Here is a 71,700-nt window from a genome sequence, read left to right on the forward strand (position 1 = left end):
TTATAGAAAATCAAGCTCAGCAAAGCTATTGAGAATTATACTCAATAATGCTTCATGTTCAAATAACATGGCGTTCTGTACTTTTAATATTAGGTGCAACCCATAATCTAATAAGTACACCTTTTCATTTTGTCCAGAGACAAAAATATTTTATAGTGAATTATGATAAAATCTATTTGTCACATTGACCTACCACTTCATACATTTAGAACATATATTACACAACTCTTAAAAACATATTTCTGTTGCAACCTCCAACTTAGTATTTATATATTTTTCTTTGTGTGAACTTTGCTAAGCTTCCTTTTAATTTCAGAACTTCCCATAACAGCAAACTGCTGAATTATTAAGCTAAATTCCATTGCCTGATATCCCAATTTTGAATCTACATCACAAAAAGTATATTATTATTTTTTCTCTTTTCTTTTGCAGACAGTGTGTGTTGCAGCCCTAAAACTACATATTTTCCTGCTACTTCAAAATCTCCATAAAAGGGCTGTGAGTTTCCAATTTAGTCAACCAGGTGCACCAATGTGATAAGGTCAGTCCCTGCTGGAGGTTCTCCTTCCTACTTCCTTTCCTGACTGTGACCTAGTGACATTCAAACACACCAATGAAATTCCCTCACTCCTTTTCTTGTGTGTCCCACCCTGAACCTCAATAAATGTACTTGCTCACAGGTTCTCTCTCTCTCTCTGCTTCCCATCTGCTTGGGTGATCCTGATCCCTTCGTGCTCATTCCCATGTGATTCCCCTCTCAGCATGCAGTGATCCTGTCTCTCTGGGACCCATGAGCATCATAAACTGTTTTTTCCTGAGCCTCTCCTGTTTCTTCTCATGGCCACACCTGACTTACCATCTCATGAAAGAATGCAAAACAGTGATTATACTTTTTTTTTTCCTTTAGGAAGGAGAGTAACAGAAGGATCAGTTTCCATTGAAAGTGCTATGATACAATTTCCAAACTTTAAGTTCAAAAACTATTCTAAAATCCTTGTATTTGTCCATCCTCACATTGCTATAGAAAGCTAAATCATTAGAAACCACTCCCATGATCCAATCACCTCCCACCAGGCCCCACCTCCAATTTTCAGGATCACAATTCAATATGAGATTTGGATGGGGATGCAGAGCCAAACCATATCATTCCACTCCTGGCCCTGCCCAAATCTCATGCCCTTCTCACATACCAAAACACATTTATTTCTTCTCAACAGTCCCCCAAGTCAACTCATTCTGGCATTAACTTAAAAGTCCAAGTTCAAAGTCTCATCTGAGACAAGGCAAGTCCCTTCCACCTATAAGCCATAAAAAAAAAAAAAAAAGTTAGTTACTTCCAAGATACAATGGGCATACAGGCATTGGGTAAATGTTGCCATTCCAAAAAGGAGAAAATGGTCAAAACAAAGAGGTTATATGCTCCATGCAAGTCCTAAACCCAGCAGGGCAGTCATTAAATCTTAAAGCTCCAAATTAATCTCCTTTTACTCTATGTCTCACATCCAGGCCACACTGACACAAGGGGTGGACTCCCAAGCTCTTGGACATCTCTGGCCCTGTGGCTCTGCAGGGTATAGTCCCCACAGCTGCTTTTACAGGGTGGCATTGAGTGCCTGTGGTTTTTCCAGGTGCACATTCCAAGCTGTCCATGGATTTACCATCTGGGGTCTGGAGGATGGTGGCCCTCTTCTTACAGCTCCACTAGGCAATACCCCAGTGGGGACTCTGTGTGGGGGCTCCAAACCCACACTTCCCCTCCACACTGTCCTAGTAGAAGTTCTCCACAAGGGCTCCACCCCTGCAGCAAACTTCTGCCTAGACATCCAGGCATTTCCATACATCCTGTGAAATCTAAGCAGAGGCTCCCAAGCCTCAACTCTTGCCCTCTGTACACCCACAGGCCCAATACCATGTGGAAGCCACCAAGGCTTGGGGCTTACACCCTCTGAAGCAATGGCCCAAGCTGTACCTTGGCTCGTTTTAGCCACAGCTGGTGCTGGAGCAGCTGTGATGCAGGGCTCCATGTCCCAAGGCTGTACAGAGCAGCGGAGCCCTGGACCTGGCCCATGAAACCATTTCTCCCTTCTAGGCCTCCAGGCCTGTGATGGGAGGGGCTGCCACAAAGGTCTCCAACATGCTTGGGGGGCAGTTCTTCTATTTTCTTCATTATTAACATTGGCTCCTTTTTATTTATGCAATTTTCTTCAGCTAACATGAATTCTTTCCCTGAAAATGGGTTTTTCTTTTCTACCACATGACCAGGCTGCAAATTTTCCAAACTTTTACACTCTGCTTCCCTTTTAAATACAAGTTACAGTTTGAGATTATTTCTTTGTTTATGCCAATGAGTGTAGGATTTTAGAAGCTGCCAGGCACACCTTGAACGCTTTGCTGCTTAGAAATTTCTTCTGCCAGATACCCTAAATCACCAGCCTCATGTTCAAAGTTCCATAGATCTCTAGAACAGGGGCACAATGCTGCCAATCTCTTTGCGAAAGCATAGCAAGAGTGACATTTACTCCAGTTCCCAATAAGTTCCTCATCTCCATCTGAGAGCTCATCATCCTGGACTTCACTATCTATATCACTATCAGTATTTGGTCAAAACCATCCAGCAAGTCTCTAGGAAGTTTCAAACTTTCCCTCTTCTTTTTGTCTTCTTCTGAGCCCAGATCTCATAAGAACTCTATCATGAGACAGCACTATAGTGATGGTGCTAAACCATCAGAAACCACCCTCATGATCCAATCACTTTTCACCTCCAAAACCTGGGCTTACAATTCACCATGAGATTTGGATGGAGATACAGAGTCAAACCATATCAATCCTATTAGGAAGACATCAGATTAATTATTTAGATATTTCAAATTACACTTAGATTAAAGCAGATGATGGAGACCTTGTAATTAGTTTGTAATTCATGCAACCATCCCTGTAGTTATTCAATCAGTGCTTTTCCTAGCACTAAAGATACAGAGAAGAAAGGATTACAGTCTGATATAGAAGTCAGCCATGTAAACAAATAATTAGCATACACAAAGTAAGTTCAGTAACAGAGGTTTGTACTTCATAACTTGCATGGGTAAGGCAGAAGATGAAGTGGTGCACTCTGAGGTCAACAGGTTTCAAGAAGACAGCAATGTTAAGCTGAGTATTATAGCATGAATATGATTTTAGCAGGCAGACAAATAAAATATGTGCCCAGGAGGTTTTCTGAGGAAAGTGTTGAATGTACTGAACACAGGAAGAAAAAAAGAATATGACATGCATAGGAACCATGAACAGTTTAGCATTGTGGAAACAAGGGATATAAGGAGTGGTTTGAGGCAAGTGGTTTGAGGGGCTCTGAATGTTAATTAAGGGGTCTGGACCTTATTCCGGAGGGGATGAGATGCCTTTAGTGCTTTAAGGTGCGAGTAAATTGCTCAAAATTTTGCTTTCAGAAAGAGCTCTCCAGTGCCAGTGTGGAGGATGAATTAGAAACATGAGAGCCTGGAAGTACTGGGTTTTGCACATATACTTCTATTCTCCATATGGAATGTTTTCTTTTCTTCCATATCAGCCCATTTCATGGAAAGCTTTTATTTTTATTTTTTTCAGAGACAGATTCTTGCTTGGTTGCCCATGCTGGAGTACCATGGCATGATCATAACTCACTGCAGCCTTGAACTTCTGGGCTCAAGTAATCCTCTGGCCTCAGCCTCCTGAGTAGCCAGGACTGCAGGCAGACACCACCATGTCCAACCAATTGTGACTTTTTTTTTTTATAGATGAAGATCTCACTATGTTGCCCACACTGGTCTTAATCTCCTGAACCCAAGCAATCCTCCCACCTTGACCTCCCAAAAGGCTGAGGCATGAGGCACTGGCATCAGGCATGAGGCACTGAGCCCAGCCATATCCAATTCCTTAATCTGTGAGATTTAACATTTAACATAGGGGTGTCCAATCTTTTAGCTTTCCTGGGCCACACTGAAAGAATATTTATTTTGGGCCACACACAACATACACTAACATTAACAACAGCTGATGAGCTAAAAGAAAAAAAATCACAAAAATAGCTCATAATGTTTAAGAAAGTTTACGAATTGTGTTGGGCCACATTCAAAGCCATCCTGCAAAGCCCATGGGCCGTAGGCTGCACAAGCTTGGAACAGTTCCAGACAGCAATCCCAGGATTCTCTGAATTGTAGTTACTATGCCTCAAGTTAGCCCTTAAAACTCACTTGTACAATGGTGCTTTTTAATCCCAATTTTTTCTTTGTTTTAGTAGTTTTAATGGTTATATTGAAATATAATTTACATACCATATAATTCATTCATTTAAAGTGTGCAATTCGATGATTTTGTAGTATATTCAGAGTTATGCAACCACCACCATAATCAATTTTAGAACATTTTTATCTGCCCAAAAAGAAACCCATACCCATTAGCAGACATTCCCCATTTCCAACACCACCAGTTCCAGCTCTAGGCAACCATGAATCTACTCTCTGTCTCTGTAGATTGCCTATTCTTGATAATTCATATAAACACAATCATACAATGTATGGCCTTTTTTGACTTACTTCTTTCATGTAACATGATGTTTTCAAGATTTATTCATGTTACAGCATGTATTAGTACTTCATTCCTTTTTGTTGCCAAATCATATACCATTTCATAAATATACCATATTTCTTTATCCATTCATCTTTTGATGAACATTTGGGTTGTTTCTAGTTTTTGGCTAATGTGAATATGCTGCTATGAACATTTATTTACAAGTTTTGTGTGGACATATGTTTTCTTTTCTCTTGTGTATACACCTAGAAGTGGAGTTGCTGGGTCGTAGTATAGCTTTATGTTTAATTTTTTTTTATTGATATGGTGTATTCGTTGATTTTTAGATTTTAAACCACCTTGCATTCTTGGATGTAAATCCCACCTGGTCATGGTGTATACCTTTTTTATATATTGCTGGATTTTATTTCCTAGGTTTTTTAAAAAGAATTTTTACATCTATATTCTTAAGAGATATTGGTCTATAGTTTCCTTGTGATACCTTTGTCAGCTTTTGGTATCAAGGTAATAATTGATATCACTAAATGAGTAGGAGAATATTCCCTTTTCTTTCTTTATTTTTGGAAAAGTTTGAGAATTGGAATTAATTCTTCTTTAAAGGGAAAACTCGCTAGTGAAGTAATTTGGTCCTTGGCTTTTCTCTATGGGAAGTTTTATGGTTACTAATTCAGTCTCTTTACTTATTATAGGTCCATTTAGCTTTTCTATTTCTTTTTAAGTCAGTTTCAGTAGCTTTTGTCTTTCTAGGAATTTGTCCATTGCATCTAAGTTATCTAACTTGTTGGTACTACTGTCCATAGTATTCTTTTTTTATTCTTTGTATTTCTGTAAGGTTGGTGGTAACTTTTTCTGTTTTATTCCTGATTTAAGTAATTTGAGCCTTGAAGTCCAAGAAATTCTTATCAAATTGGTTAGCCTTTTTGAATAACCAACTTTCAGTTTTGATAATGTTCTCTATTACTTTCTTTTATTTATTTCACTAATTTTTGTTCTAATATTTATTATTTTCTTCCTTTTACTTGCTTTGGGTTTAATTTGCTTTTCTTTTTTTAGTGTTTTATGTTGATTTTTTTCAGTGTTTGAGATCTTTCTTCCTGTTTTTTAATATAGGAATTTATAGCTATAAACTTTCCTCTAAGTACTGCCTTAGCTGCATTCCATAAGTTTTGGTATGTTGTGTCTTCATTTTCATTCATCCTAAAATATTTTCTAATTTTGCTTTTGATTTTTTTTGATGTATTGGTCATTTATAGAATATTGTTTAATTTTCACATATTTGTGAATATCCAAAATTTCTTTTAGTTATTAAATTCTAATCCTAATTCCATCCATTGTGGTCAGAGAAATACTTTCTACAATTTCAATCTCTTTGAATTTATTGAGGCTTGTTTCATAGCCTAGAATGTGGTCTATCTTAAAGAGTACCCCATGTGCTCTAGTGAATGTATATTCTGCTGTTGTTAGGTGGGTTATTTTATATATGCCTGTAAGGTCTATTTTGTATATATTGTTCAAATTTTCTATTTCCTTGTTAACATTTGCTTAGATGTTCTATCCATTATTGAAGGGGAGATACTGAAATCAACTATTATTGTTGAATTGTCTATTTTTCCCTTGAGTTGTGTTGGTTTTTGCTTTACATATTTTGAAGCTCTGTTGATGGGTACATATATGTTTATAATTGTTATAACATCCTGATAGATTGACCCTTATCATAAAATAACCTCTCTGTCTCTAATAACACCTTTTTCCATTTTAAGGTTGATTGTGTCTAATATTATAGCAATTCCAGCTTTCCTATGCTTGCTGTTTACATGATATACCTTTTTCAATTATTTTATTTTATTAATTTTTTCTGTTTTTGCAAGACGGAGTCACTCTGTTGCCCAGGCTGGAGTGCAGTGGTGCAATCTCAGCTCACTACAACCCCTGCCTCCCAGGTTCAAGCAATTCTCCTGCCTCAGCCTCCCGAGTAGCTGGAACTACAGGCACATGCCATCACACCTGCCTAGTTTTTGTATTTTTAGTAGAGATGGGGTTTCACCATATTGGTCAGGCTGGTCTCAAACTCCTGACCTCAGATGATCCACCTGCCTCAGCCTCCCAAAGAGGTGGCATTACAGATGTAAGCCACTGTGCCCAGCCAATTCTTTTACTTTATTTATTTATTTATTTTTGAGACCGAGTCTTGCTCTGTTGCCCAGGCTGGAGTGCAGTGGTGTGATCTCGGCTCACTGCAGACTCCGCCTCCCAGGTTCAAGCAATTGTCCTGCCTCAGCCTCCTGAGTAGCTGGAACTACAGATGTGAGCCACCACACCCAGCTAATTTTTGTATTTTTAGTAGAGACGGGGTTTCACCATGTTGGCCAGGCTGGTCTTGAACTCCTGACCTCATGATATGCTCGCCTTGGCCTTCCAAAGTGCTGGGATTACAGGTGTGAGCCATCCCACCTGGTCTAACTCTTTTACTTTCAATCTATTTGTATCTTTGAATCTAAAGTGTTTCTCCTGTTGACAGCATGTAGTTACATCATGTTTTCTTATCTAGTATGACAATCCCTGTCTTTTGATTGGATTATCTAATCAATTCACATTTAACACTAGTATCTATATAGTTAATGTTTGCAGTTTTAATTTTTGTTTTCTATTTGTTTAATATCTTTTTTGTTCCTCTATTACCCCTATTGTGTTCTTTTGCATTAAGTGAATATTTTTAGAGTAATATTTTAATTACTGTAATTACTTTTTAAACTATTTTTAAAGTTTTTTCTCAGTGGTTGCTCTAGGGTTTGCCATACATGTCTTATCAGAGTCTATTCCAAATTTATACAAACTTAATTAAAGTGAGGTACAGAAACATTATTCCTATATAGTTCTATTCCCTCTTTCTCCTTTTTGTGCCATTATTATTATACATATTACATCTATAAATGTTACTAACCCAATAATATATTGCTGTAACTATTACTTTGTAAATTTTATGTCTATCAAAGAAGCTGAGAAAAGGAAGAACAAGTATACGCAGTCATGTGCCACATAATCGCATTCAGTCAACCATGGACCACATGTATAACATATATGATGGCCGTCCCATAAAATTATACTTTTAAAGAAGGTATTTTTACGGTACATTTTCTGTGTTTAGATACACAAATACTTTCCATTGTGTTATGATTGCCTGCAGTATTAAGTAGAGTAACATGCTGTACAAGTCTGTAGCCTAGGAGCAATAGGCTATGCCATATTGCCTAAGTGTGTAGTAGACTATACCATCTAGGTGTGTGTAAGTATACTCCATGATGTTTGCCCATCAACAAAATTACCTAAAAATGCATTTCTCGGAATATACCCCGGTCATTAAGCACAGGCCTGTACACATAGAGTTTGTTATGTTAACCTTATTATTTACCATTTTTGGTTTTCTACATATGTTCCATCGATTCAAGTCATTATCTGGTGTCATTTCCTTAGCCAAATTCAACTTGCTCCCACACTCCTTTATGCTGTTATTAGCAAATATATTACATTTCTATATGTTCTGGCCCAACAATATATTTATAAACATAGTATTTCACACAACTTCATTTTAAATCAGTTGAGAGATGAAATAAGAAACATGTTTTTATACTTTATAACTAAAATTAATTGTTATTTTTATTAATAAATTAAAATAAATTAACAATTAAATTCAGACTGGGGTACTTTTGAGGCCAGTCTCCCAGATTTTTTCTGAGCTAAGGAGGACTCTTCTTAGCTCTCTCTTTCACTGATTATGTCTGTGAATAGCTGGCCTGTGGTTCAGCTTGTTGTTCTTAATAAGGGAGCCCTATTGTTTTTGAGAGTATCTTTATACTTGAGCTTCTCCACACTCCTTTTCAAATAAAGTCAGTTCAGAAACGGGTCCAGAGCTCTCTTTTCTTACGGATGTCTCTCCCTCAGAACAAAATTTCTGAGCCACTATTCCCGGTACTGCAGAGGGTGGGGTGCATAGTCTCTGATCTTTCCAGCCTACCTTTCCTGGTATGAGACTTTTGTGTTATGAGTGTTAGGATGAGGGCAATTCAGACCCCAACATTCTTGACCTGCTGTGCTTGGGGCAGAGCCTCTGTGTGGATGGGGGCTATGTGGAGGAGGAGAGCACTTGACTTTTCTACAACACTCACCAGGAATTTAGCCTATTTATCTTGGATTAAAGGGGATAAGAAACATTGACAGTCTGCCCCTTCTGGTGAGATGTGTTAACACTTGATTGGGAGCTAAGGAGGGAATCCATCTTCTTGGCCACACCCACTTGGAGTAGAGCTTCTTTCACTAGTGTCCTTTTAAACGTTACGGTTCTGGCTAGGCAGAGACACAGACTGGGCCTTCGCTAGGTGGAGACAAATTCAACCTTTGCTGTAAAGGGCCTAGATTTGGAATGGTAGTTGTGGAGAGTCTGTTTTCTGAGAAGCCGGTAATAATTAACGATCTTATTTAATCCCCATTTACGGATGAAGTGAAAGTATCCTAATTCACATAAATAGGAATGACAAAACGGGAGTCAAAGTCAGGTGAGTCTAACCTTGAAGGCCTAAATCATATTCTACTACTCACTGAAGGAACAATTTCTTCCTCCATTAAAACTAGAGAATTCCCAAAAATTATAAGGGAGGAGAAATAAATAAGGGGTTAGAAGGAAAGAATAAAAAAAATTCAACAGAATTGGTCTGGATTTCCCAGGAACTACCTCATAACTGGGGGACTTTTTTATTCAAAATGTGCTTATGACATATGAAAATACTACCAGCATCTGGCCTTATGTTTTCCCTTTTTTTTTGAGATGGAATTTTGCTCTTGTCGCCGAGGCTGGAGTGCAATGGCGCCATCTTGGCTCACTGCAACCTTCTTCTCCCGGGTTCAAGAGATTCTCCTGCCTCAGCCTCTCAAGTAGCTGGGATTACAGGTTCCTGCCACCATGCCCGGCTAATTTTTGTAGTTTTACTAGAGACAGGGTTTCACTACGTTGGCCAGGCTGGTCCCCAACTCCTGACCTCAGGTGATCTGCCCCCCTCGGCCTCCCAAAGTGCTGGGATTACAGGCATGAGCCACTATGCCCAGCCTGGCCTTATGTTTTCGTATTAGCTACATTGCAAGACTCTTAATGTCTCCTATTTATATTATATTTAACAATCACCTCATCCCATTTACAAATTATTCACAAACCACTCTTTAAAGCTGACACGCTTCTAATGTGATGAAGTAATTCATGACAACCCTAATCTTCACTTCTATTTTCCTAAAGTTTTAATTGGCGGAGCATTTTTAAAAACACCCTTTTAACATTTGTTAAGTTAGTTGTATGATTTTTCCTCTCTCATGTATAAATATTATGAATAAAACTAAAATTTCCAATGTTAAGTACTATTTGAATTTCTGGGAAAATGCTACTTGTCTTCCTGGGAAAATCTTCCTTTTGTACACTACTGAGTTTCATTTACTAGTATATCTGCAACTAAATGTATGTGTTATTTAGCTATAATTTTTTTGTTTGGTACTGACGTCAAATTTTGTGATTAGAGTGTTGGGCAAAGCAATCAGAACACAGCACTAGTGGCATCTGCTGCAGATATGAAATAGGGTTTATTAGAGGTGGAGAGAATTCACAAGTAGAGAAGTAGTAGAATGCATAAAATCTTCTAATTTCTCATCCCATAGTTTAGGCCAGAAGGCATGCCCTATGGCCATTGTTGCTGTGGGGAAGGGTCCTGTCCCATTAGGTTGAACATATTTATCAGCACAGGAGCGGGTACTATGCAACATTGGAGCTCTCTAATCTAGGAAGTGGCCTTGTTAGAAAGATGGGGGTGGGATTTTCAGAGCTCACAAGCTGTTATGGTCTGTTTTCTCTTCAACTGACTGTGACCTGCTAAGCCAATTCTGCTAAGCCATCAAATAGAGGAGGAAATTAGCCTCAGAGGCCATCCAAGTTTGTCTCTTCTCACAGGATTTGCTTGTCTTTTATAGAAAATTAGAATGCTTTTCTTCTTTTTCAATGTTATGAACTACCTTAAGTAGTAAAAAGGTAATCTGTTCTTTGAAGTTTGATAGAAGTCATCAATAAAACTGTAAGGGCTTGGCACCATTTTGGGGATAGCTATTTGAAAGCTTTTTCACATTTTTTCCATTATTTTCCTACTTTTTCTTCTGCTAGTTTTCCTAATTTAAGTATTTCTAGAAATTGTTAATATTTATGTTTCCAAAGTTATGGCATGGTACTTTCTTATAATTTGAAATTTTTATTTCATTTCTTAGGTTATATCCCTTTTCTTTTGCTTAATGTATTTTTGCTCTATTATCTTGTAAGATAATAGAGCTTTCGTCTTAAGAAAGATTTGTATATATTTACCCATCATCTTTTGGATTTATTTGTTAATGATATCATTGTTTAAAATTTTTTAATGTTTGCTTTTTAATTTATCAAATCTCTGATTTTCCTTAGATTTTCTTGTTGTTTACCTAATTTGAGAGTTTGGTGTTTAGGTAACTTATTTTCATTATTTTATGACAAAACCAGTTAAAAATGAGTTTTGACCAGGTGTGGTGGCTCACACCTGTAATCCCAGCACTTTGGGAGGGATTGCTTAAACCCAGGAGTCCGACCAGCCTGGGTAACACGGTAAGACCCCGTTTCTACAAAAAAATAAAAATATTAGCCAGGGGTAGCACACACCTGTAGTCCCAGCTTCCTGGGAGGCTGAGGTGGGAGGATCATTTGAGTCTGGGAGGTTGAAGCTGCAGTGAGCTGTAATCATGCCACTGAACTCCAGCCTGGGCAACAGAGTGAGATGCTGTCTCAAAAAAAAAAGAGTTTTTTCCTAGTAATAATGGATAGCATTTATAAAGTTCTCACAATGAGTCAGAGAGTCTTCAAAACAGACCTATAATGTTTCTACTATTCTATTCCCATTTTCATATAAGGGCACAGAGCACTTAAAATGTCTACCCAAGCTTCAAAGCAGTATAACCAGGATATAAATCAAACTTTTTTGGCTCTAGAACTTGCTCTTAAACGCTACATAATGTTGCTCTGGCTAAGTTTCAGAATTCTTTTTTTTTTTTTTTCTGAGACAGAGTATTGCTCTGCTGCCAGGCTGGAGTGCAGTGGTGCCATCTCAGCTCACTGCAACCTCCACCTTACGGGGTTCAAGTGATTCTCCTGCCTCAGCCTCCCGAGTAGCTGGGATTACAGGTGCACACCACCATGCCCAGCTAATTTTTTGTATTTTTTGTAGAGATGGGGTTTCGTCATATTGGCCAGGCTGGTCTCGAACTCCTGGCCTCAAGTGATCTGTCCACTTCGGCCTTCAACAGTGCTGGGATTGCAAGAGTGAGCCACCGCACTCAGCCCACAATTCTTGAAAGACATTTTTCTCATATTTCCAACTTGTCTGTAATTCTAAAATTTCCTATTTTTATTGAAAATTTCATTTTTTATTTCCAAAGGGTAAATCTTTTATTATTGATTCTGATTTTATTTTATTGTGGTAAGAAAATGTGACCTATTTCATTTCTGCATTTTGAAATTTAAGTTCAGTATTGCCTAATAGAGAGTCATATTTTGAATTTATTCAATGAGCACTAGAAAATGAGAGTATGATGTATACATACACAATGTAATTATAACCTGAATTACATTATGATTCTTCATTATCTTATTCTTTATTTGCATAATCTATCAAAGATTCTATCAAAGAGCATCTAAAAGTCTCTACTACAAATGTTCTCTTCACAATTCCTGTATTTTTTCTTTACATATTTTTGTTATTCACTGCATAAAACTTTATGAATATTTTCTTCATTGTGAATTATATTATCATTTTCTTAACAAAAGTACCCTCTTTTTGTTTCTTTCCCTTATGTCTGATATTAATAATTTGCTCCCTACATTTTTTTGTTGTTTGCACTATTTGATGCATTTTTACCAGGGCTTTTTCATCTGGTTTTTAATCTGTCAATCATTTTTATAAACAGTATACAGTTTGTTTTATGACTCAGTCTATGAGTCTATTATTGATAGAGAGTTTACGCTGTTTTACTTAATACCATAACTGATAGGGTTCGTTCTGTTTCTGAATCTTTAAAACCCTTTTGGTTTGGTTCTCCTTTTGCTATATCTTTTTAATTAATTTATTTATTTTTACCCTTTGTTATGCAATGGTTCTTTTTTTTAACAGTAATTTTGAATATATGCACCCTTTGCTAATATCTAATAAACTTTACTCTATTTATCTTTTTTTGTGCCATACATTTATCCCCTCACAACTCCAGAGAAAATTCCCATTTGAAAATAATGGTAGTAAGTCTGCTTTCTCCCTTTTCTTTCACCAAAAATCATCAAAAAGAACAAGAAAAATAAGAAACAAAAAGTGCAAACTCATTTTTAGTGGAACAATGACAGTTAAATCCCCAAATAACACAATAGGGGAAATGGCTCCTACAAGCAGTGGGATCGAGCATGAAAGAAGAAAGAAGACACTGTAGATGTAGATTTCAAAAAAAGTGTCAGAAAGTACATTTTTGGAAAGTGAAGTATATACTTTGAGGTGGAAAAGATCAATCTTGTATTTAGCACAGGATGCAAGGACTACTGGCAGATGCTTCCCTAAGACTGGGTTGGTTCTGTGAATCAGAGGAGTCAAGGCTAAATCAGGACTCTCACAGATCAGTCATATTTGCAAGAAGTAGTCAGTCTTTGTGGCAGAAGAGAGGAAGAGAAGCTTCGCATTGTGAAAACTTCCACACTTCATTATTTCCTTCTGTTGGGGAAGCATAGAGGTTAAAGTGGCTCATACACAACATCCTGGATTCTAAGGAAAATTCTAGTTTCTTGGAACATCCCCAAGATTACCTTCACTTTGTGAACCTTCGACAGATTGCTGGTCAAGGAAAAATCTTACCTGTCTGAAAGATAAGTAAGAAATAGAAAGCAAGACAAGAATGGGAAAAGCAAATGCCAGACCAAAAAACCCACCAAAAAATGTTGCATTAAAGCAGATGAAAATAGTAATCATGTATTCTGGCCTAAACTTTTTTTAAAAATAATATTTATAGCAAAAATCTCTATAAAACAAGAAGAAAAAGAAGAGATACTAGAGTTCAACAGGTGCTGAAAAAATACATCCAGATGATTAAAAAATGTAAAAAATGAAATGTTATAATTTTGAAGTGAAGGCCTTCCTATGACACAAAACCCAGAAGCCATAAAAGAATGATAAATTAGACTCTATTAAAATGAAAAACCAAGATGAAAAACTTCCAGGACCAAAGGCATTAAACAAATGAAGAAATATTTGTAACTAATTTAATAAGGTACTAATTTCCCTAGAATATACAAATCTATTGGGAAAAGAAAGAAAAAAAAAACAACCCACTAAGCTAGACACAGCGGCATGTGCCTGTAGCACCAGCTACTCTGGAGGCTGAGGCAGAAGGATCACTTCAGCTCAGGAGTTCGGGGCTGTTGTGTGCTATGATCACACCTGTGAATGGCCACTGCATTCCAGCCTGGGCAACATAGTGAGACTCCCATCTCTTTAAAAAAAAAAAAAAAAAAAAAACAGAAGAGAAAAAAGGCAAAAAAAAAAAAAAACCTTCACTGAAACAAAATGAGCAAAAGATCTGAACAGATGGATTCAAAAAAGGAAATGTAAATGGCTTTTAAACATAAAAAGATTGTCAATCTTATTTTTAACAAGAAAAATACAAATCAGAGCCATACAAAGATTACATTTCACATGTAAGACTGGAAAAAAAATTTTTAATGATAACATAGTCCCAACATTGTTGGTGGAAATATAATTGTTACAATCAATTATGTCTGAACAGTGCTTTGGCAACACCTATCAAAATTACAAAAACCTATATCCTTTAACCAAGAATTTCACTTCTAAAGATTTATCCTACAGATATACTGGCCTGTGTGGAAGATGACAATGTACTCAGTCATTGCTGTATTGTTTGTAATAGCACAAGACTGAAAACATCCTCGTGGGCGGTGTTTAAAGAAATGGTGGTATGTCAGTTCATGGTAGATGGCATCAATAGCCCCATTTCTTCAGACCTTCCTTTACACAAGCCTTTTGCCATGCCACTTTGTAGGGCCCTTTCACTTTGTTTGGGATGTAATTCCATGCACCTTGGCTTTAGTATGTGATTTGCTTTGGTTTATAGCATATTGGCAGATGTTAGGCAAGCAGTATCTTAAAAAGGATTTACATGATTTACGTTTGCTTGCTCTTGTGCTTAACCTGTTGCCATAAGAATAGCATGTTTAGGCTATTTCACTGGTCTTAGGAGGAAGGTCAGAGCCATTTGGAACAGAGTTGTTTTATATCCATACTATGGAATGCTACTTATAAAAAAATAAAAAGGAATGAATTATCGATACTTACAATAACACGGATGAATCTCACATTAGTTATGCACAGTGAAAGAAGCCAAATTAAAAGAGCACCAACTTTATGATTCTATTTATATGAAATCTAGAAAATTTAAATTAGTCTGTAGTGACAGAAATTAAATTAATGGTTGCCTGAGGATGGGATGGTTTAAGGGCGGCATGTGAATAGAGGGATTACAAAAGGACATGAGAAAACTTTTGAGAATAATGAATACGTTCATTTTCTTGATAGTAATGATGGTTTCAAGGATGTATACATAATTATCCAATGGTACACTTCAATTATATGCAAAAGAACATTAAAAAAGAAATGTAATGTTAGGATTTGTAAGGCTGAGTAATAGGTGCACAGGTTTTTATGCTGTTCTGTATTGTTGAGTGTGTTTGCTGTATTTAAAAATAAAATATTTAAATTCACTTAAAAAAGAAATCTAGATTTTCACATCAGAGTTAGTTGATTTAACAAAGTAGTGGGAACAACAAATTTCATGAAAATAGAGCCCATGTCTGTCTTCTTCACCATTGCTTCCTCAGTTCTCAGAACAGTGCCTAGAAGCACTCATCACATACTCCAAAAATATTTATGTAATAAATAATGAATAAACTCAGTTTATCCATAGCTACTAGTAATTTCCCTATTTTAAAGAAGCTTCCAATTCCTTATGATGAAACTTGGAAGTTATCGAACAATTTTTGAGTGATGGCACATACTTTGGAGGGTGGTTGTGGAGATTATCAGAAACCTTGAAGTGTCTTTAGTTTTCTTATGAAGATGCAGGGCTTGTATTCAGGCAGTCTGCAACAACAAAGCTCTATTAGTTGTTTACAGGTGGCAGCCTCTGATTATTGAACACTGTTTGATCAGTTTTTGTGCCATACTGGTTGCAAACCGTTTTGAATCTCACCCCTTTGTAAATGTCACCCACATCAATATTTTGGGGGTGAAAGTACCGCCTGATGTCACACATTTCTCTACCGGGTTTCTATTGAAGTTCAGTATGGGCATCCTTTGGTGTGTGCCCCGCACCCAACTCCTTTATCCTATCGCTACCCACACTGTTCAGGCCATATGGTTTGACACTGGCTTGACTTTATCTCCCTAGTTAAGCTCCTTAACTTCCTTTTTTTCACTCCAAGGTAATATGATAAATTTCTATTTCAAAGTACATAACATCTCTAGTACTCTCTTCCTTAGCTTTCATATGGGGATCTAAATTTGATACTCAATTTTGTATTTGAACATTTCAAACAGTGCTAAGAACCATCCTATTGACCTCTGTATTTTAACTCACTGGGTAGGACTTATAATAAAATAGAGAAGCCTGGGTCATGTACCCAAACTTTGGCCTAACGCTATCTGCTGAACCTCTGCCATGGATATGCAATAGATTGCCTGTCAATGTGCCAGTATTGTAAATTTTTTTAAGGGAAATTGCTGGCTTTGGAGGTAGCCCTGTTTGGAAGACAAAGTGAGTACTACAGAAAAGCACATTAATAAACATTTATTGAACTGTGTTAAATTTAATTGAAATTAATTGAGTTTGGATGGTGGCTACAATTGCAACTGCTCCCATTTCTTGACTGAATTCCAGTCTTGGTTTAGAACCCATCTTGGGTAAGAACATTTTGACAAGAATCCCTGCAAACATCTTCCGTGTCACCTCCGAAGTGGAAATAATGTACATTAAAAAAGGATATTAGGTAACATTGCTAATTTAAATATTTACCATAACTTCCTTTTAAAAGACAATAATTTCAATCAAATAAGATAGGTTCTTGAAACAGATAAGTGTCTTATCCTATTCTTTCTCTAGGTATTTTTTCACTTCATCATAATCAAACTTGACTCTTTAATAAAGAATTATTAGAATTTCTCTTGGTCATTACTTAAAATATAGAGGCTGACTAAATACCATGTATCTGAAATATTAAATTCAAAAGAGAAAAAAATTTTAAATAAGTTTTCTGTGATGTTATGCTACTTAGAATTATGTCTGTATTCTTACCTTCACAGTGAATAAATCACCAAGACTTGTAGATTCTCTTAAAAATTTATACAGGTTGTTTTCAAACTTTCAAAAAATCAATGTTTCTTCTTCACAATATTTTATAAAGCCTTTTTTATTTTACAAAATGCATCTTGATAAATAATTTAAAAAGTACATACTATATTAACTAGAATATTAAAGGATAAATAAAAGAAGAATATTAGTTAATATGTAGCACTACATATAAATACTTGGGCATAACTACGATAGAAACTCAATGAAGTGGTGATATTCTTCTGCCTACTTATAAACAAGCTAGGATTTAAGAGAAGTTAGACCAATATTCAAATGAATGTTGAAATAATTTTTAAAAATATTAGACATTTTGAAATAAGAATCACTGCAAATGTAACAACTACAAATGCAAACTGATACTATATTGATGATCTGAGTAGAATGAGTGGCATGGTTATCAGAGATAAAATTTTGGTAAAGTTCCAAACAAAACAATATATATTGTTTCCTTACAGTGTTAACTGTTCCTGGAAAATTCAACGTATAATAAAACCATACTATAAGTATTTGGAGCTTAAATGTAAAATGAAGTTGTTTCTAGGCTGAGAACTTCAGGTTTTTATCTAGTCACACTGGGGATAAATTAAAATTTCTCTTGGTCATTATTTAAAATATAGAAGTTATCTGTAATCTTATATTTAGAATTATAAATGTATGTATTGTTACCTTCAAAGTGAATAAATCACCAAGATTTGTAGATTATCTTAAAAATTTTTATAGGTTGTTTTCAAACTTTCTAAAAGCCAATATTTTCTTTTCAAAAAATATTTTAGTGGCACTGGGTGCAGTGCCACTCTGTTGGGAACCACTGTTCCATGTAATCTTATGGTCTATATAATAACCAGTGGTCTATATAATCTATTGTTGCCTTGCCAATCTTTTCCTTCTACTTTAGTTTGGCTCTTTGTCATCCCTCACTTGAACCACCCAACTTTTCTCTCTGTTTTGTCTTCTTTGTCTATAATTTACCTTTTAAACAGATAGCAAATGTGATCTTTCTAAAATGCACTTGTGATCATGTCATCCCTCTGCTGAAAACTTCCATTGGCCCCCCATCACTCAGGATAATACAAACCTTTTATTTTTATTTATTTATTTTTTTGAGATGGAGTTTCACTCCTGTTGCCAAGGCTGGAGTGCAATGGCATGATCTCAGCTCACTGCAACCTCCACCTTCTGGGTTCAAGTGATTCTCCTGCCTCAGCCTCCCAAGTAGCTGGGATTACAGATGCCTGCCACCAGGCCTGGCTAATTTTTGTATTTTTAGTAGAGATGGGGTTTCACCATGTTGGCCACGCTGGTCTCGAACTCCTGACCTCAGCTGATCCACCTACCTCGGCCTTCCAAAGTACTGGGATTACAGGTGTGAGCCACCATGCCAGGCTGGAATAATACAAACCTTTTAGACTGGAGGTCAGTAATCTGATCCCACTAAATTTCAAATCTCACCTTGTACCACTCCCTCCAATGTATCAATGTGTGCTGTGCTCTGCTTTGTGTAGTCTCTAGAACTGAATAAATTCTCAGGTTTTTCACCAACTTGCCGATCTTTTGTCTGTCAAGTTCTTACTAACATAGTCTTCCTTCAGTATGCATGGGGATTGGTTTCAAGAGCCCTGTGGATACCAAACCCCACAGATGCTAAAGTTTCTGATATAAAATGACATAGTATTTTTTTATAACCTACATGCATCCTCCCACAGACTTTAAATCATCTCTAGATTATCATACCCAATATAATGTAAATGCTATGCAAATAGTTGTTTTACTGTATTTTTCATTTGTATTATTTTTTACTGTTGTAGCATTATTTTTTCCTGTTTCTTTTTTCTGTATATTTTCAATCCCCAGCTGATTGAATACACGGGGCAGAAGCTGAGTATACAGGCCGATTGTGCTTCAAAATGCAACTCAGGCATTTCCACCCTAGTAAAACCTTCTGACAGTCTCCCCACTCCATCCCATGTTTGCACTTACCGTATGTTTTGTAACTATTTGCTTTCCCATTAGACTGTGAGTTATCTGAGGGCAGGGATTTTTATCCTATCTACCCTTGTATTTCAAGTGCATCAAATAGGTGGACAGTATATAGCGGGGTCTTAAAAAAGCATTTATTGAATTAATGTTGAGTGATCCTGCTGTAATGGTGACTATTTGGAGAGTTTGGATATTACTATATACAATCATCCCTTGTTATCCTCAGGGAGTTGCTTCCAGGATCCTTGCGGATACCAAAATCCAGGGATGCTCAAGTTCCTTAAGTTAAATGGCATAGTATTTGCATATAACCTATGGACATCCTCCTATATACTTTAATTCATCTCTAGGTTGCTCATAATACCTAATACAATGTAAATGTTATGTAAATAGTTTTTATGCTGTATTTTTTTGTGGTTTTTTTTATTAACATTTTATGTTTATTTATCTCATTTTTATATAAGGGCTTGTTTGAACTGCAATAACATTGGTTTTGGCTGTAAGAGAAATTACATATCATTAGATAACTTTATTTCATTAGGGGAAGAGGTTTTTCTCCTTAATTTCTCAAGTGAAAGTTCAGTGGAATTCTGACATATGTTTATTCTGCCCTGAAAACCTCAGTGTCTTCCAAAGAAACAACTACTGAATCTGAAATAGTGAATGGGTCCAGGGATAGCCTGCCATATTGGAAATAAAGTAGGAGAACAGAGTTTAAACCACAGGCTGGCCACTTACTAGGTAATCTGGACCAAGTGGTTCTCTAAGTCTCAGTGTTATTATGTGTAAAATAGAGGTAATGGAGAGTTGAGAAGGAAAATGAAATCATGCATATGAAAATATGTAAATGGTTAAAGCACTATACAAATAGAAACTCTTAATAACCATTATTAATGGTGGAGGAAGGCTGGACCACCACATTCTGGACCATCAACCCTGCCCCTCAGAAAGGAGTGTTAATTCACCAAAAGGTTTGTTTTGTTTTTGAGGTGGAGTCTTGCTCTGTCATCCAGTCTGGAGTGTAGTGGCATGATCTCAGCTCACTGCAATCTCTGCCTCCCAGGTTCAAGTGATTCTCTTGCCTCAGCCTCCCCAGTAGCTGGGATTACAGGTGTGCACCACCACACTTGGCTAACTTTTGTATTTTTAGTAGAGACAGGGTTTCACCATGTTGGCTAGGCTGGTCTCAAACTCCTGATCTCAAGTGATTTGCCCACCTCGGCCTCCCACAGTGCTGGGATTACAGGCATGAGCCACCGCGCCCTGCTGTATTGCTTAGGAAATAATGATAATTTTTTAAAAAGTCTGTACATGTTTGGTTCAGATGTAACCACCCATTTATTTTCTTTTGATTATTTTCTATCTGTGGTTTGGTTGAATCCAGGGATATAGAACCCACAGATATAGAGGGCTATATTTTTCTTTTACTAGCCGCAGCACTTATTGTACTGACTGATGAGACAAATACATTCCTTTTGACCCATTCCTTAATTTACATTTTACTTTAGTTTACACATCTCAGAAGTTTACACACTTCAAGTACTTAAAGTGACTTGAAGTTTTCTTTTTAATCACTGACAATTTTAAAAAATTATTTCTTCATGAATATACACATATACATGTACAATTTCTGGTGGGTTTTTTTTTTTTTTTTTTGTCAAATTGACCCTCAAGTTGATGGTTTTAGTTTTAAGTGTTGGTTCATGGTTTTTTGACATATGTGCTTGTTGTTCACCAACACTTGACTTTGTTTTAGTTACTTTTCAGATCTGACAGTTTTCACGTGTATTCAATTCCTTTGCTAATTTGAGACAGAGATCAAAATGAACTAGTCTTAAATAATCTTGGTGTTTGTCCATGCTGGACCACGCGGCTTCTCTCTGCTAGTTACCATAAGGGTGGTCATAACCACTCATCATTCTTTTTATACCTATTTATTCCTTGCCTAATCAGGATTTAGAAGCAATATTTCAATAATTTACTACTGACTTTCCTTTGGGTCATTAGAAGAAAAATGGTCCCTGTAGAAACAATCTTGTAAATAAATGATAGTGTAGAAACGTTTCCTGCAGGCTACAAAGTGACCTCTTGAAATACACTAAATTGGTTCTTATCTGTCGGGACATTCAGATCCTTCCTTTATTTCACTTTGGAATAGAAGAATAAATTGGGAAAAATGTGCTCTGCAATCCTCTGCCCTGCCTTAGAGTATGTAAATAGCATCATGCACAAAAAATTTTCAAGCTGTCAGGAGTAAAGTAAGTATGATAATTTGGGATAATTAAATGCTTAAGACAATCAAAATAGAACTGATCCTAGTAAGCTTTTCTCACTTGGAGGAAACTTCTTTAAAAAGTATTTACTGATCTAAATGTCTTTCAATAAGGCTGTTAAATAAATTGTGGTACAACAATCTACAGTTTGAAATATTTCAGTCTTTAAAAAAGGAGAAGCATACCTATATGTATGCACACAGAAAAATAGATGGTTGTTTTTAAAAAAGAAAAAATGCGAATAATTCATATACTATGATCCCATTCACATAAAAAATAGCAGAAACAATTGAAATATTTATAAAGAGAGAGGGCATTGACTGGAAAGATACACACACCAAACCGTACTCAATTCTGCATTGAGAGCTTTTGCTTCCGTGTCTATGTCTTTCGTTTACCAGATTATCAACTGCTGTATTGCCAGATCAAATACAGGATACTCAATTAAAGTTGAATTTCAACTATAAGCAACAAAATTTTGGGTGCATTTCCCAAATATTGCATGGGACACACTTAAAAGGTATTCATTGTTTTGTTCATTAAAAGGTATTCATTGTTTTGCCAGATTTGTTAAATCTGGCAACTCTACCTTAAAGAGACTTTAAATTATTTATCCTTGTATTCCTATTACTAACATAGTTACAGAGATATAGTGGATTACAATAAATAACATGAGGGGGGTAATTTAGGAGAGAACTATCAAAACAGATGATTTTGCTAAGTATGTGACATATTTATCTCAATTTTCATGGAAATATCTTCAAATTTCATTAGTGGTCCTATTATAGAAGACACACAGCAGGCAAGTGTCAGAGCTAGAAATGACCCTAAATTTCTGGGTCCCTATTCAGCAGCCATAAGCAATTGCCAGCTGCAGGAAGGTGGAGGCAGAAGAAGTAAAAAGGGAACAAGAGGTGAGGTTTACGTTCTGCCTAAGTGGAACAGAGTAGAACTTTGCACAAACTCCTTAATCTTGCCTAGAGGCAGAATGTGGGATGTACTATATGGGAGGCAGGCAAATCTGGGCCTGGTTCCCACCTCCATCACTCATTTGAACAAGTTATGTAATTTATTTTTGCGTCAATTTTCTTGTCTGTAAAACTGGAGTGAGAGGACCTAACTTGAGTACCGAAGTGAAGAGTCAATGAGATAATATCTGTGATCAGCACAGTGCTTGGCAAGTGGAAGACACTCAGTCAAGCTAACTTAAAGCCCCAGTTTTTTCATTTGTACAACAGAACAACAACAATAATAGCAACAAGCAATAATACTAACAATATTTATCTTGCCTCTGAGTTGTCTTGAAAATCAGATGAGTATATATATTATGTTTCTAAATTCTAAAGTGTATCTCACTCTCCTAACAAAGCAGTTGGTCTTCAGATCAGGACCAGAGTTAATACCATGCCAGAGCATTATTACAGGTTTTTTCCAATGAGTAATTAATTTTATTTTTAAACTTATCATACAGTAAAATTGACTCTTTTGGTTTACAAAGTTCTATGAGTTATAACACGTTGTATAGGTTTATGTAACCACCACCACAATCCGGATACAGAACATGACTACAGCTTTAGAGATTCTTTTTCAAAGTGTTTTACATTCATGTTGCAAAACACTTTTAAAAATAAGAAAAGAGATGTAGATAAACGTGCTGAAGATGCAAATTAATGAAACCAGCTTTTGTGCACAAATCTCTGCAGTTTCCAGTGTTTTCAGCTTTTGTCTGAGCCATTTTTGCTGTCGGCTTTGCAGACTATCTCTTTCTATAAAAGTAATCAGGCGTCCGTTGGAGAGTTGGGGTCTTTCTTCACACTAAAGGCACATGTCCCAGGCACAAGCCTCAGGATCCTTATTTGATCTTTTTTAATACGACCAGGTCTTAAATTTCCGAACCATGTTTTCCCTAATTGCCATTTTCTCTCTAAAATGAAGAAGCCTGGAAGAACCTTCTTATCCCTTCGGGGAAATTATTTAATTGGGACAAAGGGGATGTGGAGTTACAGAGAGCAACGATAGGGCTTTCAGAACCCAAAACCTGTCTGGTATAATAACAGATCCTTCCGGTAACCAACCATTCAATTTGTCCCTCTCCCCAACCCCATCCTCTCCATCACCATCTGCCAGATGCCCCCTGGGACAATCGACTTTGAAACCAAACTTCTCTCCCAGGTCAGCTCCTGCAATCCCCACTCCTCATCCTTGGAGCTTTCTCCACAGAAGTGACTTGACACACCGCGCTACATCTGGGGAGGGGGGCGGGTCCGCTTTCCGGGAGACTCAAGTCTTTGCTATTTGCCTTTTGTTTCTGGGATGCCTTTGGCTGCCTTTCTCTTCCATCTGCTTTTAATTTTGGTAAGAGAAAAGCTAATGAATCAGGAATGAATCTCCTCTCCACTAATCTTTTTTTTTTCTTTCTCTCTCTCTCTCTCTTAAAGTTGGCGCGCTCTCTTCACAAGTTCCATCACTACCCAAGAAGTGAGGGGGCGGGGGGGACAGGCGGGAAGGCATTAATTACACCTAAATCTGAAGTTTGCGGCCTCAAGTACCACTTTGATGGGGAGAGCTTCTGAAGCTTCCATACAACCTGCCGTGCCTTTGCTGCTGCCGCAGTAGATTTTCAGCTCATTTCTTTCTGCTGCTGCTTCGCGCTGCTCTGTCATGCCTAAATCTATCTCGTCACTGCCAAAGGTGCCTGAATCAGGGTGAATTCCACGAGATTCACCAGCGGTTTTGCTCCAGTCCAAGGTAAATACAGTATGCAAAATGAGGAACCACCCAAGGATGTCGGGGAGGGGGGAGAGAAAGGGATTCCCTCACCTTTTCCGGCACATTCCTCGTTAATTTCCACCAGGAGGAGGCGCGCAGCCCAGCTCCCCTAGTCTCTCTTCTTAAATCCCCCTACCTACGGCTGCCGAGGTTGGCCGCGCGTCGGGAATCTCCCCGACAGTCCTGGCCCTCCCCCGCCCCCCGGGTTGGTTTTTCCCAGCTGCGGAGGTTGGGAGGTTGGGCCAGGGGCTGGGGTGCGAAGAGAGTCGGCGCCCGCAACGCGGAGCCGGGAAGTCGTCGCTACTCTGGTGGAACTCAGAGTTGGTTCTGGAGGCGGCGGACGCGGAGGTGAGCAGTGGGAGCCCGCGGCCTGGGAGAGACCCGGGAGGCGTCGTTGGGGCCCCTCCCCATCCTCGGGTGGAGAGTAGGGTTGGTTCGGGTTGCCACTGTACCCCGAGTCCCACTGCTGCTTTGTTCCCAGACTCTCCCCTCCTCTTTGGAGATGACTTGAACCCCTTTGAGATCCGAGGGGCTGGCGGGGCGCGGGCTGGGGGGCGACAGTTGTAGCTCCACTTCCTGCTAATGCGAGAAGGTACAAAAAGAGATCAAAAAGTCCTGTAACCTGAAACTTCCCTCGCATCCTAACCGGGACCTGGTGGAGAGGTCTGGGCGGGGGCGGAGACACCCGGAGGCCGACCTTCCGCCGAGGCGGTGCAGGAAGGAACGGGAGAGGGAGAAGTTTGGTAGGGAAGGAATTGGGGATTAAGCGGTAAGTTAGACGCGGGAGACGAGTCTCCTCGGGAAAGGCGGAGGGCGGGAGGCCGGTCGGGTTTATTTAGTGTGGGCCAGGGAAGAAGGAAGACTTTGCGGTCTGGGTGTCGGATGCGCGTCCCCCTCCGGAGTAAAAGTGACCGGAGGGGTTGGGGAGGCGAGGCCGGGGCGGGCTTTTGGAAGGAGGTCTCTGGGACAGACTGGAGACGACTAGACTCGAAAAGGCCGGTTTTTGCACTCCGGAAGCCGCGGCAGCCACCGCTGTTCACGCCTCTCTCCTGCTTGTCCCAGGTCCCTCAGAGGATCCAGCGAGGGGCGCCAACAAGAGGCGAAGAGGTGGCACCAGGGCGGCGGCAGGAAGAGGAGCGGGAGCAGGAGCGCGGAGCGGAGCGTCCCGACCCGCCGTGCGTACTTTCTGGAGGGAAGGGGCGGGGGAATCGGCCCCTGAGGGAAGCGCCCGGTGGCGAGGGGGTTAGCCAAGTTCCGGCTGCGGCGCCACTCCCTCGGTTCCACGAGAGGAAAGTTTTTTTTTTCCAGACGCTTCCGCCGGCTCGCGCCCTCCGGGCCCAGCCTCCCGAGCCTTCGGAGCGGGCGCCGTCCCAGCCCAGCTCCGGGGAAACGCGAGCCGCGATGCCTGGGGGGTGCTCCCGGGGCCCCGCCGCCGGGGACGGGCGTCTGCGGCTGGCGCGACTAGCGCTGGTACTCCTGGGCTGGGTCTCCTCGTCTTCTCCCACCTCCTCGGCATCCTCCTTCTCCTCCTCGGCGCCGTTCCTGGCTTCCGCCGTGTCCGCCCAGCCCCCGCTGCCGGACCAGTGCCCCGCGCTGTGCGAGTGCTCCGAGGCAGCGCGCACAGTCAAGTGCGTTAACCGCAATCTGACCGAGGTGCCCACGGACCTGCCCGCCTACGTGCGCAACCTCTTCCTTACCGGCAACCAGCTGGCCGTGCTCCCTGCCGGCGCCTTCGCCCGCCGGCCGCCGCTGGCGGAGCTGGCCGCGCTCAACCTCAGCGGCAGCCGCCTGGACGAGGTGCGCGCGGGCGCCTTCGAGCATCTGCCCAGCCTGCGCCAGCTCGACCTCAGCCACAACCCACTGGCCGACCTCAGTCCCTTCGCTTTCTCGGGCAGCAATGCCAGCGTCTCGGCCCCCAGTCCCCTTGTGGAACTGATCCTGAACCACATCGTGCCCCCTGAAGATGAGCGGCAGAACCGGAGCTTCGAGGGCATGGTGGTGGCGGCCCTGCTGGCGGGCCGTGCACTGCAGGGGCTCCGCCGCTTGGAGCTGGCCAGCAACCACTTCCTTTACCTGCCGCGGGATGTGCTGGCCCAACTGCCCAGCCTCAGGCACCTGGACTTAAGTAATAATTCGCTGGTGAGCCTGACCTACGTGTCCTTCCGCAACCTGACACATCTAGAAAGCCTCCACCTGGAGGACAATGCCCTCAAGGTCCTTCACAATGGCACCCTGGCTGAGTTGCAAGGTCTACCCCACATTAGGGTTTTCCTGGACAACAATCCCTGGGTCTGCGACTGCCACATGGCAGACATGGTGACCTGGCTCAAGGAAACAGAGGTAGTGCAGGGCAAAGACCGGCTCACCTGTGCATATCCGGAAAAAATGAGGAATCGGGTCCTCTTGGAACTCAACAGTGCTGACCTGGACTGTGACCCGATTCTTCCCCCATCCCTGCAAACCTCTTATGTCTTCCTGGGTATTGTTTTAGCCCTGATAGGCGCTATTTTCCTCCTGGTTTTGTATTTGAACCGCAAGGGGATAAAAAAGTGGATGCATAACATCAGAGATGCCTGCAGGGATCACATGGAAGGGTATCATTACAGATATGAAATCAATGCGGACCCCAGATTAACGAACCTCAGTTCTAACTCGGATGTCTGAGAAATATTAGAGGACAGACCAAGGACAACTCTGCATGAGATGTAGACTTAAGCTTTATCCCTACTAGGCTTGCTCCACTTTCATCCTCCACTATAGATACAACGGACTTTGACTAAAAGCAGTGAAGGGGATTTGCTTCCTTGTTATGTAAAGTTTCTCGGTGTGTTCTGTTAATGTAAGACGATGAACAGTTGTGTATAGTGTTTTACCCTCTTCTTTTTCTTGGAACTCCTCAACACGTATGGAGGGATTTTTCAGGTTTCAGCATGAACATGGGCTTCTTGCTGTCTGTCTCTCTCTCAGTACAGTTCAAGGTGTAGCAAGTGTACCCACACAGATAGCATTCAACAAAAGCTGCCTCAACTTTTTCGAGAAAAATACTTTATTCATAAATATCAGTTTTATTCTCATGTACCTAAGTTGTGGAGAAAATAATTGCATCCTATAAACTGCCTGCAGACGTTAGCAGGCTCTTCAAAATAACTCCATGGTGCACAGGAGCACCTGCATCCAAGAGCATGCTTACATTTTACTGTTCTGCATATTACAAAAAATAACTTGCAACTTCATAACTTCTTTGACAAAGTAAATTACTTTTTTGATTGCAGTTTATATGAAAATGTACTGATTTTTTTTTAATAAACTGCATCGAGATCCAACCGACTGAATTGTTAAAAAAAAAAAAAATAAAGATTCTTAAAAGAATTACAGTGTGTGCAAGTTTGCTTTGAAAAAAGGATGAAGGGCAGGAGTATTCAATGGTCTTGGTTCCGATGATAATTATTACTTAACATAGCTGAGAATCAAACTGTAGCAATGTCTAATATAAATAGACTTGGGAGATCGTTTTGAAATGGTGGATCCTTTTAGTATTTAAATGGAGAGTTTGAGTATTCATGTGACTGTATGGTCCCAAAGTTAATGCTATTTATGAAACAGTTTTGTAAGAACATAATGAAGTTGGTAAAAGCTAAGCGTTCTGCACAATAAACAGTTCCCAGTTTGGGGCTTTTTCAAGGCTAATGAAGTTATTGTTGGTCTAGAAAAATAGTATTTACTTAATAAAACTCTGTTTGAAATTGTTCTGTGGATTTTTAGAGCAGAATTTGAAACAAATGTAATGCAAATAAATATAAAGATAAAGTGTCTTAAAGACAATATTCTGAAATAAAAGATATAAAATATAATTTAAAAAATATTTCTCAATGTCTTAATGTAAATTGAAACTTAGATTTTCTTGAGGATATTTTCAAAAAAACATTTAAAGTGGAACATAAATGTTCTTTAGTTTATCAGAGACCCAGCTAATATGTTTAAAAAGTTGACTTGACATGGTTGAATATGAACTTGAGGAAATAACCACAGATAAATGTCTACATCTGTAAACACGTGTCTCAAGTATTTATAGGTTCTTATCTTCAGTTCAGTGTTTAAGAATTTGAGGATATTTTGATTTTAGCTAAGCTGTTCATAATGTAAGTATATACACCTTTGTGAAGAATAAATCACATTTAGGTGTAAATACAGGCAATCATTAATTGATACATCCATAATATACAAGGCTTTTATTATTTTTTCAGTTTATTATCTGTCATTTAATCTGAAAAGTAAATTCCATTAATCAGTCTTCAGGCTCTTTTATCAAGTGATTTAAATGTAGCCATTATTGCTTAACTGAAAGTATTAGGTAAACTTGCATCAGTAAGTCTTAGGGCTTGCTTTTCCTTTGAACTGGTTATGTCCTTCAGTGCTTTATGTTTGAAATAAAATCTACATTTTCATATTTTTATAAATAAAATAGGATCAGATAGTATTTTAGGTTCTAGAAATCTTTGCTGATTCCTTCTTTGAATTAAATTCAGAAATTTTCAAAGTAGGGCTAAAAATAAGTAAATCTTCCTTTTTATAGGTTAGAATATATAGTCAGAATACAAAGCTGTAATTCCTTAAATTCCATCAGGCTTGTTTTGTGAAATATAGTATTTATTATTTAAGGGTTATATTTCAGATCCTATAATTACCTCAGAAAAAGCTAAATATTTGGCACTTAAAATTCCATCAAACAGTTTAAGTGTTCATCAGAAATTCCTAAACTGTCTGGTTGCCATTATTTGGTAAGAACAATGAGATACTAATCTGTCAAAAATAGTGACCACTATCTTAGTAAACTGTTGATGGACTTAGTAAGTCTTCTGATATTGTAGGAAACAAATTATAATATTGATAGAGCCTCTATTGAGAAGAATTGTTTCTTCATCACATGATAATCTAACAGTTTAAAGTGGAGCTTTATCTAAGAACCAGGGAAGCAGTAGATTCATTAGTCTAGCTTTTCTCATCAACTCTTTGAAGCAATGATGAATCTGATAAAGTGAAGCCAAGTTTTCCCTGTTAGGTAGATGGCTTCTTTGAAGTTATAATTTATTGCTTCTTTTTCATCCCCCTACTTATTCTCTTGTTTGGACTTTCCAATTGCTACTGCTTTGTTTTCCATCACATCACTCCTTCCTGTTCTCCAAAATATGGAAATAAAAAAGTCAATTAAAAGAACACCTTATTCTTAAGATAAAAAATTGTTATTATTTGACAACTAATTAATGTTTTGCAGCCCTAATATTCTTAAGTCTATAAGCTTATAAAACATTCTAAGTTCCTTGGAAGATAGAGGCTATATAAATTCAATAAGTATAAGGGAATATGGGAAAAATAAAAGTATCACTTTATTTAAAAATAAGACAAGTCTGTTTGTTTTAAATACTGTTCTTACTATTAATGCATTGTTGACTCTAGAAACCTGCAAGTATCCATTTTTAAAATTTTATTTTAGTTGGTAATACTCTTTATTACTGAACGTAAAATTTTCAACATAAAACACCCTTCATTTATCCTTTACAAGTTTCATTTGAAGAAAGTTAGAAAAAATACTTAGAAATTCAAGGACTTGATATATCCCTTAATTTAGAAAGCTATTCAACTATCCCATAAATTTCTATTTAAAGTAGCAAAAATTTTAGGATAATACAGCTATTTGGCCCTGAATTATAACTGCCCCCTTTGATTGTAACCATTCAGTTTGCAGCATTCGTTTTTGTAATAGCAGTTTGGCTGCTATGGGTGTGATTCAATGGTAACCTACAAGGCAAATTTGTACAGGAGCTGACAGATTTTTCTAACAAAATAAGGAGACTTTGAAGCACATTGAATAGGAGTTTTTAAATGAATAGGATTTTTTAAAGGAAAAAGAGTAGGAGCTTGGGGGGGAAGGCTGGTTGAAATAAATGAGCAAATCACAAATAATAAATCCTTTAGAAATACCTTGATTGGCAGTAAGTGTGGATTATGCTCATCTCAGTATTTAATTAGAAATAACTTACCTTTGTCTTTTGTCTTTTTAATTAAAGTGGCTGTAAAAAAGAAGGTCCAGATGAACTGAGATTGTTTGCTTAGGAATTCTGTTTTACTCTTTTCCTTTTACCTGATGTTCTAAAACAGGGCTTACCTTGTTGAGGACCTTAGAGGCTTTGCAATTCTAGATTGTGATTCTTTCATATCATTTTAGTTTTTCTCCCAAGACTACACTAAAGGAGACATCACGAGATTTGCAAGGTTAAAAACAATTCTGCACGTGCTTCCTCCTGCTCCCAAATCCGGTCATCCACCTTTCAGAGCAGCACCGTAAAGTGAAGACAGACATTTATTAGATGAAATTCTGGTTTCACTTTTACACTTGTGCAAGCATTTTTAACAGTAAAGGAGAGGAAAGGGAGGAATTTATATTTCTAGATAATATATGAAAATTACCTTGATATTGTATTTTTAAGATCTTTCACCAATACTGCAGTGCTGCACTAGAAATAATTAGTTTAAGAAAATACATTCAACATTGTCCAGGTGATCCTGTCACCTTTTAGATGACGAAAAACATCTTGAGGATGTTTTGTACAGTTATTTTCCCATTGTTACTCTTAGAGACTTTTGTTTCAAAAAGGCAGGCTCATTTTATTTTGTTTTATCTTAGAACATTTTAGCAGCTCTTTGTCATGGGTTAAAAAAATCTAGAATTAAAAAAATGTTTAATATATGATTTATATAATTTTGACAAGAATACAAATTCTTAGTCGTTCAAAATTGGAAGCGCTCTTAGAAGTGTCAAGCTCAGCTTTCCATTCCACAAATGAAGTAACTGGTAACTGTGACTTATTATGTTATACAGTGACAGTTATTATGTTATACAGTGTCAGTTATACAGTGACAACCAGGACAAAATCCTAGGGTTCTAGATTCCCCTTCTGGTGCTCTTTTTACCAGATGATGGCATTACTAATTGCCTACCTTGAGGCCTTTGAAATCACCATGTCTGATAAAAACATGCAATTGCTTTGGTGAATTTGTTTGTTTTATTGTTGTTGCTTTGAGTGAATGCTTCAGTTTGCTCTAGATTTTACTTTGTTAAAAATTACCATGTTTTAACCCCCGAAAACATTTAATGTTTTTGAAATGATTTTTTCATAACAATCTTATGAGTCTATTATATAATAGGAAGTATTTTGGAAATTTAATGGTGATATTTCTTTGGAAAAGAAAAATAAAAACTCTGGAATGCAGTGCTGGTTTGTATAATTCAACCTTAAATGTGAGTTAAGCTCAGCTGGTGAGAAAACTAAACAAATGAGACCAAGTTCGTGACCATTAAGTCAATCAGTCACCAGGTGAGACAGTCAGCTTTGCATTCTCTGCTGTGTTCTCCTAGCTCACGCCCACTCCAGGTGCATGCTGCCATCCTCTAAGGGCCTGGACCAAACAGGGAAGTTAGTTAAATCAATGCAAATCCATTATCACCCTGGAAAACCAGGGGACTGACCAGCCGAACACTGCCAGCTTGGCTGCTGAAGTGCCAGTTTACTGTCTTTACATATGCAGGACACACACTACATCTCAATTTTCTCACATCATATGTAGTATTTATGCTGCAGATTGCAAAAGGCTTATAATTTATGTGAATTTTGGGAAGCTAGCATGAGTACCTTTCAGGGTATTGCATGGGAAATTAATTAGGTTTACTTTATTATTTTAAAAAAGTGTGGGTTAAGATTAAGCAACATGATTACTATATCATACACTTACACGTAAATGTTTATAAAAACAAATACAGTTTATATTTAGCTGACATTTTATGATAGGACTTACTTGTGGTTCACAATTTAACTTGGTTAATGTAAGGAAACATTTGGTCTAAGGAAGCAGAAGCTTAAGATAATGACCCTCTATAATACTTTTTGTGAAAAGTAAATATTAAAAATATGTTTTAAAGAACCGGGGATGTTATCGAGATAGGCTTAAAAAAAAAAAAAACGGAAGTTTATACATTTATTTTCCCCTTCCCCTTACAGTTCTTTTTTTTTTTTTTTTTTTTTTTAAGACACAGTCTTGCTCTGTTGCCCAGGCTGGAGTGTGGTGGCATGATCTCAGCTCACTGCAACCTCTGCCTCCTGGGTTCAAGTAATTATCCTGCCTCAGCCTCCCGAGTACCTGTGATTACAGGCGTGCACCACCATGCCCAGCTGATTTTTGTATTTTTAGTAGAGATGGGGTTTCACCATGTTGGCCAGGCTGGTCTTGAACTCCTGACCTCAAGTGATTCGCCCACCTTGGCCTCCCAAACTGCTGGGATTACAGGTATGAGCCACCGTGCCCAGCCATCAGTTCTGTTTCTATTACTTTTTACTTTCTTCCTCCCAAGAGAGCCATGACACACAACATTTCAAGGTGATCTTACCCAGGGGAATTGGACTGACTGGAACATTAGGTGGGTCAGTTTACAAATACAAGTGACTCTATGTCAGTTTCTCTCAATTTTACAATACAGTATTACATTGTATTCAAGGAGGACTTTAATTTTCAATGGTACACATTCTGTGGTGATTCTTATAGACCATTTCAACACTGGCTATAAAACACTTAAAAAACATTTTTAAATTAACTCATGTTTTGTAGAATATTTTGAAGTACAGGAAGGGAAAAGTACCATGAGTAACACTATGACTAAGGAAAAAAGAAGTGCTAATATTGGGATAAATGGCCTTCTCTTTATTTCACATGTATCCTGCCTTTTCAGTTACACTTTTTTGAGCATTCTCCACCACTATGAAAACTATTTTAACATCTGGTTCTAATGTACTGCAGACAATCATATGTTTTATACATACAGGATGTTGCTTGCAGTTTTAACTTATGTTGCAATAAGCATTTTTGTACCCCCCTGTATTTCTACCTTTTGCATTTTTCCCTTAAGGTAGATCCTTGAGGGAGAATTACTAGATCCAAGGGTATAATCTCTTTTGTTCTAACTTCAAAAAATATTTTTGATGCCTATTTAAATTAGGATGATGAAATATAGATCATAGCTCACTATATGTTTTAAGAGTTTCACATCAAACTTTACATAGTAACGAAATGTCTGTGGACAGGATTTTGAACAGAAGTAAATATGGACCGAGTTGTCAACTAACTTGTCACTGTTTTAAATCCATAAATTTCTATTCTTTGTTAAAATAACAAATTTAGAAGATAGCTAAGCCCATAGCCCAGTTATGAGTGAGTGTGTGTGTGTGTGTGTGTGTGTGTGTGAGTCAGGGTGGGGAAAGACAATGTGGGGTATGGAGGAACATCTGGGAAATAAATTTAGCTAGTTATGAGTTAGGAAGCAGTTATTAAGACAAACCTATATCTTTGCCGAATTCTACTCTTTTATTTATTTTTTTAGATGCCTTGTATGGGTATACTTAGAATTAAGTGAGATTTCATACAAGTGAATTAATTGTACTCATCTTCTTGTTAATTTGCTTTAAAATTTTAGTAAGTTCCCATGAATCATTTTTTCAGATCTTGCATTGGATTTTTAAAAATGAGTTTCTGAGATAAACTTGCTTCTAATCTAGTTGTGAGGACAAGTGATGATAATAACTAACATTTCATGGAGTGCAGCTTTTCACATATAAGATTTATTCTCATTTGAAGAGGAAATTGAGGCTTACAGAGGATAGATGACCTGCCCAAGAACAACTTGGTAGTAAGAATCAGATATGGGATTTGAACTGTTGTTTTTTTCTGGGGAGGATGTTGGGGGAGCCTTCAGGATCCAAGCTCTTAACTCCTGCTCTAGAGGAGATGTGAATGACGATCATGTCTGTGCTTTTTCTAGCATAGAACATGATAAACCCCACCAGAGATTCAAACAAGGTGATATCAGGTTCAAAGTAAGGAGAGATCTTGTCTGGTCAGGAGAATCCAAAAAGGGTTCATGGAAGAGTTAGCTTTTAAGATGATTTTGAAGAAGAGGCAAAGAGAGATGATGGGTAGAAAAGAAAACTCAGGACAGAGAGAATAGCATAAGCAAAGAGAATGGAGGCAATTGAAGACCAAGTGTTTTCTGGGAACAGTAACATTTGAAATGTAATGTTTACAAAGGAGAATAATGGAGTATAAGACTAGAAAGATAAATTTATCTTTCTAGATGGAAGCTATCATAAATAGTTTCTATACAATTTAGTGGACAGTGGGGGAGCTCTTGGAAGTCTACGAGCAAAGGAGTTATATGCATAGCTGTGGCTGTACCCAACAAAGATGAGATCAACACCCTTCCCAAATTGGTTTGGATATCAAGACTGATGAGACCACACACACACCAAGAGAGTATGCACAGGTTTATTACTTGCATAATGTGACTTTTTGGGGAGAGCAGGACTTGGCTTTGTTTTTCATTGTGATCAGGGTTGGAGCCACGTGGAGGCTTCAGGTTTGTCTGGTCTTCACATTCCAGCAGATGCCAAGGGATGAAGTTCATGGGCCCTATTATAGGCTTGCTCAGATATGGGACAAAAAGTGGGAGGAGGAGGAATGGATCTTAAAAACTATGAGTACTCAGACATCACAAATGGAGTCAGACTCTATTACAATTCACCACTGATGTTTGATTGATGACTGAAATGTGCCAGGGCTGATTTAATTGATTTTGAACTTGTTTAAATAAACCATTATTGTACTCTATGAGACTTGCAGCATGAGGTCAGTAAGAGAGGTGAGAGTTCCATTGCATGTCTTCTTCAAAAGTCCATGGTGTGTATTTTAAGAAGTGAAATGCAGGCCTTGGTCATCATCAATAATTTCTGGAACTCTGAAGGGGATAAGAAGTGTCTTGGTGAGGCCTTTTCGTTTAGTTTTAGTGTGGGCTGATGTGTGACATTTGTTTATATTTTGGCTATCTGTAAGGCAAAAAATTCCCAGAGATTTTGTTTTTAGCCCAAAGTGGGGTGACCTTGGATAAGGAATTGCTATTATTGCTACAGATCAGACTAACTGACTAGATAATTAGTAATGCCCCAATAATGTATACAAATAGACATACTGGACCAGTTGTTGGTTAAACATCATGTAGTGCTAAGATGACTGCATGAAGTTTGGTTGGTTGTGCTGGCTCTTGAGTCCCATCCTTGATCAGGGATGTCCTGGTTAGGGAATGAATAGCAGCAGCTCACTAGAGGGCATCATTACATTTTATGGTGACCTTGCATATGAAATCCCTTTTCTGATTACTCAGTTGATCCCAAGAGACTCTCCAGGTGGCCAGTGGGCCTGGAAGAAGGGTGGCCTACAGCACCATTACCTTTGGCAAGGGGCTGAGGACAGGAGAAACCACTTCCTCCTGTAGGTTGGATATGCCAGGAGGCCTAAGTTTGCTTCTGGTCTATAAGTACTATTTCCATTTTTGTCCAGAGGCCTCTATAACTAACTGTGCTGATTGTGCAGAGTGCTGTGTCAATGATCCAAGGCATAAGAGGCAGCTGGGTACATAGGATCACAGGCTTAGGGGCCATGAGGGTATTTGTCTCCAGAAAGGCCCAATGTGCAACCAGCAGTTGATGTTCAAATGGTGTGTGGCATGGGACTGAGGAGGGCAGCTTCCTGTATCAAAAGCCTGTGGGCAACTTACAGGTGATCCAGAGACCCCAGGAGGCATGAGAGGAGGTTGCTAAAACCTCTACAGTGAGGGAATCTCTGGGGTATATTAAGGAGAGTGCTTATTGTGTGTAATTTGAACAGATTCTAGAGCATTTAGTTAAAGGAGACCTCATTCAAGGTGGGCTATATTAGCCCATTCTCATATTGCTAATAAAGACGTACCCGAGACTGGGTAATTTATAAAGGAAAGAGGTTTAATTGACTCACAGTTCAGCATGACTGGGGAGGCCTCAGGAAACTTAGAATCATGGCGAAAGGGGATGCAAAAACGTCCTTCTTCACATGGCAGCAACCAGGAGAAGAGCTGAGTTAAAGGGGGAAAAGCCTCTTATAAAACCATCAGATTCCAGCCTGGCCAGTATGGTGAAACCCCATCTCTACTAAAAATACAAAAATTAGCCAGGTGTGGTGGCACATGCCTGTAGTCCAAGCTACTTAGGAGGCTGAAGCAGAAGAATTGCTTGAACCCGGGAGGTGGATATTGCAGTGGGCTGATATTGTGCCACTGCACTCTAGCCTGGGCAACAGAGTGAGACTCTGTCTCAAAAACCAACCAACCAACCAACCATCAGATCTCATGAGACCTCACTCACTATCACAAGAACACGTCCCTCCCACAACATGTGGGAATTATGGGAACTACAATTCAAGATGAGATCTGAGTGGGGACACAGCCAAACCATATCATTCTGCCTCAGCCACTCCCAAATCTCATGTCCTTACATTTCAAAACACAACCATGCCTTCCCAACAGTCCCCAGAGTCTTAACTCATTCCAACATCAACCCAAAAGTCCAAGTCCAAAGTCTCATCTGAGATAAGGCAAGTCCCTTCTGCCTATGAGCCTATGAAATCAAAAGCAAGCCAGATACAATTGGGGTACACGCATTGGGTAATTCCAAATGGGAGAAATTGGCCAAAACGAAGGGGCTACAGGCCCCATGCAAGTCCAAAATCCAGTAGGGCAGTCATTAAACCTTAGAGTTCTAAAATGATCTCCTTTGACTCCATGTCTCACATCCAGGTCATGCTGATGCAAGAGGTGGGCTCCCACGGTCCCGGGCAGCTCCACCCCTGTGGCTTTTCAGGGTATAGCACCCTCCCTTGCTGCTTTTTTGGCTGGTGTTGAGTATCTGTGGCTTTTCCAGGCACATGATGCAAGCTGTTGGTGGATCTACCATTCCAGGGTTTCAAGGATGGTGGCCCTCTTCTCACAGCTTCACTAGGCAGTGCCCAGTGGTGAATCTGTGTGGAGGCTCCAACCCCACATTTCCTTTCTGCACTGCCCTAGCAGAGGTTCTCCATAAGGGCTCCACCCCTGCAGCACACCTCTGCCTAGATATCCAGGCATTTCCCTACATCCTCTGAAATCTAGGTGGAGGTTCCCAAACCTCAATTCTATGCACCCTCAGGACCAACACCACATGGAAGCTGCCAAGGCTTAGGGCTTGCAACCTCCAAAGCCACAACCTGAACTGTACCTTGGCCACTTTTAGCCACAGCTGGAGCAGCTGGGACACAGGGCACCAAGTCTGAGGCTGCACACAGCAGGGGGGCCTTGGACCTGGCCCAGGAAACCATTTTTCCCTCCTCTGCCTCTGGGCCTGTGATGGGAGGGGCTGCTGGGAAGGTCTCTGACATCCCCTGGAGACATTTTCCCCTTTGTCTTGGTGAATAGCATTTGTCTCCTCATTACTTATGCAAGTTTCTGCAGCAGACTTGAATTTCTTCCCAGAAAATGGGTTTTTCTTTTCAATTTCATTGTCAAACTGCAAATTCTTCTAACTTTTATGCTCTGCTTCCTCTTGAATGCTTTGCTGCTTAGAAATTTCTTCTACCAGATACCCTAAATCATCTCTCTCAAGTTCAAAGTTCCACAGATCTGTAGGGCAGGGGAAAAAATGCCACCCGTCTCTTTGCATAGCAAGAGTGGCCTTTCATAGCAAGAGTGGCCTTTACTCCAATTCCCAACAAGTTCCTCATCTCCATCTGAGACCACCTCAGCCTGGACTTTATTGTTCATATCACTATCAGCATTTTGGTCAAAGCCATTCAACAAGTCTCTAGGAGGTTCCAGACTTTCTCAGATGTCCCTGTCTTCTGAGCCCTCTAAGTCTCTGGAAAGAGACACATTTTCCTGTCTTCTTCTGAGCCCTCCAAATTGTTCCAACCTCTGCCTGTTACCCAGTTCCAAAGTCACTTCCACATTTGTGGGTATCTTTACAGTAGCACTGCACTACCTGGTACAAATTTACTGTATTAGTCTGTTCTCACACTGCTAATAAAGACATACCCAAGACTGGGTAATTTACAAAGGAAAGAGGTTTAATTGACTCACAGTTCAGCATGGCTGGGAAGGCCTCAGGAAACTTATAATCATGGCAGAAGGAGAAGCAAAAACATCCTCTAAACGTGGCGGCAGCAAGGAGACGTGCCGAACAAAAGAGAGAAAAACCCCTTATAAAACCATCAGATCTCATGAGAACTCACTTACTATCATGAGAACAGCTGCATGGGGGTCACCACCCCCATGATTCGATGATCTCCCACCAGGTCCCTCCCACAACACGTGGGAATTATGGGAACTACAATTCAAGATGAGATTTGGGTGAGGACAGAGCCAAACTATATCATGGGCCAGTTTGCAAGTAGCAGCATAAGTGAACTTAAGTAAAATTTGTAAGTAAGGAATATTTGCCTTCAGAAGCCTAAAAAGTCCTAAAAGATTGTTTGCTTATCTTAACATTGCAGGTGTTAAGAGAGGGCCACTAATTGTTTTCTGATAGTATCAGAGCTGGAGTAGTCCTTGACTGACAAAATAATTCCCAGTAATTTAACTGATATGGCAGGGCCTTGTACTTTTTGTTGGGCAATGCCCATTTCTTTTTGTGAGTATTTGTATTTTTTGAATGAGTATGTCAAATGAATCTTTGAAGAGGAGGATGCCATCAACGTAATATCATATCTGTGTTCCTGGAAGAAGGTGGATGTGATGAAGATCATGGCAGCAGAGATTGTGTAGGAGGGCAGGGTTATTGAGATACCTCATGGACAGTCAGGTAAAGTTGTATTGTGTCCCTTTGAAGGTGAAGGCAAATTGGAACTGAGAGGCTGTTGAAATAGAAACTTAATAGAACATATTTGCCACATGTATAATAGGAAAGCATTTTTCAGTTACTGATTGGATAGAGTCAATAATTTCAATAATATCAGGTATGAGAGCCTTAATTGAGGCACCGTGCCATTAAGGTTGTGATAATCTGCTGTTAGATGCCATTCATTGTTATCAAGTTTGAGCGTTGGCCAAACTGGGCAATTAAAAGGGAAAATAGCAGGAATGATGGCGCCTTCCTTTTGGAAGTCTTAGATGGTGGGTTTTAATTCCTGTAGGTCTTGGTTTAATCTATATTGGACTTTTTAACTATTTTAGCTGTGAGAGAAGGTCCATGGTCTTGGTTTAATCTATGTTGGACTATACTAACTAATTTAGCTGTGAGGAAAGGTCCATGGAGTCCCATTTTGGTAAGCCAATTTTAAGTGCCAAAAACTTAATTTTATTTGGGAGACCGAGGTGGGCAGATCACGAGTTCAGGAGATCGAGACCATCTTGGCTAACACGGTGAAACCCCATCACCACTAAAAATACAAAAAATTAGCTGGGCCTGGTGGCGGGTGCCTGTAGTCCCAGCTTCTTGGGAGGCTGAGGCAGGAGAATGGCGTGAACCCGGGAGGCGGAGCTTGCAGTCAGCCGAGATTGCGCCACCACACTCCAGCCTGGGTGACAGAGTGAGACTCCATCTCAAAAAAAAAAAATTAATTTTATTTCGATTTATTACTTGTGAGGTCAAAGAATTCATGTGCACTATGGGATATTTTAGGTCAATGGGCACTGTAACTATGGGAAATTTAGTTAAGGCAATAGTATCAGTGGTAAAGGAGAGACATGAATAATTGTCATCAAAGATAGTGAGCAAGCTAAGAGCAAGAAAAGAAAGACTCCTAGGTGGTGGTGGTCCTCAACTAGACAATGCAGTTGAGTCTACCAGTTGCTTTTTGGTTGCCCTGTGGATGGCAGGATCATCATCTACTCATGACTCCCACCAAAGTGGTTTGAATTTTAAGTTTGAGAATGATACACACACACACACCAAGAGGGTATGAAAGGATTTATTACCCGTATAATGGGACTTTTTGGAGAGAGCAGGGCAGACATCCAAGCTAGTATAGAAGGGCTTAAGCAAAGAGAGGAGAGTGGCTCTGATTTTTATTGTGGGTAGACAGTCAGGCCAGGATAAGGGTTCCTAGGTTTGCTTGGTTTGAATTCCCTCCTGCTTCTCCTCTACCCGCCATTCATGCCAAGGTAGGAGGGGGTTGTGAAGGAGTAAGAAGTAGGGAATGGGAATAACTGTGGATTTATTAGTTTGCCCAGATGTGGGGTGAGAGAATAAAAGGGAGGGGTAGTATATATACATAACTTGTTTCTCTTCTGCATGTATGGTATATGGGATTATGGGCTAAGTGACCCAAATAATTCAAAGTTTTTATTTTTTTATTTTTTGATGTTAAACTATAAACAATCACTACATTTTGATGGCATTTAACATATGTGAAGAATGATAATAAAATAATAGAAAATCCTGGTTAAGATATTGTATATGGAAAAGAGGACCATAGGAATGCCATTTACAAGTCTAAAATGGAAAAAAAAATAGCTCAAAAATGAAGCACTTCCCTTAAAAGAATAGTAACACTATTTTACTTTGACTATCCAGATGTGCTCATAGATTTTCTTTGTGACATTAAATGATCCGTTTTTATGCTATTGGCTGCATCCATTTTTGCAAAAATGCTTTCCAGAAACTGAAACTTAGTTTTGAATATTGGTGTAACACCATTGTAGATAAGTAAGACATTTCAAGCCTTGTTTTGAATGTGTTGACCTTAATTATCAGATCTGAGGTCTGCATTTATCATATGAATCAAATGGTTATGAAGTTCTCCTTTTAAAGTTAAGAAAACTTTGTCATGTCTTTTCAGCTTAATCTTGGTTGGACAGTTGTCCTCTCGGTAGAAAAGCTGAGAACAAGCATTCCTGCCCTTCTCATGTGTCTGCCAGAGTGCTAATCCCTATGTCCTCACCAAGGCCCAGCTTTAAGGGCTCCTCTGCTGCTTATGTAAACTGACCTGATGTACACTGCAATCGAGGTATTTTTCAAATAACCTGCAGCTTCACATACAAATCAGCTGCTTCTTATTTTAAGTGGCTTTATTGGTCATAAAACCAAAATTACCATTCAGTCCAAAGAAACAACTTTTTTCAATTAATTTTAGAATAATATAGAAACTGTATTTTTAGATTGACTTTTCCTACACTTGACTGTTTTGCATGTGCGGGTTGCCATAGTGTTAGTCTTTGGTAAGAGATGTAACAATACAAATCAAAAACAAAGAACCACTGAGCTGGATTTTTCTCTGTGTGTCATCTACCCCTTGATTGGAGGTAATTGCTTTGGCATTGAGAAAACCTGACTCAATTCTTTGACTTCGTGTTAGGAAAAAAATGGCATTTAACTAAACACAACCAGCAATGTTGATGTTTAGGATATTTGACAATTTGTTACTGTCCTTGTTTTGCTTGAGAAACTCAATTTGCAGCCAGCATTTTGCTAACAGAACCGAGTGCAGAAAGCCGATGGTACTTGACTGGATGGGACTAGTTTTGGCCAATCCATGAGTTGAGCAGCGTTCCAAGCCAGATTGAGGCTTGACTCAAGTGGACTTTCTTACTGGCAATGGCTTCTGGAGATTCTGGCAGTGCCGTAGTCTCCACGGGAGACTGAATGCATGAATTTGGATTAAGTACAACCGTGAGTGGCAGAAGTTGAGGTACATGTTTTTTTCTTTCATGTTAAGAGAGGAGGTTTGAATCAAGAAGCGATATGGCAACTTTGTTCCACAAATTTCTCGGGAGATTTCTAGCCTTATTGCTCCTCTATGCCTAGTAGTTAGCCCTAATCCTTTTGGTATGAATTGGCTTGAGTCTAGAATCCTGTGAGGATAAGCCCTTGGGAGGCTCCACTTTGTCCTCCAGTAACAAGTGGACTAGTCTTTACAGGATGCCTTTTATGTCTGTGCGTGTGTGTGTGTGTCAGGAGAGAGGATAAACTCAGCTTCTCTACATATATTTTTTCTGACTCTTAACCATGTAGTTTGCATATTGAAAAACAGAGTATCTATTAATTGCAACTGTGGTGAAAGCCCTACATTTCCTTTTGGGCTATGTGGGGTTTTGTTTTTGTTTTTCCTTCTGTAGCTGAAATGAACTATCTCACTGTGATTCACATTAGTGAGGTTTCAAGAATACTTATTCAAGACTTTCTAAGGGTCAAGGCCATAGGGGCATATGGGGAACAAAAGATGAATAAGAATAGAATTGGTACATTCTTATAATATAAATGGGGCAAATACACAGGTAACTATAATACAAAGCAAAATGTGAATAGAAAGGTACATAGGGTTGTGAAAACCCAAAGGAAAGATTATTTTTATTTGGATGAGTCAGAGAAGACTCCATGGAGTCAATGTTACTGGATTTGGGCTTTGGAGGACTAGAGACTAGAGGCAACCATTGACTGCCTGCATAACAGCTATTCCCACCCCACCCCCATCCTCCTTCTGGATAGTATAGAGGCTATTCATTTTATAGGCTACAATGCTTGCATTTCCTGCCTCCTCAGAAGCTAGAGAATGGGCATGGATGGTTTCTTTCAATTGGCACCTAACAAAGGTCTACTGAAGGCATGCTGGAAAACATTTTCCTTCTCTTTTAAAAAAGATGTATGAGAAGAACTTCTCTCCCCTCCCCCCTCTTTTTTTTTTGAGACAGAGTTTCACTCTTGTCACCTAGGCTGGAGTGCAATGGCACAATCTCGGCTCACTGCAAGCTCTGCCTCCTAGGTTCAAGCCATTTTCCTCCCTCTGCCTCCTGAGTAGCTGGGATTACAGGCATGCACCACCATGCCCAGCTAATTTTGTATTTTTAGTAGACATGGGGTTTCACCATGTTGGCCAGACTGGTCTCGAACTCCTGACCTCAGGTGAGCCACCCGTCTTACCCAAAGTGCTGGGATTACAGGCATGAACCACTGCACCCAGCGTCTCCTTCCCTTTTGATATAGATATGTGAGGATATGATGCCTGGAGCAGTGGCAGCTACCGTGTGACTATAAGGAAAGAAGCCCAGAGACAATGGTCAACATCCCAAAGATAGCAAAACAGAATGATGGAAATCACATGCTTCTTCTAGCTCAGACTTATTGCTATGTAAGGTAATAAATGTTTACATCATTTAAGGCACAGTTAGTTGAGTATTCTGTTACAAGAAGCTTATAAGCATTCTAACTGACAGAGTAGGATTTTTCTAGGTAGTTTGGGGTCATAATGGGGAGTATGGCAGGGTGAGGTTGTATTGGAGAGAGTATCCCAATCCATATAAACAATGTGAGCAGAAGTGTGTAATGGAAAAACTCAGGTTGCATTAGGGAAGTAGCAAATGGTTTGATTTGGTTAGAATAAAGAGAGGATGGCAAGTAGGAGGTAACTGGTAAGATTTGGGACAAGGTCATGAAAAACTTTGGAGCCATGCTTAAAAGCTTAGAATTTATTCAATCAGAAACAGTAAGCTGTGGAAGGTTTTTGAGTAGAAAGAACTAGAATCAAAACTATGCTTTCTTTTTTGAAGAACATCTTCTCTTCTTACATATACTGTATACTTTCTTGTGGTTACACTTTTTTTCCTGTTGAATTTTCTGTCCTGTCAACAAGAACATATAATTTACAAAGTAAAAATTAGAAGTACAGCATATTATGCATTTCATATTGCTGCTCTTTAAACTTTGGGTAACTGCTTAACAATTTTGATTGCATAAGGTAGTTTTCCTCTGATTGACTCTCATTTAAGCATCTCTAGGATCAAATGATTTTATTTTATGGGCAATATGGAGACAAGAAGACCTCCTATTAGTGATTCTCATTCTATTTTTAATATACAATTATTTTGTACTTTTACCAAGGGGTAAACAATTTTTGGTTGTTTTTTAAAAAATGAAGCCTTTTTACAAATTACAAAAAAATTCTTCATTGTTAACTATTTCGGAAATTTTTTGAAAAATGGAAACAAATAAATCAACATAGTTTTTTTACCTTCAGACCCCTATTTCTTTTTAGTTTTTTTTCCTGAAACTAATTTATTGTTAAAAGATTGAAGATGATGCATGAAAATATTTAAATTTAAGTAGAAAATATGTCATTGGCGTAAATAAATCTGATTTCGTGATTTGACAGTAAAATGTTACATTATCATTTAGATAATGTGTTCTTCAGGACACCAGCATATTATTCATTAGGAGTCTTAGTTTAGTTCAAAAAATGAACACAGATTATCTCCAAGTAAACAAAGCAGTTGCTCTTTCTCTGTAAAAACAGAGAAGATTCTCAGTTTTGTTCTGGATTTTCAAAAGACAATCACAATCCAGCAGAGGTTACTCTTGTTCTGAACAAAGCTTTTTATAATTTTGTCAGAGGATTTGCAGCATAATTCCATTATCACAAATTCCGAAAATACTACATACAAGATACAAAATATTTGATAAACGAGGGCAGAATAATAAACGTGGCCTATTTGTAATATTACATCAGACAAAACTAGTTGTTACTATTATATTTGGCATCAAGAATTATCCTTTTGTTTGTAACTTGTAACTTGTTTATTGCATATTGGGACTATTATAACAAACCTCCAACAAAATGGAGGGGGATTTCTAGAAAAATTTAGAGCCATGTTAAAAATCCTTTACATTCATTATGTGAATTGTTTTAAATAGGAAAAGTTTTCGAATTAAAAAAAATTGACTTTATTAGTTCTGAAAATTAAAAAACCCATCTCTCTTTTACAAGAAACCTGTGTAGTTGTGTTTTATAACAGTGCTTCTCAAACTAGTGTGTGGAGGAATTATTCAGAGTGTTTGTTAAAGTGTAGTGTCTGTTTGAGAAGGTCTGGTGTGGAGCCTGAGATTCTACATTTCTAACAAACTCAGTTCAGAAGCCATTGGTCCGGAGGCTACACTTTGAATAACAAGATTTTAGAGGAAGGTAAAAAAGAAAATGTGTTTGGAAAACTGTCTGATAGATAAATTTAACTACACGTAAATTGCTCATGAAATGCTGGCATCAGGAAAGGCTATCATTCAATACTAAACAATTCACAACTGCAATAAGGTATGAGATTTTAACTCAGTTACATTTTCCAAAATATTTTTCTTTTGTGCACTTACTAACTCCATAGCTCTGTCACTCTGACACAACAAGTTTAATCTAGAGTTGACTGCAGACATCAAACATAAAATACGAGTTCATATTTTGGATTTGTGTTTGTAAGGAAACTTGAAATGAGTCTTTTCCAAGTCTTTGAAGATATTTAAATGTAGTCATTTTCATTAATTACTCTTAACAAGTAATTAATACTGTGTTTGGAATTTCACAGGAGCTTATGTCTTTCAAATGCTAAATTTGTGTTTGATACCCTTTTGCAGACATTCAGGCTAATTACTTACTGGCCTTTCATAAACACTCAAGAGTGAGAAAGGGAGAAACCTAAGTAGAGCGAATCCTGTAACTAATAACAGATGAGATGTTCATTATGTAGAGAGTGTTTTTTTATCCTGTAACTAATAACAGATGAGATGTTCATTATGTAGAGAGTGTTTTTGTTTGTTTGTTTATTTCTTTTCATTTCAAAATGTTGAACTTTGGGCATTTAACAGAAATTTAACAGATATTTCTACAAAGCAGATTTTTTCCTCATCTGCTGAGTAAAACCATCTAACATAAGTAAAGGTTAAAGGAAGTAAATATTTATCTCAGTGGTTACAAACTGCATTTTAACAAGTTAGGAGCCGACTCCTCTGGCTCACTGTGTTGGCTCCAGATAGATGGTCCAGGGTCCCCAGGCATGGGAGCAGGGCTCACCCGGCAGGGCTCCTTCGGGTGAGTGTGAACAGGGCCCTGGAGGCAGCTCCTGAGGGTGAGAGCCAGATGCAAATTAGTTTTTTTGAGAACTGGCAGTTTTCTCTGCCTTACCTGTGGATGTCAGCAAACTAGTTGTTAAATGTATTTCTGTCAAGGTTCATTTGTCATATTTCAAATTCTTTAAAGACCAAGTCTGAGGTCAGCAGTGAGGACCACAAATCTTAACTGGAAATTATACCTTTATCATATACTACAAGGGTGTCAAACCCTGGTAAGTCAGTTACTAGCCTGAAGAGATTTTCATTTCACTTTAAATTATCAGATTTTCATTGTCTCCTCATTAGCATGTCAATCTCAGTTTCTATGGTAGGAAAAACTCCCTAATTACAAAATAAAAGTAATTAAAAATAAACCTCCATGAAAGAACAGACAGGTTGAGTCACACAGCTTTAACAGAGGTGTTATGATCTAGGTTATGTGGTATCAGAGACACAGCTGAGTGCTCATTAAATAATAACAGGACATTTCATAATACGTTAGTTCTCAGCATTTTAACCCCTGCTCTCCACCTCTTTTCCTCGTTTTCTCCCCATAGCAAATTGATTTAACCTCAGTTGAGCATTTAATGAGTGTCCACTTTAAGCCAGGCATTATCCAAAACAGCACTGTACTAAGCTTTCATTCTGGCCTCTGCTCTAGCACAGAACCCTCCTCTCACCCTCACATTTATACTTTGTGGCTTTGTACCCTGGGAAGTCTTGAGGAAGCCTTTGGTGACCGAAGCTGTACAGATATGAAGGGATGGTCTCCAGCCAGAGGACTTCAGTCATCTGCATCCATTAAAATGTGTGTCCTGATTGCGCTTCATAACAAATATTCTCAGAATGCCAGAGGCTAAATGGAACTGTGCCAAGTGCTCCATTACACCTGTGCAGCTGGCTAAGCTGCAGAACTGCTCAGGTAACACTTTTTATTTGTTCAAAATTGTTTCCTTTTATAAAACTGCTGTCAAGATAAAAGTACAAAACTTAAAACATTAATTAAGAGGGTTAAAACAGTAGTAATCATTAGAATGACAGCACCAAAACCTTCTAAAGTAAACCAGAGTAAAAGAAAAGCAATTAGTGCTGTTGCAATTTGAATATGTTTTATTTGTCAGAGTTTGAACTTCTTTTATTAAGATATGGGGTTTTGCCTAGATTTAATTTTAAATTAATTTGGCTTTCAATCTGTATGGTATTGATCAAGGGATCAAGATTGTATTGAGTATGGTACTGACTTCTGTCTACTGATTTTCTGAGCCTTTAATACCTCTAATAATGGCCCATACTACTGGTTCCTGCCCAGGTGACTATACAGCATTTACAGGTGCAATCCAGTGGATGCTGTCTAAAAACAAAATGAAGTCTTGGGACTATTATTAACCTCATTTTGAGATGGAATAATAATAATAATAATAATAATAGACTCAAAAGGGTTAAGAGGCATGCACTTTTGGCAGGAATGGGCAAGTGAACCTCAGATGTAGCTGCAATGGGCTTCCAACACTGGACTTTTTCCAGGAAAGGCATTGGCCTCTCTGCTTCTCTTTTGAACACAGCTGATTTAGCCACATTTTGATGTGGCATGGTGTCTGTTAAAGCAATTCCAAACATGAGGGGAATCTCCTTGATGTTATGTTCTATGTATATGTGTCCATGTGCACATGAATGTGTGTGTGTGTGTGCGCGTGTGAGCATGGGTGTGTGTATTTTCACCTCTAACTCTCCTACTCCTGAACCACCAAGCAGTGCTGGGGCTGTGAGATTTTCTGCCTGGATAGTTCCCTCTTGTGCCATCAGATTCTGTCAACATTTCTCTTTATCTTGGATAACTCTTTCAGGAGTCACTTAAAACTAAATGGAAGGTTATAGAACTAATTTAACATTAACAAATTCATTTTTGGTGGTGTTTTTGATGAAAGCAAATAAAAGCGAATGTTTTATTTTCTTTGGTTGTCAGTTGCAGGTTGAGGTAGAATTGAGTAGCAGAAATTAGAATAATGGAAAACAACTTCTGTATCTTTTAAAGCAGCTTTTCAGTTGGAAGATGCCAAGTACAAACTTTAGTACATCTTTTTTTGGCAAATGAATAAGATACTTACAGACAAGGCAGCAGGAGACTTAATACATTTGTGCATTCTCAATATCCTTGATATATCACTACTGTTAACTTACAATAAAGGAGGAAAAACAGCTGGCAGGCTGGAAAATAGTTCTTTCTGAAACCTCGTTTTATGTAGAGTGAAACTTTATATGATGTATTTTTTTATATTCCAGTGATTTTGCAAAATAATAGAATAAATACAAATTGAATACAGCAGTTTTTTTTTCTAGGAAGAACAATTGTTGGGCATTTTTGTGTTACTACTTAGAATTGGGAAAATTGTACCTCCTGGGGATAAAGTGTTAATAATAATGGTAACTGTCTACTTTTAGTAAAAGGTTTATTTACATTACACAAAAATCCTCATTTGGATGAAGCTTTTACATAAGGTGGTTATTTCTGAATAATTTGGTTTCTTTCCTGGTGTTTATGTAGCTCTCCATTTTGTACTCTTCTAGGACTTTCAAAAATGAGTTGAACCCACTGTAACACTTATTGTTTATAATATATCATTAAGAAAAAATACATGTTTCAGAAAGCTAAACCACCCTGTTCTAGGAGGCTCAAACATTTAAATATAATACATTTTTGGAAAAAAATATTGTTTTTTCCTAACTGAAAGCCATAGCAGTTTATATTATTATAAGTTTAAAAAATTTTCTAGCCATGTTTTGTAAACATAAATATGCATTCTTCCTTTAAGAAAATCAATATTAAAAATGACCACTGTATATCATTCTTCCCTATATTTAGAGTATATGTGTTTTAATTTTTCTAAAAATTAATCTAATTTATATATTTCCCTTAAAAATAACTGTTATGAGCCAGGCACAGTGGCTTATGCCTATCATCCCAGCACTTTGGGAGGCTGAGGTGGGAGGATCACTTGAGCCCATGAGTTTGAGACCAACCTGAGCAATATAGTGAGACCTTGTCTCTACAGAAAAAATTTTTTTAAATAAAATAAAATTAGCCCAGTGTGGTGGTGCATGCCTGTAGTCCCAGCTACTCGTGAGGCTGAGGTGGGAGGATCACTTGAGCCCAGGAGCAGAGGTGTGGAGGTTGAGATTACATCATTGCACTTCAGCCTGGATGATAGATCAAGACTCTAGCTCAAACAAATAAACAAACTGTTATGGAAAATTACCAAAATTAAAATATTTAGTTAGATTCAAAATGTACTAAGTACTAATGAAGTCGGCAAGTAGCTTATTTATTTTACTTATTTCACACAGATTATTCCTAATCTGGAGGCGTCTGTCATTTTTCTGGACCACTATAATAGTTTTTACATGAAAGAGGTGAAAAAATATCTAATATAATTCTATTGATTAAAAAACTTCCAAATAATGCATGGTTACATATTTTTCTTGGCATGATAAACAAATATTTGCTTAAATGTTCTGTTTAAAACTTTGATGAATTGATACATTTGGACATTGAAATGTTATCCAAAGGGAACTGAAACATTATCCAAAGAATATGCATTTTTTTATCAGACCACAAAGCTAACAAAGCAAGAAATACGTTTCCATATGTCTCACCTACTAGCTCATATGATGGGATTCTTCTAAATTTATTTTCATTTGGATGACAAAACTGCATGCATTTCAGCCAGAAGTTTTGAATGGAATAAGATTTCAGAAATTGTGTGTTGATTTCAACTACAATAGATTCCATTTATATTTTGAGATAGCACTTTATGTAGTATTTCAAAGTGTTAGATTGTATGAATAGGGAGCTGGAGTTTGGGGAGGCATTCACAGAGTAGCATGACTAAGACCTTGGGCTATAGAATCAAACAGGACTATGTTCAAATCTTGGTCTTTCTCACTTCCCATGTGCATGAACTTAAGCAAGGTACATGGCTTATGTGAGTCCCAATTTTCCCATTTATTTATTTATTTATTTATTTATTTTCAGGTAATTTTTTAATTAGAAATTCCAAATTTTAAATACCACAATATGTTATATCACAGATGCCTCTTTTTTTTTCTTTTTTTTAATTTTTTTTTTATTATACTTTAAGTTTTACGGTACATGTGCACATTGTGCAGGTTAGTTACATATGTATACATGTGCCATGCTGGTGCGCTGCACCCACTAACTCGTCATCTAGCATTAGGTATATCTCCCAATGCTATCCCTCCCCCCTCCCCCCACCCCACCACAGTCCCCAGAGTGTGATATTCCCCTTCCTGTGTCCATGTGATCTCATTGTTCAATTCCAACCTATGAGTGAGAATATGCAGTGTTTGGTTTTTTGTTCTTGCGATAGTTTACTGAGAATGATGATTTCCAATTTCATCCATGTCCCTACAAAGGACATGAACTCATCATTTTTTATGGCTGCATAGTATTCCATGGTGTACATGTGCCACATTTTCTTAATCCAGTCTATCATTGTTGGACATTTGGGTTGGTTCCAAGTCTTTGCTATTGTGAATAATGCCACAATAAACATATGTGTGCATGTGTCCTTATAGCAGCAAGATTTATAGTCCTTTGGGTATATACCCAGTAATGGGATGGCTGGGTCAAATGGTATTTCTAGTTCTAGATCCCTGAGGAATCGCCACACTGACTTCCACAATGGTTGAACTAGTTTACAGTCCCACCAACAGTGTAAAAGTGTTCCTATTTCTCCACATCCTCTCCAGCACCTGTTGTTTCCTGATTTTTTAATGATTGCCATTCTAACTGGTGTGAGATGGTATCTCATTGTGGTTTTGATTTGCATTTCTCTGATGGCCAGTGATGATGAGCATTTTTTCATGTGTTTTTTGGCTGCATAAATGTCTACTTTTGAGAAGTGTCTGTTCATGTCCTTTGCCCACTTTTTGATGGGGTGGTTTGTTTTTTTCTTGTAAATTTGTTTGAGTTCATTGTAGATTCTGGATATTAGCCCTTTGTCAGATGAGTAGGTTGCGAAAATTTTCTCCCATTTTGTAGGTTGCCTGTTCACTCTGATGGTAGTTTCTTTTGCTGTGCAGTAGCTCTTTAGTTTAATGAGATCCCATTTGTCAATTTTGGCTTTTGTTGCCATTGCTTTTGGTGTTTTAGACATGAAGTCCTTGCCCATGCCTATGTCCTGAATGGTAATGCCTAGGTTTTCTTCTAGGGTTTTTATGGTTTTAGGTCTAACATTTAAGTCTTTAATCCATCTTGAATTGATTTTTGTATAAGGTGTAAGAAAGGGATCCAGTTTCAGCTTTCTACATATGGCTAGCCAGTTTTCCCAGCACCATTTATTAAATAGGGAATCCTTTCCCTATTGCTTGTTTTTCTCAGGTTTATCAAAGATCAGATAGTTGTAGATATGCGGCATTATTTCTGAGGGCTCTGTTCTGTTCCATTGATCTATATCTCTGTTTTGGTACCAGTACCATGCTGTTTTGGTTACTGTAGCCTTGTAGTATAGTTTGCAGTCAGGTACTGTGATGCCTCCAGCTTTGTTCTTTTGGCTTAGGATTGACTTGGCAATGGGGGCTCTTTTTTGGTTCCATATGAACTTTAAAGTAGTTTTTTCCAATTCTGTGAAGAAAGTCATTGGTAGCTTGATGGGGATGGCATTGAATCTATAAATTACTTTGGGCAGTATGGCCATTTTCACGATATTGATTCTTCCTACCCATGAGCATGGAATGTTCTTCCATTTGTTTGTATCCTCTTTTATTTCCTTGAGCAGTGGTTTGTAGTTCTCCTTGAAGAGGTCCTTCACATCCCTTGTAAGTTGGATTCCTAGGTATTTTCTTCTCTTTGAAGCAATTATGAATGGGAGTTCACTCATGATTTGGCTCTCTGTTTGTTATTGGTGTATAAGAATGCTTGTGATTTTTGTACGTTGATTTTGTATCCTGAGACTTTGCTGAAGTTGCTTATCAGCTTAAGGAGGTTTTGGGCTGAGACAATGGGGTTTTCTAGATATACAATCATGTTGTCTGCAAACAGGGACAATTTGACTTCCTCTTTTCCTAATTGAATACCCTTTATTTCCTTGTCCTGCCTAATTGCCCTGGCCAGAACTTCCAACACTATGTTGAATAGGAGTGGTGAGAGAGGGCATCCCTGTCTTGTGCCAGTTTTCAAAGGGAATGCTTCCAGTTTTTGCCCATTCAGTATGATATTGGCTGTGGGTTTGTCATAGATAGCCCTTATTATTTTGAAATACGTCCCATCAATACCTAATTTATTGAGAGTTTTTAGCATGAAGCGTTGTTGAATTTTGTCAAAGGCTTTTTCTGCATCTATTGAGATAATCATGTGGTTTTTGTCCTTGGCTCTGTTTATATGCTGGATTACATTTGTTGATTTGTGTATATTGAACCAGCCTTGCATCCCAGGGATGAAGCCCACTTGATCATGGTGGATAAGCTTTTTGATGTGCTGCTGGATTCAGTTTGCCAGTATTTTATTGAGGATTTTTGCATCAATGTTCATCAAGGATATTGGTCTAAAATTCTCTTTTTTGGTTGTGTCTCTGCCCGGCTTTGGTATCAGAATGATGCTGGCCTCATAAAATGAGTTAGGGAGGATTCCCTCTTTTTCTATTGATTGGAATAGTTTCAGAAGGAATGGTACCAGTTCCTCCTCATACCTCTGATAGAATTCGGCTGTGAATCCATCTGGTCCTGGACTCTTTTTGGTTGGTAAGCTATTGATTATTGCCACAATTTCAGATCCTGTTATTGGTCTATTCAGAGATTCAACTTCTTCCCGGTTTAGTCTTGGGAGAGTGTATGTGTCGAGAAATTTATCCATTTCTTCTAGATTTTCTAGTTTATTTGCATAGAGGTGTTTGTAGTATTCTCTGATGGTAGTTTGTATTTCTGTGGGATCGGTGGTGATATCCCCTTTATCATTTTTTATTGTGTCTATTTGATTCTTCTCTCTTTTTTTCTTTATTAGTCTTGCTAGTGGTCTATCAATTTTGTTGATCCTTTCAAAAAACCAGCTCCTGGATTCATTAATTTTTTGAAGGGTTTTTTGTGTCTCTAATTCCTTCAGTTCTGCTCTGATTTTAGTTATTTCTTGCCTTCTGCTAGCTTTTGAATGTGTTTGCTCTTGCTTTTCTAGTTCTTTTAATTGTGATGTTAGGGTGTCAATTTTGGATCTTTCCTGCTTTCTCTTGTGGGCATTTAGTGCTATAAATTTCCCTCTACACACTGCTTTGAATGCATCCCAGAGATTCTGGTATGTTGTGTCTTTGTTCTCGTTGGTTTCAAAGAACATCTTTATTTCTGCCTTCATTTCGTTATGTATCCAGTAGTCATTCAGGAGCAGGTTGTTCAGTTTCCATGTAGTTGAGTGGTTTTGAGTGAGATTCTTAATCCTGAGTTCTAGTTTGATTGCACTGTGGTCTGAGAGATAGTTTGTTATAATTTCTGTTCTTTTACATTTGCTGAGGAGAGCTTTACTTCCCAGTATGTGGTCAATTTTGGAATAGGTGTGGTGTGGTGCTGAAAAAAATGTATATTCTGTTGATTTGGGGTGGAGAATTCTGTAGATGTCTATTAGGTCCGCTTGGTGCAGAGCTGAGTTCAATTCCTGGGTATCCTTGTTAACTTTCTGTCTCGTTGATCTGTCTAATGTTGACAGTGGGGTGTTAAAGTCTCCCATTATTTATGTGTGGGAGTCTAAGTCTCTTTGTAGGTCACTCAGGACTTGCTTTATGAATCTGGGTGCTCCTGTATTGGGTGCATATATATTTAGGATAGTTAGCTCTTCTTGTTGAATTGATCCCTTTACCATTATGTAATAGCCTTCTTTGTCTCTTTTGATCTTTGTTGGTTTAAAGTCTGTTTTATCAGAGACTAGGATTGCAACCCCTGCCTTTTTTTGTTTTCCATTTGCTTGGTAGATCTTCCTCCATCCTTTTATTTTGACCCTATGTGTGTCTCTGCACGTGAGATGGTTTTCCTGAATACAGCACACTGATGGGTCTTGACTCTTTATCCAGTTTGCCAGTCTGTGTCTTTTAATTGGAGCATTTAGTCCATTTACATTTAAAGTTAATACTGTTATGTCTGAATTTGCTCCTGTCATTATGATGTTAGCTGGTTATTTTGCTCATTAGTTGATGCAGTTTCTTCCTAGTCTTGATGGTCTTTACATTTTGGCATGATTTTGCAGCAGCTGGTACCGGTTGTTCCTTTCCATGTTTAGCGCTTCCTTCAGGAGCTCTTTTAGGGCAGGCTTGCTGGTGACAAAATCTCTCAGCATTTGCTTGTCTGTAAAGTATTTTATTTCTCCTTCGCTTATGAAGCTTAGTTTGGCTGGATATGAAATTGTGGGTTGAAAATTCTTTTCTTTAAGAATGTTGAATATTGGCCCCCACTCTCTTTTGGCTTGTAGGGTTTCTGCCGAGAGATCCGCTGTTAGTCTGATGGGCTTCCCTTTGAGGGTAACCCAACCTTTCTCTCTGGCTGCCCTTAACATTTTTTCCTTCATTTCAACTTTGGTGAATATGACAATTATGTGTCTTGGAGTTGCTCTTCTCAAGGAGTATCTTTGTGGCGTTCTCTGTATTTCCTGAATCTGAATGTTGGCCTGCCTTGCTAGATTGGGGAAGTTCTCCTGGATAATATCCTGCAGAGTGTTTTCCAACTTGGTTCCATTCTCCCCATCACTTTCAGGTACACCAATCAGACGTAGATTTGGTCTTTTCACATAGTCCCATATTTCTTGGAGGCTTTGCTCATTTCTTTTTATTCTTTTTTCTCTAAACTTCCCTTCTCGCTTCATTTCATTCATTTCATCTTCCATCGCTGATATCCTTTCTTCCAGTTGATCGCATCGGCTCCTGAGGCTTCTGCATTCTTCACGTAGTTCTCGAGCCTTGGTTTTCAGCTCCATCAGCTCCTTTAAGCACTTCTCTGTATTGGTTATTCTAGTTATACATTCTTCTAAATTTTTTTCAAAGTTTTCAACTTCTTTGCCTTTGGTTTGAATGTCCTCCCGTAGCTCAGAGTAATTTGATCGTCTGAAGCCTTCTTCTCTCAGCTCGTCAAAGTCATTCTCCATCCAGCTTTTTTCCGTTGCTGGTGAGGAACTGCGTTCCTTTGGAGGAGGAGAGGCGCTCTGCGTTTTAGAGTTTCCAGTTTTTCTGTTCTGTTTTTTCCCCATCTTTGTGGTTTTATCTACTTTTGGTCTTTGATGATGGTGATGTACAGATGGGTTTTTGGTGTGGATGTCCTTTCTGTTTGTTAGTTTTCCTTCTAACAGACAGGACCCTCAGCTGCAGGTCTGTTGGAATACCCTGCCGTGTGAGGTGTCATTGTGCCCCTGCTGGGGGGTGCCTCCCAGTTAGGCTGCTCGGGGATCAGGGGTCAGGGACCCACTTGAGGAGGCAGTCTGCCCATTCTCAGATCTCGAGCTGCATGCTGGGAGAACCACTGCTCTCTTCAAAGCTGTCAGACAGGGACATTTAAGTCTGCAGAGGTTACTGCTGTCTTTTTGTTGTCTGTGCCCTGCCCCCAGAGGTGGAGCCTACAGAGGCAGGCAGGCCTCCTTGAGCTGTGGTGGGCTCCACCCAGTTCGAGCTTCCCGGCTGCTATGTTTACCTAAGCAAGCCTGGGCAATGGCGGGCGCCCCTCCCCCAGCCTTGCTGCCACCTTGCAGTTTGATCTCAGACTGCTGTGCTAGCAATCAGCGAGACTCCGAGCCAGGTGTGGGATATAATCTCGTGGTGCGCCGTTTTTTAAGCCGGTCGGAAAAGCGCAATATTCGGGTGGGAGTGACCCGATTTTCCAGGTGCGTCCGTCACCCCTTTCTTTGACTCGGAAAGGGAACTCCCTGATGCCTTGCACTTCCCAAGTGAGGCAATGCCTCACCCTGCTTCGGCTCGCGCACGGTGCGCGCACCCACTGACCTGCGCCCACTGTCTGGCACTCCCTAGTGAGATGAACCTGGTACCTCAGATGGAAATGCAGAAATCACCCATCTTCTGCGTCGCTCACGCTGGGAGCTGTAGACCGGAGCTGTTCCTATTCGGCCATCTTGGCTCCTCCCCCGCAATTTTCCCATTTATAAAGTAGATCTTATAGTAGTATTTACCTCAGACTGTAATGACAGTTGAGTGAAATAGTGCATATAAAGTGCTTGGCATTAGAATGTGGTCAGTAAATATCTGTGTATCAGTTTCGTCCCCTGCCCACCTGATAAGCTCAATGATGACTTAAATTATATACTTACACCTCATCTATTTGGAAAATTATGTTGTTTTTAAAATTGTAATAATTAAAAATTTACAAGAGTATTAATATTTTTATGTAATACCTTTATTACATAAAAATATTTTATTTGTGCTCAGTTTAGCCCAACCCTATAGAATGTGATGAAGAGGTGGAACTACATTATGATCCTTATTTTTCAGTTGGGAAACCAAAGCAATGAAAAATTAATGAAATTGGCCAGAGTTGCACAAGACATAGCCTAATAGGAGTTAAGTATTTAAGTTAAGATTCCACAGATCTAGAACTTCATTTGAATGGGAGAAAAATTATATCATGAAGTGGTTGATACAGTTGATTCTATAAACAGGGCATTAAACACGTTGATTTGGAAAGCACTGAGTTTTCCTTCGCAGTTGTTTTTTATACTAATAATAGTAGAAAATTTTCCATATACCTTAAGTGCTTTCAAATTTATTTCTAGAATACTGACAGAAAAAAAAAAACACCTTACTTTTAAGTGATGGAGAGGTCTTTCAAAATATCATGCCACAGGGAAATAATATTTTTTCTTGGCACTTAATTCCAAGTAAATGCTTAGCTTAGCTTATGATACACATGTGGTGTTTCTCGAGGACTTTAACACTGTCGTTGTTGTCATGCATTTTCTCACACAGACATTGCACTCTATATTTTGTATAAAATTCTATTCTTAGCCATATATAAATTGCTACTTTGCTATTCACAATTTTGTTATATACAATTACTCAATTTTGGTTTCACCAAAATACATATTATTTGCCATTTTGTTGAAATATGCCCTGCAAGACAAAATATGCTTGCAGTTAGTAAGTATCTGACAGATTAAAACAATTTAAAAAAATCAATATGGTGGCCTAATTCCCTGGTCTGTTATTTAAATATCTTTTCACCTGATTAACCATTCTACATCTGCAGACCTATGGGAAGAATTCCTAATTTTATTCCATCTTCATTTACAGTAGGGACATAAATGTCTGTTGATCTTATCAAATTATTTTTAAGAATTTAGGGATTTTGTCAGAATCATTAATTCAGCCAACCTGGTTAGTCCATTTATACCATAGCCTCAGGTTTCCTATATCCACATATGCCATTCAGAATTACTAAGGCATGGAAAGCGTCTCACAAAAGAAAAACTTTTACATTATTTAAACAGTGTCGTATCCACAAAATAAACGATATGCTGTTCTTGGTTCACCAAGCAAGCACTTTGCCATCTCTGGGTCCCCAGTGAACAGCTACTCATTAAACCCAGATACATTTGGACATCAGACCCCCTCTCTAACAAGGAAAGGGGTCACCACAGGGAGGAATGCAGGCCTGCCAGTCAGAGTCATCTCCCACCAGAAACCTGCTTTAATGAGCATTTTCTTGCTTCTCAGGGCAATCCTCATGCTCTCACTGTGCTCTCAGCAAGAACACCTGGGATTCTTCAGCCTTGCCATGTGTGGAGAACAGCCCAAAAATAGGCCTGCTAAGACTTCCAAGATGGATTGCTAGACTTTGTGAGTCACCTCTGAAACCAAAAGCTCTGTGCTTTGTGATTTTTGTTTGCATCATTAGGATGAGGAATTTCAGCAAACCTAACCACAATTACCTGTGACTAATCTTAGCAGATATAAAAGCAAGTGTTTCCTCTTTCAAACCCACATAAATATACAAAAGGCAAATAAAACCTTGAATTGGATAACCCATTCCCAGCTATTCTTCAATAAAATATTCATAAAACAAAAACTTTGCAGTATAAATATGGTATTCTACTAAAAATGCAAAATATATTTCCCAACTTGGTGCAGCTTTGTAAATATACATTAACATTCAGTGAGAGTAAAGAATAATTACATTTCATGCATTAAACAGATTTCACTTTGTGTCTTCATAACAGAGAGATAGGTCATCTCCGGAAGGATTCATGGGTAGGCTGGGATTCTCATGAGACTAAAGCATAAACCAAACTGGACTTTGCAGAATACATAGAATGAGATTTATCATGCAAGAGCTATGCTTTGCCAGAGTGAACTCCTGTGCCCATATTCTGTGTCCTGTCCCATGTTTTATGATTAAAGAGACATATCAATGTTAGAAGGCTGTGTGTTGCTTGTATGCACTCATAACAAGGTAAGAGCCAGAACCTGGAAATAATCTGGAAACAGAAAAAGGATGATCTAATACAATGTCCTGATAAATATGGATTCATTGATTGAGTTAGAAAGGAAGAGCACAGAAAGGAAAGACCTGGAAATGGTGGCATTGGTACCATAGAGTATCTATTCCAGAGTCAAAGGAAACAAAAAAAAGAAAACATGCCTGAATAAGCTATCACCTCTCAGTTACTTATGGCATAGGGAGAAAGGGAGAATATGGTTAAAGAAAATGCAGATAAAAATTGAAACGCTAATTTCACCTGGTAGTTTCAATTTGCCTTAACCATCTAAGTACATTTTTCAAAGCTTAAAGTGATTTTGTCAGGTTCATGGAATTGCAATCTTTAATGACTCACATTCATGTCTAGATGATAAATGATGACCTACATTTCCAACACCCCATTAGCCAATGTTCTTAAATCACTTGAGCAATATTAGCCCTCACAAACTTTAAGAATACCAAGTATTATTACCCTCCTTAGTTTGTAGAGGAGAGAAAAATGGAGATTTATATAAATAAGGGAAATCAGTTGTCCAAGAATAACTGTGTATATTAGGGCTAACTTAAAATATATATCCCCTGATTCTGCTCAGTTATGTGATCTTATACCCATTTTACTTTCTACCCCAAAGTTACTGGTTCCTGAACTAGGAAGTGCTGTAATTTTAGAAGCTTCTAAAGGAATGCAAATTCTTTTTGGCCAAATGTGACTCACAATACAAACACAGGAACAATTGTTTACTTCTGTAAATTCTAAGATGGTGCAGGTTTGGTCAGAAATGTAATTACCTTAGGGCCAGACTAGAATAACAGTTAAATAAAAACTGGAAGAGAAGATGTTTTTATAGAAATTAAGTTATGGGAGAGTAAGATACATATCCAGAAAGCAGGTTTCTGCCTTTCAGAGGAGAATATTTTCTTAAAGTTTGTGAAAGGGTGCAAGGGGCAAGGGTTGGATTGGTTCTCAGACCACTGAGGGGATTGGCAGGAGACTAAAGTATGGAACCACTGGGGTGCTGGAACTCACCCACATGGGCTTGGGAGAGCCAATTATTATACTGGGATTACAGGTGTGAGCTAGACTGCCTGACCTAAAATTTTGTTTTTTACAAAGTAATAAATACTCAAAATTTATCACTCCCTAATTATTTAACTACATTTTTACTATTATCTGTGCCATTGAGGTTATTTATGTCTATTTGTATTAATGGTAGGAATGCTAAAAATGGCATGCAACTATGCATTTCTTTCTAACTCTACTTTCGGTAACTTCGTGTTGAAACTTAAATTTGATAATGGTGGGAGTATTTACATGAGGGAAATTGGCAAGCAGCACAGCTTGATTTATTGTTTTGTTGATTATCTAAATCAGGATTCAGTAAAAGAGGGCATGCTTGCTATGTGTTGTTATAAATAAAGTTTCCCTGGAACACAGCCATGTCCATTTACTTATGTACTGTTTGTGACTAGTTTTATGCTACCATGGCAGAGTAGTTTTAACAGAGATGTTAGACCCACAAAGCCTAAAATATTCACTGTTTGGCCCATTATAGAAAATGTTTCTATACCCTTCATCTAGACTTTAAAAAGTGATGAGTAAATGTTAAAAATGCAAATTAAACTTAAAAGCATGTTTTTTTAGTAGCTATTACATTGTGATTAGCACACAAAACTGAGGAAATACTTTTTTCAATATTGGAAAACTGTTATCTGATTCAGTAATCACAGTATTGACTATTATGTTTGAACTTAAGTGTGCTGAACCAAAAAAAGGTTTTAATTTAATGAATATAATCTGTATGATGGTGGAAGATAGCTTAATAGTAGATCACATGTCAGACTTAATGACAAAAATAAAAAAATTAGCCAGGCCTGGTGGTGCGTGCCTGTAGTCCCAGCTATTCGTGGGAGGGGGGAAGTTGGGGGGTGAGAGAGGAGGATTGCTTGATTCCAGGAGGTGGAGGCTGCAGTGAGCCATGACTGTGCCACTGCACTCCAGCCTGGGTGACAGAGTGAGACCCTATCTCAAAAAAAAAAAAAACAAAAAAAAAAAACAGGCAGAAAATAGGTGTTGCCAAGGATGTGAGGACATGGAAAAGTTGGAACCCTTGTGCCCTGCTGGTGGGAATGGGAAATGGTGTAGCTACTATGGAAACAGTATGGTGATTCCTCAGAAAATTAAAAATACAACTACTGTATGATCCAGCAATCCCTCTTTTGGGTATATATCCAAAGAATTGAAAACAGAGTCTTGGAGAGATATTTGTGTACCCATGTTCATACCAGCATTATTCATGATAGCCAAGAGGTAGAAGCAAACCAAGTATCTTTTGACAGATGAATGGATAAACAAATGCGGTATATGTATATACCATGGAATATTATCCAGCCTTAAAAAGGAAGGAAGTCTTGTGATGTGCTACAACCTGGATGATCTTGAGGACATTATGCTAAAAATGTCGCAAAAAGACAAATACTCTTTTTCACTTATATGAAGTATCTAGAGTAGTCAGATTCATAGAAACAGAAAGTAAAGTGATGATTGCCAGGGGCTGAGGGGAGAAGAGAGTAAATTGTCATTTAATGGGTATAGAGTTTAGTTTTGTAAGATGAAAAATTCTAGAGATTGGGTGCACAGCAGTGTGAATACACTTAATACTACTACTGAACTATACATTTAAGAGTTGTTAAGATGGCAGATTTTATATTATGCCTTTTTTTTTTTTTTTTGAGTCAAGAGTGTCACTCTGTCACCCAGGCTGGAGTGCAGTGGTGTGATCTCGGCTCACTGCAACCTCTGCCGCCTGGGTTCAAACGATTCTCCTGCCTCAGCCTTCTGAGCAACTGGGATTACAGGTGCCTGCCACTGCGCCCAGCTAATTTTTGTATTTTTAGTAGAGATGGGGGTTTCACCATGTTGGCCAGGCTGGTCTTGAACTCCTGACCTCGTGATCCACCCATGTCAGCCTCCCAAAATGTTGGGATTACAGGCATGAGCCACCGCACCCAGCCTGTTATGCCTATTTTACCACAATTTTTAAAAAAGAGTTAGTGGATTGAGATACAACTCTGTTTGTCAAATTATAGTTAATTGCAATCATAGGTTGGCTATGGATATAGGAATTGAGCAAAAATCAACTAAAGCATTCTGTGAGAATCAGTTGGAATTTATAATAAAGTATATTGTATATTTTATTATCATTAGTAAACTGTGTGCTATATGTCCTTTATATTAGTAAAGTTTAGAATAAACTTACATACATATGTAACATATATAATATCGTATATTCTATATATAATATATATACACACACATACACACATATTCCCAACACAGAGCTGGTTGTTAATATTTACCAGCACACCACTGTCAAGATTGGGCTTTCTCTTATCCAGGAACTGAGATCCGCTCTGGTGGAAGGATCCCAGGTGGCCTGGGTTCGGGTTCCCAGGTTCTATGTCTGACTCCTCCACTTAACTATCTGTACGACTCTGGGCAACTTGCTTAGTTAGACTCTCAAGTGTTAGTTTCCTCTTCTGTTAAATGAGAGCTAGATTGAGTAATCTGTAAGATTTTCTGCTATTAAAAGCTATCACCAGCCAGGCGCATTGGCTCACTCCTGTAATCCCAGCACTTTGGGAGGACGAGGCAGGCAGATCACAAGGTCAGGAGTTTGAGACCAGCTTGAACAACATGGTGAAACCCCATATCTACTAAAAATACAAAAATTAGCTGGGTGTGTGCCTGTAATCCCAGCTACCCAGGAGGCTGAGGCAGGAGGATTGCTTGAACCTGGGAGGTGGAGGTTGCAGTGAGCTGAGATTGCACTACTGCACTCCAGCCTGGGTGACAGAGATAGACTCCGTCTCCAAAAAAAAAAAAAAAAAAAAAAAAAAAAAAAAAAAAAAAATGACTATAGCATTGTAAATTCCGTGAAATGAGGGGCTGTTTTTTATCTTTGCATTTACATAAGCACGTAACATAGTTCTTTGCACACTCAATTAATGTCTGTCAAATTAAGTTGAATAGCGTTTTTCTCAAAATGTTGTGGATTCTTAAATATAATAATAGCTAATATTTCCTGCCTTACTATGCACCAGCTGCTTTATCTCATGTAATTCTTTTAATTCTATGTGGTAGCTACAGTTACCGATTCCGCTTATACAAAGTAATTGAGATTTCCTGAGATGTCACATCTAATAAATGGCAAACTGAGATTCCAACTTGGATCTATCTCACTTCACAGAAACCCTCTTAACTACTATGCTACACTACTTTTTATCCAGAACTAAGATCTTCCCTGAAATGCTAATCATGGAGAATCCTTCTGCATGCCAGAAAGTGAAATGACAAATAAATCTTTACATTTATTCATTGCAACCCTGGAGGTGCTATCATCTGTGTCTCAAATTTAGTTTGCAGCAGGATCATCTGCAGTTCTGAAATGCATATTCCTGAGCCCCGCCCCCCGACCTATTCAATCAGAATCTCTAGGGGTGGTGCCACAAAGCCACATTTTTATTTTTTATTTTATTTTTATTTTTATTTTTTGAGTCGGAATCTCACTCTGTGGCCCAGGCTGGAGTGCAGTGGCGTGATCTCGGCTCATTGCAACCTCCATCTCCTGGGTTCAAGCAATTCTCCTGCCTCAGCCTCCCAGGTAGCTGGGATTACAGGTGTGCACCACCACACCAGGCTAATTTTTTTGTATTTTTAGCAGAGATGGGGTTTCACCATGTTGGCCAGGCTGGCCAACAACTGACTCCTGAGGTGCCCTCGGCCTCCCAAAGTGCTGGGATTACAGGTGTGAGCCACCATACCCAGCCAAGAAGCTACATTTTTATCTGAACTATCATTTTGATATGGGGAACCCTGGACCACATTTAAGAGAAGCACCAGCCAAGAGCAGGGACTTTCAAACACTTTTAACCACAACCTAGAGTTAAGAAAACATTTTATATTGTGACCCACCATTCATATACATGTGCCCACAAAAATGTGAACATTCTGATATTTTCCAACTCTATTCCATTCCATTGTACTTTTTAAAACTAATGGTCAAGTTTCATAAATTGATTTTATTTCCCATTAGTGGGTCACAATTTGCAGTTTATAAAATACTGACTTAGAAAGGTTATATTTGTACCATGTGCCTTCTTTTTTCCTGATTTAAGAGTTTGCACATTAGCGAGACAGAAAGTCCAGCTGTCATTCCTGTATACCTCAGTTAGCTCACCTGATTATTCCAGGCAGGGCTGGATTTACTCCTTATCCTCTGTTCCCAGAAAGAAAAGGATGAAGTTTTTTCCCTTGAAAGGGTTTTTGAAAGTGTCATTTAACTAGCGATTTCCGTTAGTCCCACCACTCCACCAATACGAGTTATGGCAGCTCTGTGTCCCATTAGTGAGCTCTTTCCCCTTCAGCTCTGTGGGACAGGCTGCAGGGCCCAGATCTCTCTGAGCATCTCCTACCTGGCACAGCACAGGATTTATTTAGCATTTGGCCTAGGGTTTGTCCCACTGTTTCAGAGTTTGCTACCATTACTGTAGTAGGTATGAATAATTTTTCAAGTGTAAGCTTGTGACTTCTTTTTTTGCTCCTGAAATTATTGATCAAGGGGATTTCTGAATGATTTTGTGTTGGATTTAGCTAAAAAGAGTTTTATTTTCCTCCTGCTGCTGAAATGATCTCACATACCTTCATCTTAGCAAGTCCTTTAGATTTCATTTGGGAATTAAGATATGAAAGCTCTTTCCAGGGTTATTTTTATGGGATGAGTATGTAAGCTGAAAATAGGAAATATAGTTTGGTTAAGGGGAGCTACATTTGGGATGATCAAGCACAAATTCCTAATTTATTTTATGTTAGCAACAGAAGGCTGTCTTTGTTTTTCTTCCTTTCCTCTCCTTTTATTCTTTTTTTTTTTCATTTATTCAGCTACCTATTTGACACATATTTATTGGAGCCTACAGTGTACCAGGCACTGGTGTAAAAATGCAATACCAATATGTCCTGATACTCAGGAGACTACAATCTAATGGTGAGGGAGACTCTAGTTAATCAATGATTATAATATTTTAATGAAAGAGGTATCTGAGTCAGGGCAGTCAGGTAAAGCTGTTCCAAGGGGGTGACACTGAGCTAAATTTCAAAGGGTGAGTACAAGGATGAAGAAGCCAAAGAAGGAGGTAATAGAGACTTTGTCTTAGTTTGGGTTTCCCTGAATTCAGAGCCTGCAATAAGGACTTAGAGGCAGGTAGTTAATTTACAGCATGAGCCCCAGAAACTGGAGTGAGAGAGTGTGAGACAGAGAAAGAAAAACAAAGTCAAAGTAGATTGAGCTCATTGCCAACTATGGACAACTGGGACTTAATTCCACTGGGGACCTCTGGAGGAATGTAGGTACTATAGAATTATCTCTCCTCCCAAGGACAAGTGGTGGGGGTTCTGTCCGTTGTCTCCTATCTTTATTGGGATACAGGATGTGTGTGTGTGAAGGCTGGGGTGGAGGAAACATGAAGAACTGACTGGTTTTTCTCATTCTTTGTGGCTAGTGACAAATGGGGTGCAGTTGAGGGGGTTTTTAAAATCTTGTATTATTTTCTAAATGTTCTTCATTTCATGTGAGTTGAGGCTTACTTAAATTTTCCTCAATCCAGCTCATGATTCCTTGCAATTTGAATAGATTATTTCCATAGTCTGATCTCAGTGTTAAGTGATGTGAATGTTCATTTGTTTCCATGTTCTGTGTTTTAGTGAAAAGTTAATAGTCTCGAGAAGGACTGTTCTCTTGATGGCATTTGGAACCTCTGTATAAGTTTACCATACCATACTTTCTCATATGAAAAGAAGTATAATATCATCTTAAATAGGAACATCCTTGGAAATCAACTTTTGCTTGATGAAAACCTTTCTAGAACTGCTTCTTGGGTTTTGTTATTCCTTATTTTTGTGAGTGCAAGAAAGTAATCAGAAGAATTATATTAATTTATTCATGATCAGTAAGCAATAGAGACCATACCCAGTCTCATAATTATAATGTTAAAAAGGACACTGTGCACTAATACACGAAAAAATGTGGATCGAAAAATAGTTTAATAATTTAAAAGCAAAATATAAAATTTAGGAGTACAATTTATCAATAAAATATTATTTTCTCATATCCTCTGAAATCATATAATCAAGTTAGAATAGATTTCCTCATAATAAAGTAATTTGTAATAGAGACTATTCTCTTGCATAAGTAAAAATTTTAGTATGAGATAAAATCATTGCTAGAAATATTAATCAAATGTTAACCTGCTTTTTATTCTTTATATTTTCCAGATTCTATTTTTGAAATGACTTATAGTACTTCCTCTAAACATTACAATTTATGATTTTTTATTATTTTAAAGTTGGCATCCTGAGATTACTTGTTTTTTAGCAGATTCAACCTTATGTTAACTTCAAGATGAAAAAGGGCTTAGTTGTAAACAGCTACTTCAAAGTAGAGGTTTATGAGATTTAAGAGCTTTCTTAGCACTAATAAGAAAGAATACTGCAAATAATGACACTCCATCACTAGCATGTATTTTATAGTCCATATTTAGTTCTTTTTTCCCTTGGAACTTTGGAGTAAACAACCCATTCTTTGTGGGTAACATGGTCTTAAATAATTAAAAAATATTTTTAGGGTAAAAACCTTTTACTTCATTTGAGAATTTATGTCTTATGGAATTAGGTTTTAAGGCTGTGGGTGCTCAGATACAATTATTTATCAATAAGGCACCTTATAAATGCACATTATGACACCATAAAGAATAGACATGCAAGTATTGTCATGTCTGCTCTAAAAGTAGAGCTAGTGAATTACAGATTATAATTAGAATGAGAGACTAAATGATATTTAGGGCCATGTGCAGGGCTTACTTCTTGAAATACATGGCTGCCAAATGCTTATGGTCACATTTTAAATATTTATTTAAATCCAAGGGGCCAATCACTTTTTATACCCAGTCTTCAGGACCACCTGTCCCAAGCTACAGTTAGCATGCTATTAACTACTGTTGTTTCCATGATCACTAATAGCATCCATTTCTCTTATTGCACAGTATTTCAACATGATTATAGGAACATTCGAATTTTAAACTTGGAAAGAACTTCTAAAATTATATGTATGGAGTGCTTTTCCATTTCAAAATCAGTTAGGTATATGGAACACTCACATAAATGTTTAGTAACTGGTTCTCTAGGGGAAAAAGCCCTGATTTAAAACTTTTGACAGTCTTTGTGGTGTAAATATTCCCACCATTTCAAGCTTCCAACGTTACTTCACGGAATGTGCCATTGTTTTTGTAGTATTTCTACCACACAGATACATGTAAATAAACTTGACAGCCTAAATAATAGAAATATGTAGTAAAATAATTAGGAAGTAATGAATTTTGAATATTTGTAGCCGTTGTTTTTAATATAATTTACTTAATTGTAGGTTTATATAATTTAATTTTTTTGAAAAAGGCTTGCCAAGTTCCTAAAATTTAACAGTTAGCTCCCATGAGCTGGTACAAGACAGCTTCAGTATGCTACTTGGCTGTAGAGATATTATAGCAGATTTACAGATGAGGAAACTGGAGCTCAAAAGGAAGAAAGGAAATTAACATGTATTGACCACTTATTTGAAGCCATGCAGGATATTGGACAATGTCATAACTCATATAAGCCTCAAAAAACTTAGTGAAATAAGAAGTATTATTCCAGTTTTACAGATGTAAAAACAGAATTTTCCAAGAGTCATAATGCTATTAAGTGACAAAATCAAAATTAGAACCCAGATTCCTGGTTCACGGGATTCTTACTTTTGTTTGCACTAATATATCTTGCCCTCTAATTTCCATATAAGTCATGTTAGAACACCAGAGATGATCATGTCACACATGGCGAGATACAGCCATGGGCCCTGTGCCTTTTAAGACACTATTTTTTTAGACGTGAATATGGCTATGGATTTTTAAAATTGCAATATATAAACAGTGGGTAATTATAACTGTGTTAATCTGATTTCAGAGATAAACTGGCTTTAGATTTTTAGTAATTAGAAAGCTTAGCTAAAAATAAGCATGAACAGGAAAAATAGTAGTATATATAGATATATATACTACATATTATGTAGGCTTTTCAAGTAGGGTTGATATTATCAGCATTCTCAATGTAGTATAGAAGTTATCATATTGAGTAGTAAAATACAGTGATGGGTGAAGAACATAAAACAACAAAAATTATAATTACTTTTCGAGAACTCAATACTGTTAGGACCAATGGCTCAATACAGAGATGAGATAGAAGAGAGAGATGTTCAATAAACAATGTCTAAGGCAAATCTTTTATTCAGAGTGAATAACTTGGTACCTTTGTTATAGTATGATGCTTTTAGTCAGATATCAACAACAAATAGAAATCAACATAGAACAAGCTAATCTTCATCATGAAGTTCTTTGCAATCACTTTGAAGATTAATGTAATGTGATATTATTATACACTATTATACAAAAAAGACAAGTGCAAATGTTGTAAGAGAAAAAGATATTAAATAGCCATAAAAGATTCTAATTATAATTAAGGCACCTTGTAAGGACAATAAAAATGGATTTAAAAGTGAAAGATCTATCTTTTCGGAAGTCTCATTTTAAGTATATTGTTAATTCAAGTTAATTTTTAAAAATGTTTTTCAAGCCGCATAAGGTTTGTGAGAATTTCTGTTCCAATATTATGGTAGTCACAAATAAATATTGGAGATTTTATATATATATATGTGTATGTATATATATTATATATATATGTGTATGTATATATATTATATATATGTGTATGTATATATATTGTGTGTGTGTGTGTGTGTGTGTGTGTATATATATATATATTTAAAACAGGTACTGTGCATCTTACTTAGTATGATTAAAATAAAAGAGTTCAGAACCATTTGGTCCAGAACCAAATCTGTCTCTTTGTTTGGTCAATAGGAACTGCACTTATTTCAAGACTGAAAAGTACTTTAAATTTGGAATGTTGGAGGTACCTTGGTAATGTAAATTTTTGCATTTCTTTTATGCTCTCCTGTCTTCTAAGTGTTTTAACTTCCATCACAATGAAATTTCTTCCTTCAAAATTATATCACCAAAAATGACATTTGGAACAAACATCAAATTTAAACAGATTTCCTTGCTTCTTGTCCATGTTCTTCTTGGAAGCCACAGAGAGGATGGCCTTTGGGTGATCCACTAGTTGTTTCTAAATGGGAAGCTCCCTGCTTTTCCCCAAGGCACTGGCAGCTCTTTCACACATTGCCACTAGCAATGAACAGTCTCAGAAGTTCTTGAAAGATGGTTTTGTCACTTGTCTTACCTCTCTGCCTGCTGACTTGAAGCCTGACAAACAATGATAAGTGAGAGTGACAAATGGCCATTACTTACTATCCTAGAGATCTCCCATAAGGAAAAGGCCTGAATATGGAGCTGGACATGCCTCCATTACACTCCCAACTTGAAGAAAGCAAAACCCAATACAACTAAAATTGTCTAATTAAATTATTTGCAAGTAAATAAGTTAGTAAAGGAAGGCACTCATACCCAAAAGAATGTGAAAACAAGAACATAGAGTTAGAGTTTACCCATCAACTTATCTTAATGTGTTTCTAGTATCTTTATACAGGCATTTTTGTTTCAGTAATAATGTATGCTAACAGTATCTAATATGTAAACAACTTAGCTTATTGTTCTAACAGTGCTTCTAATTGTTCTATACTGTGGAATTATTATAAGGCAGACTCATTGCGTATCTTATCCAAGGACAGTTATTATTGGAAGTGCAGGAAAACCTAATTAAAACACTTTAATAATTCAACACAGTCGTCCATTACCAATCTGTGACACTGTGTGGATTAGATGTATATCGCATGCTTTACACAGTAGTGTCCCCTTATCCACTGGGAATACATTCCAAGACCCCCAGTGGATGCCTGAAACCTCAGATAGTACCAAACCCTGTATATAATATGTTTTTTTTCCTATATATGCATACCTATGATAATGTTTATTAATTAGGCACTGTAATAGAGTAACAGCAATAACTAATCATAAAATAGAACAATTATTACAAAATGCCAGCATCACTACTCTTGCATGTTTGGGCCATTATTAAGTAAAATAAGGCTAACTTGAACACAAGCACGTAAGCACTACCATACCACAAAAGTGGATCTGATAACTGACATGACTGTTAAGTGACTAATGGACAGGTAGTGTATACAATGTAAATATACTGGAAAAAAGGATGATTCACGGGATGGAGCAAGATGGCACAAGATTTCATCAGGCTACTCAGAATAACATGCAATTTAAAACTTATGAATTTTTTATTTTTGGAATTTTCCATTTAATATTTTCAGACCAAGGCTGACCATGGGTAACTGAGCAGAAAATGAAACTGAAGATAAGAGGGGACTACTGTACTGTTGCACCTCAGTGTTAACCATTACTTCTCTTTTTGCTCCAAGATTTAGAAATCTAGGCAGGCCAGGATAGTCAAGATCTGATTTGTTGTCTGGTGATTCAGCCAAAAATCATCAAAGAAGCTTCCTCCCCAAATTCCTTGCCTTGCTTCATTATCTGTCCTCTGCATTTTTCTTAACACTATGAAAATATAATAGAGACCAGGAGAAAATTTATCTCTCTCTTGCTAACCATGTCTCATATATTTGTCTGAGTGTATAAGCATTATAATTATAGACACTTCCAAAGAACATAGAGATAAAAGGAGACATCTAAATCAATGTCCAGAATGTCAGAACTGTTATTACTTAATATGAGACAGAGAAGCAGTTTATAGTTTTGAACATTTGTCTTAGGATTAAGAAAATGGAAGAGAAGCCTCTTGGGTTTGGTGTATAAGAAGAGATAGCAGCAAATTGTTTTGTGAAAGAGACATATATGAGAGTACACGGAGAGGCTGATCGCGGGACCTGGAATCATACTACACTGGGTTCAAGTCCCTGCTCCACCTCTTTCTAGTGTGTCTGTATCACCGTGGGTGAGCTACTTAACTCTCTGTGTCTTAGTTTCCTCGCCTTTAAATGACATGGATCCACCATTGTGTATCATACAGAATACCTGCACTGTCCTAAAAATCCTCTGAGTTCTGCCTGTAAATTCCTTCTCCCAACTGGTGCAACCACTTATCTTTTGACTATTTTTACTTTAGATTTAAGATAATTTATTCATCATTTGTTTGGATTTTTAAAAGATTTTGACTTCTTTCTTTTTGCCTCAGGAAAAATCAGCATGGTTTGTTGTAACAGAATACCTGAGACTGGGTAATTTATAAAGAAAAAAGATTTCTTTAGTTCACAGTTCTGCAGGCTGAGAAGTTCAAGAGTATGGCCCTGACATCTGGTGAGGGCTTTCCTGATGCGTCACAACATGGTGAAGGTCACAGGGGAAACCGACACATTTGAAGAGACAAAACCCAAGGGGCATCCTGGCTTCCTAACAGCTCAGTCTTACAGGAACTAATCTAGTCCCATGAGACCTAATCCAGTCTTGCCAGAGCAAGAACTCACTCACTACTGCAAGAACAGCACCAAGCTATTTATGAGAGACCCACCCCCAAGACTAAAACACTTCCCCTAGGCCCCACCTCCCGACACTGCCACATTGGGGATCAAATTTCAATGTGAGTTTTGATGGGAACAAACACAGCATATCTAAACCACAGCAATAACAATAACAGCACACCTAACATTTACTGAGTGATTGCAATATGCCAGGGACTGTCCTGAGAAGCTTACATATATTGACACATTTCATTGTCAGAGCAATTATGCAACTAGACACTAAAGTTAGCTCCATATTATAGATGAAAACGTAGAGAGAAATTCGATGACTTACTCAAGTTCACACAAGCAAGTGCTAAAGCCAAGTTTTGAACCCAGATAGTCTGTCTTCAACCATCATTATCTGATGAAATCAAAGCTTTTAAGCTTCATAAATCATATATGAATTATTTACGTAGTATAGAGCTAGCATTCCCGTTCAATGAATGATTATTCAAATATTACTTTAAAAACAATTTTTCCTTGAGGAAGTATAATCACAAATAACAATGTTCCTGAGAATTCAGAAAAAAAAGTATATTCTTTGGTTCTTATGTCAGTCATGGAGACAGAAGCCCCTCTAGGTATTTTAAACAGAAGTTACTTAATATGGCAAATTGGTTACAAAATGTCGGAAAGGCTGGAGATGCAAAAAAGAAGGTGGTGCAGTTACCCAGAGATTGATGACAATATGAAGTCACTAGCACATAAGCCTGGAAGTAAAGGGGAGAATGCTGTTACTCAGAGTCCACACTCACTGTAACTAGGGTTACTGGA

General features: G+C 38.2%; 1 protein-coding gene and 2 long non-coding RNA genes across 5 annotated transcripts in view, besides 7 other annotated features; 2 read left to right on the top strand and 1 right to left on the bottom strand.

The window, feature by feature from the left end:
• Positions 1-13,301: 13,301 nt before the first annotated feature.
• On the bottom strand, positions 13,302-24,180 carry LOC105377875 (uncharacterized). Its single transcript, XR_942738.4, has 3 exons — positions 24,135-24,180; positions 15,713-15,797; positions 13,302-13,358 (listed from the first exon to the last, which is right to left on the bottom strand). It is a non-coding gene; the product is annotated as an uncharacterized LOC105377875 (long non-coding RNA).
• Positions 23,506-27,943, top strand: TPBG (trophoblast glycoprotein). 3 transcript variants are annotated; one of them, NM_006670.5, is made up of 3 exons: positions 23,506-24,062; positions 24,169-24,431; positions 25,146-27,943. In NM_006670.5, the coding sequence occupies exon 3, from the start codon at positions 25,485-25,487 to the stop codon at positions 26,745-26,747; it is 1,263 nt and encodes a 420-aa protein (NP_006661.1). In that variant the 5' UTR covers positions 23,506-24,062; positions 24,169-24,431; positions 25,146-25,484; the 3' UTR covers positions 26,748-27,943. The 3 variants fall into 3 exon arrangements, with proteins under 3 accessions (NP_006661.1, NP_001363851.1, NP_001159864.1); NM_001376922.1 differs by lacking the exon at positions 23,506-24,062 and having other exon boundaries at positions 24,340-24,431; NM_001166392.2 differs by lacking the exons at positions 23,506-24,062; positions 24,169-24,431 and adding an exon at positions 24,767-24,852.
• Positions 23,773-24,286: an enhancer, noted in NCBI's record as "H3K27ac hESC enhancer chr6:83072967-83073480 (GRCh37/hg19 assembly coordinates)". NCBI's record gives its function as "activates a minimal SCP1, AML or CMV promoter by ChIP-STARR-seq in primed H9 embryonic stem cells {active_cell/tissue: H9 hESC(primed)}" and the evidence as "EXISTENCE:reporter gene assay evidence [ECO:0000049][PMID:30033119]".
• Positions 24,287-24,798: an enhancer, noted in NCBI's record as "H3K27ac hESC enhancer chr6:83073481-83073992 (GRCh37/hg19 assembly coordinates)". NCBI's record gives its function as "activates a minimal SCP1, AML or CMV promoter by ChIP-STARR-seq in primed H9 embryonic stem cells {active_cell/tissue: H9 hESC(primed)}" and the evidence as "EXISTENCE:reporter gene assay evidence [ECO:0000049][PMID:30033119]".
• Positions 24,950-25,852: an enhancer, noted in NCBI's record as "H3K27ac-H3K4me1 hESC enhancer chr6:83074144-83075046 (GRCh37/hg19 assembly coordinates)". NCBI's record gives its function as "activates a minimal SCP1, AML or CMV promoter by ChIP-STARR-seq in naive H9 embryonic stem cells {active_cell/tissue: H9 hESC(naive)}" and the evidence as "EXISTENCE:reporter gene assay evidence [ECO:0000049][PMID:30033119]".
• Positions 25,821-25,900: a silencer, noted in NCBI's record as "silent region_17354". NCBI's record gives its function as "represses an Ori minimal core promoter by ATAC-STARR-seq in GM12878 lymphoblastoid cells {active_cell/tissue: GM12878}" and the evidence as "EXISTENCE:reporter gene assay evidence [ECO:0000049][PMID:35858748]".
• Positions 25,821-26,754: a biological region, named in NCBI's record as "H3K27ac-H3K4me1 hESC enhancer GRCh37_chr6:83075047-83075948".
• Positions 25,853-26,754: an enhancer, noted in NCBI's record as "H3K27ac-H3K4me1 hESC enhancer chr6:83075047-83075948 (GRCh37/hg19 assembly coordinates)". NCBI's record gives its function as "activates a minimal SCP1, AML or CMV promoter by ChIP-STARR-seq in naive H9 embryonic stem cells {active_cell/tissue: H9 hESC(naive)}" and the evidence as "EXISTENCE:reporter gene assay evidence [ECO:0000049][PMID:30033119]".
• Positions 41,806-41,855: an enhancer, noted in NCBI's record as "active region_24779". NCBI's record gives its function as "activates an Ori minimal core promoter by ATAC-STARR-seq in GM12878 lymphoblastoid cells {active_cell/tissue: GM12878}" and the evidence as "EXISTENCE:reporter gene assay evidence [ECO:0000049][PMID:35858748]".
• Positions 68,245-71,700, top strand: part of LOC124901352 (uncharacterized) — an 8,165-nt gene continuing 4,709 nt past the window's right edge. Inside the window, exon 1 of the long non-coding RNA XR_007059664.1 lies at positions 68,245-71,700. This exon is cut by the window's right edge and continues 1,608 nt beyond it. This is a non-coding gene — a long non-coding RNA (uncharacterized LOC124901352).

Source organism: Homo sapiens, chromosome 6, assembly GCF_000001405.40.
Source record: "Homo sapiens chromosome 6, GRCh38.p14 Primary Assembly".
Classification (NCBI taxonomy): domain Eukaryota; kingdom Metazoa; phylum Chordata; class Mammalia; order Primates; family Hominidae; genus Homo; species Homo sapiens.

Bases quoted from the DNA above. Each gene is read 5' to 3' on its own strand.
- TPBG (NM_006670.5), top strand. From the start codon at position 25,485: ATGCCTGGGGGGTGCTCCCGGGGCCCCGCCGCCGGGGACGGGCGTCTG.